Genomic DNA, 62,903 nt, shown 5'->3' with positions numbered 1-62,903 from the left:
CCCAAATGCGTATAAAGGGACCAATACTTCTGAACCTGTAATCTACATACATTATTTTCTCTTCTTGTTTTGTTTGAGCTAATGATAATAATTGTACAACGTTTACAAGCTTAAAAAACAATTTATTTTTTAGTAGGCACTATCGTGAATGGTTCTTCGCAGGAATAATGTAATCATTTATTCATTTTAGATTCTGAACGAAGTGATGAATGTATTGATTTTACAATGATGTGTGTTTTTTTTTTTTGTTTTTTTTTTTCTGTGTCTGTGTACAGCATAACTAGTCGAAATAATGCTTCGATTTCAAACTTTGGGGGTGGTTTCCGATGATGTAAAATTGAAGATTCTTGGTGCATTATAGAGGTCAAAAGTAAACATTTTCCAACAGTTTTTAGCAAAAGTAATTTTGAAGTTGAAAAATCATAAAAATTTTTGCGTTTATAACTAAGGATTAAAAATACAACACTAAGTTTTCCGTAAGTTTTCCTTTAAGTAGCTATAGAGAAAACTCGAAGCATCATTATAGGAAAAGTTTTAAGTGCGTTTGAATTTAAATTTTTACGAAATAGCGTAACGATAACGATTTATCCTGAAACGATTTTAAATATTTGTTATTATTCAAAAAGTGTAAGTCGTAGATACTTGAAAATGTTATCAGTTATTTAGATTGGCATTGTCTTTACATAATTTAATTTTCAAAATATTTTGACTTTTTTTGAGATATTTATAGACGACAGAAATTTTCAATTATTTCAATCCAATTTTTATGGCCCTATCAAAATACTTGAAAATTTAATACAAAGTTCCTCATATGTTATTCTTATAGTGATTAAAAAATTATAAAAATACATAGGCACGATTTTTTTTTATTAGCATTTGAAGTTCAAATATTGACTTAATACGTAAAATTACGGCAATTTTCAAATTATCTTAGATCGAAATTCATAAAAGATTTTCTTTTTAATTCTAATATTTGAGAATTTAATACAAAGCTCATAATATATTTTTACAATAGCAGTTGAAAAATAAAATAAATGTATAGCCACAATTTTTTTTTACATGTATTCAAATTTTAATTTTGACAACATACGTAAAAATCACAAAAATTCGTAAATTATTTTATCCTAGAAATTCATAAAAAATTTTCCTTTTATACCTAAGATTTGAAAATTTAATACAAGGCTCCTAAAATATTTTTACAATAGCATTTGAAAAATAAAAGAAATATATAGTCACAAATTTTTTTTATAAGCATTTACAGTTAAAATTTTGACTAAATACATAAAAATTACGGCAATGTTCAAATTATCTTAGATCGAAATTCATAAAAGTTTTTCTTTTTATACCTAAGATTTGAAAATTTTATACAAGGCTCCTAAAACATTTTTACAATAGCAGTTGAAAAATAAAAGAAATATATAGCCACATTTTTTTTTTACATGCATTCAAATTTTAATTTTGACAACATACGTAAAAATCACGAAAATTCGTAAATTATTTTATTCTAGAAATTCATAAAAAATTTTCCTTTTATACCAAAGATTTGAAAATTTAAAACAAGGATCCTAAAATATTTTTACAATAGTAGTTGAAAAATACAAGAAATGTGTAGTCACATTTTTTTTTTACAAGCATTTAAATTTTAATTTTGACAACATACATAAAAATCACGAAAATTCGCAAATTATTATAAGCTAGAAATTCATAAAAAATTTTCTTTACAAATTCGTCAATCTTTATCACAAAAAAAATGTCCACCGGAAATTCAAATTAAATTTTTATTAGCATTTGAATTTCAAATATTGACAAAAATTCGTCAAAATCATGAATATTTGCAAATTATTTTGCAGTTCAAAATTCATAATATTGTTTGTATTTATATCTAAGGTTATACAATTTAACACCAAGTTTTCCATAAGTTTTGCTTCAAATAGCTATAGAGAAAATTTGAAGCGTCGTTATAGGAAAAATTTTTTGAGCGTTTGACTTTTAAATTTTTATGAAATCGCGTAATGATAACGATTTATCCTCAAACCAGGTATTCGTATATCTATGATAATATAAGGTTTATTTTTCCGTTTTAACCGACGACGCCGTAGGATCTGCTTTCGCATTGCTTCCGCGGCGCCTGATAATATAAGGTATTATGAATTATGATAACTACACTAATTGATTAAACCATGCCTTATGCAAAATGCGTCTTAATTGAAAAATAAAATATTTGTTTCAAAATAGAATATATTATGACAATATTTAAATATAATGTATCCTAGACTGACTAATCATCTCCGTTCAGAATCGTTTTCGTATACAATGATACCTATCATTGCATTCAAATTTAATCCCATCCATTACAGTAACCTACTGTACAGCAGAGCGACATCCACGACTTACCCGCTTTTTTTTTATTTATATAAATAGGCATATGTATATCGTATATATGTAATAGTTTAATTAAAATGGATTTACAAGTATACATCATATTCTGAATTTTAATAGACTACATCCTGTTTAAGTATATGTATAATATATTAATGTATATTTATATTATATGCATAATTTATAAAATTGTGATATTATTAAATTGATGTTTATCTGGGGAACAACTTCTATACGTTTCAATTATATGTATAGGTAAATTAATTACTTTATGCTTACAAACAACAGTACAAGGAAACTACCTATAATGTATAATATGATGCGCAGTAGTTTTTCGGTCACTGAATAGAGTAGACGGCACCTACTCTATTTAACCAGTATAATATAATAGTTACGTTTACATATTATTTATTATTTTAAGTAAAAGATAATAATAAATTAAATTTTTTGTTTCGCGTAATATTTAGGAGAGCTTGTGAAACATCTATATTTTATGTATTAGCACCCGCAGGCCCAAATTTGTTGTTTTTATTTTCATATAAACATGGCGATCACGATGGTCTCTGAAATTTCTTTCAATCGTAATTTATTATTTTATCTATAACCGAACAATTCAATAAAGTATATACTATTTAAGTGCATACAAATAGAATAAAGCTATATATATATACTTATATATGATCACTGGTCAGTGAGCTGCACATTATAATGGCAGATGATCTGGACCAATACATAGACAGTTACTCCAAACAACGATGGAAAGTTTTCGTCTTGTTGTTGATGGTCGGCACACCTGGGATATTTAATGCCATCCAGATATCTTCGTACGTGTTTCTAGTTGACAAACCTTCATACTGGTGTGATATACCGGATCTGAAATCGGCAGGATGGAGCGACCAAATGATCATTAATGTATCCACGCCGTAAGACTAAATGAGAATATTTTGTATAAGTTATATAGGTAGTCGTTATAGATAACCGATAGTGAATATGTACTTAAACGGCTAATAGTAGGTTCAGACAGCACATATACATTATACATACCTACCTTTATTTATAACGTTATAAGTCTATTGTTTATTTGTTTTAAATATTGTTGCTATAATATTATAAAACTAAATACAACGTGAGTACAAACTGTTAAGAATTTGACTGATTTGAGACGAAAAATACAAATTTACAATCATATAAGATAGTAACTACAACTACCTACCTATATTACAACTGTCTGCAATCGTATATCATCGTAAATTTTTTTAAAGAGTTCTACAACTATAATATACATTTAGACATAGTTATTATAGCTTAAATCCCAACACGTGGTGGGTATAGTGGGTACTGGGCAGTGGCTAAAATTAGGCGTATGTGTACAACGTATTACGAGTGTTATACTCACAAAATTTCCATCATATTTTAATCAAATACTATATACATATATATCATACCTCAAATATACTTCCATTAATAATTATAATTATCTTAAAAAATATAAACGTTACAAACGGCTAAAGACCATTAAAAAAAAAAAAATGTTTATCAAAGTAAATGTAATATGTAAAATTATATTATTGATATTTACATTGACGGCAAGTTAACTCTTTCTTTAGTCCAACACCTCACCTCATCTATATGAATGAGAATATATTTTTTATTTCTATTGCTAAACTCTTAGCCAGTTTCTGGATTGACTTTAAGAGCGTTTATCAACACTTGGCACAGATACCGAAACACTTTAGACACCTTTAATTTTTGGGTGTCAAAATTTTTTTATAATTAAATATTTTATGTATGAATAGTTCGTTAATTGTGTTTAAATTTAAACCTTAAATAAAAAGTATTGATGAATATTCATTTTGTTTTTGTAACTGGTATTATCTTTTTTACTATACCTAATTTGTATAAAAAAATTATGCTAAGATATTACAATCTATAAGAGTAAATTATTGAAATAAACCCATTCATATTTCGTTTACATTTTAAATTTTTAAATCACTTCGGTCACTGCAGTTAATAGTTAATAGGTTAGGTTATACCTAGCTAGCTATATAGTATAAAACGTAAATTCAATAAATTTTTCAGAAAAATATGAATTAACATTTAACACTGAAATATTATACGAGTACCATGTACTAAAGAATATACACACACTTTCATAGACTTACAAATAATTTGTTGATATTATTTTTTAGATATAAAAAATATTCATCAAAAAAAATTGAAGAATGTTCCTATTACAATCAAAATTATTCGATATTTGCGAAAAATGGTTACAATTGGTCAATGAATAATTTGCAATCTGCAGATTCAAAACCTTGTCAGTATTATAGTTACAGTACCAGAGAATCTGTTGTTACTGAAGTATGTAGACATTTTTGTTTTCAAAACATTTACTACATTTTGTTTTATTAGAACCAATTTATACAATGTTTTAGTGGAATCTAGTTTGTGATAATGTATCAATGAAGTCCAATGTCCACGCCTCTATGGCTTTTGGAAAGTTTGTTGGTGGACTTATATTTGGTTCAATTTCGGATGTATATGGCAGGAAGTTCGCTTTCAATTTGGCAGCTTTCATTTACATGTTATCTGGACCATCTGCTGCCCTGATTGATTCATATGTATTATTTTTAATTGTGAGATTCTTGATAGGTGTAGCTGGATCTGGAATTTATGAATCATCGTACACAATATGTAATAATAAAAATCTTCATTAAAAATACAAAGATAGTATTTAAAAAGTTATACTTATTTATGTTAATTCTAGTAACTGAGCTAACAAGTGGTGAAACTCGTACTTTACTTTGTCTTTTGATGAATATGTCGTATCCAATTGGCTATGTTTTGTTATCAATTATTGCTTATTATATACGACCGTGGAGAATGTTGCTTCTAGTTTTGTCTTTGCCCATACTTGGATTGTTGATACAATGCTGGTAACAACTTACAGTTAAATTATTTAAGTTTACATGATAATATTTCCATATGTATACGTAAGTTTAAATATTTGAATAGATTGATGTGTAATTAATTGTTTATATAATAAATGATTGGTACCTAATTAAAGTAAATATTTATGCATTGTTTAGGTTTTTACCTGAATCTCCTAAATGGTTAATGTCTCAAGGTAGGAAAAGACAAGCTTGGGTGGAAATGGCTAAACTTGTTCCAAATGCAGTTCATGCTACAATTAATAATGAAGTTGGCCAAGATAAAGTAGAAATTAGTAAGGTTAGTCAATTACTATTTTTTAAAACTCATGATTTATGTAATTAATTCATATTGCTTACTATTAGGTTATTATAGTTATAAGTTAAAAAAAACATTTAATGTTTTGATGAGTGAAGTATAGAGGGACAACGTTTTGCTGTGACAACCCTCCGATCAACTAAGAATTAAAAGAATTAAACGATTTTAAAAGTTATATTCCTGGTTTTAAGAACAATCACTAAACATTTAACGAACCAATAGTGAATAGTATACCAATTTAGTCGATCATGATTGGCATTTTTTAATGAATTAATACATTTTTCATGAAATTTGCCATGTTCATGACTAATTGACTAATCGTTCGAAACTTAATTTTTATATCCTAAAATTCTCTACAACATATTAATTTCTCTATTCTCCACATAAATTTCACTATATGGTACCTATTATTAGTGACAATAATATACAATATGCTCATTGTTTATAATAATTTGTATTATTATATATATAACATATCAATGTATTATCGATATTTTTTAATCTTCCACATTTTGTGTAAGATTTTTAATGGCTACTTTTATAAAAAAATATGTTTTGTTTAAACAAAGTAGACAAAAAATTGTAATGAAAAATATATGGAAATCTTGTCAGCATACACGTCATTGTTTTCTACGCCGGACTTGTCAATAAAAACAGTTATTTCATTATTTTGTGGATTATCTTGTGGATTATCATATTATGTTATTGGTAAGTTATAGACTATTATTATATTTTATGTTCATATAGTGTAAGGATATAACGTATTTTTTCGGGTTAATATAATCTTAAATATTCTAAAATAAATAAATCTTAAAATATTTTAAAATATTTTTAAGAAATCCAATTAATTTTGTTTATGGTATTAATTATACTTCATAGCATTGAACGGGGATAATATAACTGCTAATCGTTACATATATGTTGCGTTGAACGGAGTTGTTGAAGGTGTGTCATACGCGTTAACGGTTCCTTTATTTCTTTATGTTGGACGCAAAAAAGCAGTTTCGTCCTTTTTTTTCGCATCAGGACTACTACAACTGACATTATTGGCAATACCACTTGGTATTAAATATATTTAAAAACATGAATTGCTTGTACCATTATGTTTTTAATATTATGTATTTATTTTTTTTGTTCTCAGAAAAAGCAAACATTTTATTATGCATGACTTTAATTGGAAAATTTTTCGTGAGTGCCTTATTTTCAGCCATTGTACTTTACATATCAGAATTATATCCAACTACAATCAGAAATACTGGTATCGGAATATTATTGACTTTTTCTCAAATAGGATCTATTATCGCACCATATATAGTCGAACTATTGGGTATATAAATAATGACAATTGACAATCGTTCATTATTACGATATTTAGTTATTTAAAATGAACGTTTTCAATTTTTCATCTATATTTTTATATTTTAAGGGAGCTAAGGCATGGTATATTCCAAGTACAGTGTGTGGGGCACTTGGGATTTTTGTTTCAAGCTTGGTTCTGATGTTGCCGGAGACAAAGAAGACAGTTTTACCAAATACCATAGAAGATATGAAAAACTCTAATTCCGCCAAACTTAGCAATTGTTTTAAATTTTAATTTTTAAAAGGCTTTATCCGATTTCTTTTCTTTCTCGTACAGCAATTTTATTTTTATATGCACTTATAAATGTACACACAGTTCATAATTGGCAGTTAAAGTTTGAAGTTGAAAAGGTAAACTTATTACATACAATGTTTAGATAATTAGAATAGATGTATTTTATTTGCTTGAAGAAGGAGGATGGAAAACCATAATTATAAACATTTTAATAATATCTATTATTCACTGAAAAAAAAATTCTACAGTTTTGTTATGAATAAATAGTTAGTTTACTTTTATTACAACATATATAGCTCATTTAAACATTATTGTACCATTGATTATAGATAGGTATCTAATAGCATTTATAATAAATGGTTGTATACAATATACAGTATACAGTATAAATTGTAATACTGAACGTCTATACATATATAAGCAGTAACGCACTGCACTGTACCTATATGTTATTTAAATTATTTTAAAATGTTGTATAAATTAGGTAACATGGATTGGGATATGAAAGTAAGCAATATAAGTACTTGAAAATATATATTATGTGCTATGCGCATTGTTTGTTTGTAGAACATCGTAAATATTAATGTCTCTAGTTAAATTTTAAATCAATATTTTCTATACATTTTTGTAATTTTTCATTATGAAACATGATTATTATCAACGATGCAATTATATATAATATTAATTTTCTTTTTTTATTATATCATTAAAATATTTTGTTATTTTTAAATTTTACTCTAAACACGTTAATATTAAACATTCTTACTGAGGAACACACATTAAAAATAATTATTAAATAAACAGTGTAATTCAAAATATAGGTGACTATGGGGCATGGAGAACATAGCATGAAGATAGTCTATTAAAACTTTAAGGCTTCGGTTACACGAGCGTTGAAAGAACGGACATTAACTGTTAAGTTATAATCGGACGTCGACCGAACGGTAAATCCGACGGACGTCAAGTGTGTGACCGTCGTGCAGTAAATCACATAATTTATTCAACAATAGTCAGTAAAACGCTCGGGTGACCGAGGCCTAAAATGTTTGTTAAATTATTAACGATATTTTTCTTTAAAATGTATAAAATCTTATATATTTCAATATTTGTGCCGAGCTACTTGTAACTTGTCTATTACAGACGGAATTTCCAGTATACCTATCAATAAAGTTATTTTTCTTAATATTATTCTAATATTATATTTTATTAAAACATAATATTTAAATATTTTTAAATTATTTTAAACATACAAAGTAATCCTTTTATCATTTTTATCATTAAACCGCCTATTACTTTTAAAATTTTAACTTTTTTGAAAATATTTCCAACAAAATTTAATTTCATTAAAAACTACATTTTTTTAATGTTTTTAAAATATATTTTCTAAATGTTGTTCTTTTTCCCTTAGTTTTTTTGTTAGTTATTTATTTACTTGTGCAACTTCTAACTATTATTAGTTTCTATCACCTGTACACTTTTTAACTTAAATTCTAATTTAATAATCGTGATTATTATAAAATCCCTAGATATAGATAACGCAAGTTAGGAATATCTTATTGTAATAAAAGAAAAACTTATGTAATATCAACTAACCACAAATATTCTAATTTATCATAGATAATATATAGTCTATATAATATATTATATATTATCTATGTAATTTATAGCTTACGTTTCATAACCTATATTTTATTATGTTTTAATGTTAATCATTTTAAACTTTAGTTATAACATTCATCATACATTTTTTTCATAAACCTCTTATAGGTACCATATACTAAATAAATATTTATAAAAATGTCATTATTTTTGTAGGTGATAAATTGATATATAATATATAAACATTATAAACGTATATCATTGAATTATCGAGTAACTTGTAACTTAAAAGGCAGTTAACAATTTCCAAAATATCTTGGAGCTAAAGATATTTTTACACAATTTTAGTATAACTTGCCCATTATATTTGCCGGATTTTTTTCTCATAATGACTTTTAAATTTGAGCCCGAGGCAGATATTGTATATTATTATAATACATTTACAACATAGACCTTATACTCATAATTCATAAGTATAAGCCATAAGGTCTATGATTTACAATCAAAGTAAGGGAGTGTGTATACGCATCACTATAATCAGTAATCACTGTACGAAACAGTTTTGCTGTTTGACCTTCGTTTATATAACTCTATATATAAGTATATCAGCTATCATCTATTATATATGTCAATTATACAGTTAGTATATAATATATATACACATTGTATTTTAGCATCTATGTGCAGTATATCTTTGTCTGTGTGACTGTATAAACTGTAATAGTAATTAAATCGAATAACGACAAAATATTGTCAGTTGCTAACAGCTTAGCGAGTGTCATAGTCATGCAAGTACTCAATAGCCTTACCATTTGCTAATATTTAACAATATACATGGTCATGGATATGATTAATACGATTTAAAAAATATTATATTGCTTATATTATATACCTACATATATTGGTATAAAAATTTTTTTTTGTAACCTGTACACTATACGTTGAGTGAACGTAATTATTTTTCGGTCTCTATCTATGGTTAAACGTACCTATCTATAATCAGTACTCAGTACAATTTATTAATTAGAAGATATTTTAATTTTTTCGGTAAACAAATAAGAGGTAAGATAGTATAATATATATTATTTTTTTTATTAATTGTTTGTGGCATCAACTGCATGGTTATTAGTCGGCGTTACATAGTATAATATTTTAATTTAATGAGTAATCTTAAATTTAAGAACTTCCCATTATTATTAGCCGTAATTATTATAATAAATAATTGTTATTATATAGATATTATGTCGTATTATTAAAGTTTATGGGTTATCGCAGTATTACAGCATAAGAAATATTTAAAGGTATTCAGGATATTAATATATGAATGTTAAATATACAGGTATTGTTTTAAACTCAAACTATAATCAATTGGGTAATATCTATGGGTATCTTTTATGGTAGGTATAGCAGAGTGACTATATATGGTCCAAAACAGGGCATCGAGGAAAAAAAAGTTTGGAAACCGCTGTTATATATGTATACTAACGATTTTTTAAATTCACCGTGGTAGGTGGTAGGTGGTAGGTATTCAAATTTATGTTTAAAACACATATTATAAGACAGTATTAAAAGTATTATCATATATACTAACACTATTTATATGTATTACAATATTATATAATACAAGTACCTTCCTATAGTATTTTTAATAAATGGTAGGTATAATGAATTTTCAATAGTGGTTAGTCTGTATTGTTTCAATTTACATTAAATTTATTAACAATAGCCACGCATAATATTATTATGCAGATTACCTAAATGCACACGTCTAAATGACTAAATACAAATGAATTGTATTTAAAAATATATACCTAAATAGCGATTGGAATTCTAAATGAATGAATACATAATAAGTAGCAATATATAATTAATATTTAGTAGGTGGGTAGTGGGTACCTAGAACCTTCCTATAAATAGTTATTTACCGAAACGAGGGGGAGATGGTATTTTGCGCCACTTTGATTACTTGTAATTTGCGTCACGAATAGGTACATTTAAGTACGTATGTAATTTGCGCCAAAATATAAAAATATAACATGTATTTTGCGCCACATATACTAATTAATTTTGGTATTTTGCGCCACTAAAGAAAACAAAATGGAATATGTAATTTGCGCCACACTTTCAACTTTAATAGCAGTTGGAATTTACCAGCAGATAAATTTAGCGATATCGCATAGGATATACAATAAGTCAATAATACTACGTTCTGATGCGTCCGACGCGTGTCACATTTCGTCTCAATATCGTAGAATTATTTATAATTATGACTCATTTTTATATGTTTTATTAATTAACGACAATTTAGATGTTTAATATGCATGGAGTTTGATTTTTTATATACATTTATTTATAATCACGAGTTTAATATGACTGATTTTTATAATATGTTTTATTACTTAACGATAATTTACATATTTAATATACATGGAGTTATTTATATTATTATAATATAAGTGGCGCAAATTACTATTTTAATAAGGTGGAAAAAAGCGCAAATTACAATTTTAGTAGGTACTCTAGGGCACAGATTACATAATTCCTTTTTATTTAATTTTATTTGGCGCAAATTACCAAAATACATTTTTAGATGTGGCGCAAATTACATATATATATAAATTTTTTTTTTTTGGGTTGATTTTGACGCAAATTACATACGCCCGAACGAGGATGTTGTATAATATGTAGACGTATAGTTATTTTTATGTAGGATGTTAATTACTTTGTATGTAAAATTTAAAGAAAAATAAAGATTACAATTTAAAACTATTCATACTATTATTATTACCTACAAAACTAATATAAATAAAAAATATAATAAGCTCGTAAACCGTACTTAGTTACAATTAAAACTGTTCATTACAACTGTATAGTCTATAATTTATGGTTTTCTTCATGTTTTAAAAGTAATTTTGGACTATACCCATGGCTAATCCCCCAAACATTTCCTAAATTTTTTTTTAAGATTTATCAGTATTATTATAGTTTATGATGCAATATTCGTGTTCGTATTTTTAAGAATTTGTAATCCACAAATAAACAAATTGTATTTATTGTGATATTATTTTTGTTATTATCTTCTTTTTTGATTGATTATTATAAAGTAGGTTGTAATTTGTATTTTAGCAATATTTATAAATAGTGAATTTTATTTGACAAATACTTTAAAAAAAAAACTATTTCGTGCTTGCTGGTATATTTGTGTGCACGATACTTTTGATATCAATTGTTCAAACTTAAAATATGAAATGATGAATACATATAATGAAAAATATGATAAAAGAACTTAATTTTGAAAGTATAAAAATACATCTAAATGAAGAAGTATTTCCTAATTTATTTAAAACTATGTGAGCGGCAATCACATTACTAGGGACCTCGGCCACTTGTGACAGGTCCTTTTCATCTATGAGAAAGATCAACACACATGTCCAAGCTAACATAACTCAGGGCCGATTTACTAATTAAGTAATATTAAATATCGAAAAAAATATTATAGAAGATAATGGAATAACATTAAACATATTTGCTAAATCCAACCGAAAAATTAAGTTCTAAAAATGTGTTAGGTATACATTTATTAAAAATTGTGTATAAATAAAAAATGTATGATAAATGATAATAATATAGGTATACCTGTCCTAAAATTGTATTTAAGTAGATTTACTCTGGAATTTTGTTGTCAATTTTTTTATTTTTTATTAATATGTTATAAAATAAAATATAAATAGTTTAATAGTCTAATCAATTTAGCTATATTTTATTAGGGTATGAGCAGTTAAAAAAAGGCGGGAAAGTGGGTATCGCTCTGCTGTACATTAGGTGGCGGGGTGGACGGTGGACATCTGACTAGGGTAGGTTAGATTTGAATGCAATGATAGGTATCACTGTACCTATACGAAAAACGATTCTGAACGGAGATGATTTGTCAGTCTAGGATAGGTAGTAGGATATATTATATTTAAATATTGTCATCATATATTCTATTTTGAAACAAATATTTTATTTTTCAATTAAGACGCATTTTGCATAAGGCATGGTTAATCAATTTTTCCAAAAACATTGCCTGTACTTATCATAATTCATAATAACTTATATTATCATAGATATATACATACACCTGGTTTGAGGATAAATCGTTATCATTACGCGATTTCATAAAAATTTAAAACTTAAACGCTCAAAACATTTTTCCTATAATGACGCTTCAAATTTTTTCTAAAGCTATTTGAAGCTAAACTTATGGAAAACATAGTGTTGAATTTTATAACCTTAGTCCTTAGATATAAATACAAACAGTATTATGCATTTTGAACTACAAAATAATTTGCAAATATTCATGGTGTTGACGAATTTTTGTCAATATTTGAACTTCAAATGCTAATAAAAAAAAATTGTGCCTATGTATTCTTATAATTTTTTAATCACTATAAGAATAACTAATGAGAAACTTTGTATTAAATTTTCAAGTATTTTGATTGGGCCAAACAAATTTCATCGACACTTCAAACTTTTTCACTTTTTTGAAGTTGTCTATAAATATCTCGAAAAAGTCAAAATATTTTGAAAATTAAATCATGTAAAGAAAATGCCAATCTAAATAACTGGTAAAATTTTCATGTAACTTGAAGGAATACTTATGGAAAACTTTGTATTTTATTTTTAATCCTGAGTTATAAACACAAAAAATTTTATGATTTTTCAACTTTAAAATAACTTGCAAATTTTCGCGTTTTCGACAGATTTCGTAAAAATTTGAATTATAAACGCATATAAAAAAAAATGTGACTAACGATTTTTAATTTTTTTTTAGCTACAATAGGAACAACTCATAAGGAACCTTGTATTCACTTTTCAAGTTTTTTTGGTCATCTTAAATTTTTTTACCGACACTTCAAAAAAAAATTCTCATAAAAATCGAAAATTTCAGTGGTCTATAAATATCTCAAAAAAAGTCAAAACATTTTGAAAATTAAACTGTATATAGATAACACTAACATAAACATTTGGTGAAAATTTTAAGTATTTACAGTGATTAGTTTTTGAATTCCAACCATATAAAAAAATCGATTTGGTCGAAAACTGGTTTTGCGTAAAAATTTCCGTTTTTCTGTCATTTTTTTGTTGTTTTTCTCGATTTTTTTGAAAACTATTGGAGAATGTTTACTTTTGACCTCTATAATGCACCAAGGATATTCACTTTTACATCGGAAACCATCCCTAAAGTTTGAAATTGAAGCATTATCTCGACTAGTTATGCTGTACACACACAAAAAAAAAACACACACATTGTAAAATCAATACATTCATCACTTCGTTCAGAATCTAAAACATTTTATATTGCAATGTCACCTAATACATGCAGACATAGGTACAGTATTTTATTAAATTATTGTACAGGGCTTTTTAAAATATCTAGACTATTAAAATTCTTGTCTAAAACATTAGGTACTTACTTATTATTTCAATAGCACCTATATCTATCTATTAAAATATTTTTTTTAAATATGTAGAGGGGATTTTTGTATTAAAAAATGTATCATATACTAGGAAAATAAAATCTATTACACTGTAAATATTCGAGGAATATTATCTTATATTCATCATGTTAATGATTCTAGTGATTCTACGCTTATTAATATCATTAATAGCTTCAAAAGTACATTCTTGCATTTAGGTGCATTAAAAAACTAAAAAACTTTTCAATGACCACAAGGCGATTTCGAAATGATTATAAATCGCACGCAGAGGATACTGCCAAATTTAAAGAATGTGTAACACAGTGAACATATTATAATGCTTTATAAGATATTTAAATATTTGTTTGTGTAATAGATTTTACTCCTATAAATTATTGCCCGGATATATTCGATGCATCATCATAGCCTTGGCCGTACAAAAAATCATTGTTATTTCTACTGACATTGAGACCTAAACAAAATTATGTAATAACTATTTAAAATAAGAACATTAATTTTAAATTAACATTAAGAATAATTACGGATGCTATTATGCTAAACTATAAATCTCAAAAAACTTATAAGCTTGATAAAATTTTTAAAATTTTATTTTATTGTATTCATTTCACGTAGGTAATTACGTAAAGTGAACCCCCCCCCCCCCCGTATGAGAACACCACTCATCAAAATTATTTTATTTATATTATTTATATTTGCTTCGTTTTCAAAATTGTGTTATTACTGCGAGGTGTAGGCATCAGCTATATAGGCCACCATTTAAGATATATTATACTGGTTTCACATCGAATTGTGATAAGGAGACCGTCTAACACACGGACTATTTTAAGTCTGTATAAATCTTAAATCGCGATGCAGTCACATAATGACATATAGGTATTCAATTTATCTGAAGAATTACATAATCAGTAATTTTTTTCACCACTGATAATTTGAATTATAATTATTTAAATAAAAATAAAAATTCTATTAAAAATCATTATTAACCATATTTCTATGAAATTGATATTTGAAAATTGATTGTGATGTTATCATTAAGTTCTATATCAGTCAAACATTCTCATTTCTTATCCACTCATTCGAAATTCGTTATTATTTATTACCTTTAATATATTGAGAAACTACTGTAGTATGAGTAGTATGACGGCAAACGCCAATGTCGCCAATAATAATTTCCAAGCGACTACAATTTATGATGTAGATATACCTGTTACGTTATATTATTATCACTTTCAGCTAAAAATGTTGAGGTCTGTATGTAATGATGGAAGGCCAAAATATTGGTGACTACTAACTTGTGATGAGGATTGTTGACTGGTTGTATGTGAGGTAAATCTTAAATTAAATTATTTTATTTTGTAATTCATTAGATTATAATTACACTATTGCAATAACTATTTGGTGTTTGCCATAAGTTTATTGCTCATTCTAATTGTGATCCTTTTGTGCAGCCAATCTACCTTCATACACCACTAACTGCAAAATGGTTGACAAATTGGACAAATATATTGACAGTTACTCTAAAGAATGGTATCAGGTGTTTCTGCTATTGATGATGGCCGGTACCCCAGGAATATTTAACGCTATACAGATTTCGTCGTATGTGTTCTTAGTTGACAAACCTTCTTACTGGTGTGATGTACCAGTTTTGAAAGCAGCAGGATGGAGTGACCAAATGCTCTTAGATGTTTCTACACCGTAAGATAATATATTCAAACCAATAATACATACTAATTATTAATATTAATAAAAAATAATCTTGAACATGCAATAATCTTAATTTACATTTTAAGTGATTGCTCTCAGGTATAAGATAAGGGCCTTTACAATTTTGAAGGTTTTTGTATAAAAGTTAATTATATATATAATAATAGTAATATTAGTAACCATTTATATTACAATTTATTATTGCAGTCACCAGTGGCGCAACCAGGGGTGGGGTTTGGGGGTTGTGACCCCTCCTGAAATGTTTTTAAAAGTCAAATATTTCAAAGTGAAGACTTTTTTTTGCTAATTTATTTTTTTATATGTTTAACCCCTCCCGAAAATAGATCCTAGTTGCGCCACTGGCAGTCACTATAGTAAAGTTAGGGTTAAATTTTATATTTGAATTTTATAACATCTCTAAATAGGAAATTACATTTTTTCAGAAAATTATTAAATTACCTAGTCGATACCAAATAATATGTGAACATTATATTTTTAGGTATCAAAATTATTCATCACAAAAACTTGAAAAATGTTCTTATTACAATCGAAATTATTCAATATTTGCAAAAAACGGTTACAATTGGTCAATGAATAATTTAAAATCTGCAGATTTAAAACCTTGTCAGTATTATAGTTACAGTAACAGAGAATCTGTTGTATCTGAAGTATGTTAACATTTGTTAAAATGAAAAATAATTTCTAAATATACTATATTTTGTTTTATAAAATATTTCAGTGGAATTTAATTTGTGATAATGTAGCAATGAAATCAAATATTCAAGCAGCTATAGCTTTTGGAAAGTTTGTTGGTGGACTTTTATTTGGTTCAATTTCGGATGTATATGGTAGAAAAATTGCTTTCAATTTGGCAGCTTTTATTTACATGTTTTCAGGATCATCTGCTGCCTTAATTGATTCATATGTATTATTTTTAATTGCAAGATTCTTGATAGGTATAGCTGGATCTGGAATTTATGAATCATCGTACACAATATGTAATAATAAAAAAACTTCTTTAAAAATACAAAGATAGTATTTAAAAAGTTAATTCTTTATATTAATTTTAGTGACTGAGCTGACAAGTGGTAAAACTCGTACTTTACTTTGTCTTTTGATGAATATGTCGTATCCAATTGGTTATGTTTTGCTATCAATTATTGCTTATTATGTACGGCCATGGAGAATGTTGCTTTTAGTTCTGTCTTTGCCTATGTTTGGATTGTTAATACAATGCTGGTAAGTTATATTGTTTACATTTTATATAAACTCTGTTCAAAATAATGAGATCCTGGTGGAAAATAATTTTTGTCACTTCTTATTTTGGACAGGGTATACAGGCACTTATATATTTGATTTTATAAAGTGATATTTATTGTTAAGGTTTCTACCAGAATCTCCAAAATGGTTGATGTCTCAAGGTAGAAAAAGCCAAGCTTGGCAAGTAATGACTAAGCTTGTTCCTTCAGCTGTTCATGCTAATATAGATAATGATATCCAGGATACAGTTGAAATTAGAAAGGTTTGTCAATTACAATATTTTGTTATTATTTATTAATGATCAATTACATTCATTGTTACATAATACCTTATATTACATGTTATATTATTATGTAAAATATTTAGTTTATCTTTTAACATATTCAATATATCTTAAATTTAAGTAAGATGTTAAATGATCACTTTTATTATAATAAGTATTTTGTTTTTTAAAGTAGTCAAAAAAAAGTCAAGGAAAATGTAAAGAGTTTTTGTCTACTTTTATTGCATTGTTTTCTACTTGGGATTTATCTGTCAAGACTAGTATTTCTTTTTCTTGTGGATTCGTCTGTGGTCTATCATATTATGTTATTGGTAAGTTTGAAATTTTATTGTATTTAAAAATACTTAAAATTGTTACTATGTACTCAGTCCAGTCGCCCATAATAATATATAATTTTTTTGAGGGGAGGGTTACATTTTAAATTATCCTATTTTCACTCTATAAAATAATATATATAAAATAATTTTTTTTTAAATTCTGATGGGTGTACCTACCTGACAGTCTAACTATAGGCTAATTGTATAATATAAAATTAATAATAAACAATTTGATATTTGATATGTTGGCTAGTGTACTAAAATGTACTTCATAAAAATATATAGAATGATGTTTCATACATTTTCTCATTTGTGTCTAGTCATGATTTAATTTTGTTGGATACCTTGTATTATAGTTATTACATATAAATTAATAATAACATTTCTTTTTGTTTGTTCACTAATCATTAGTTTAGACAGTTTGGGGTATTATAAATTATAATATTTAAATATAGCTAATATTAATTGATACTTGTGTAGTCTTTGTTTTAGGAATGCTGTTTCATTCTTTTGTATTCATGTCGAGTATTTAATAGTTTTGTCTTTAGCATAGTATATTACACATAAATATTAAAATAATTAATAAAAGTATATTATGATACAATTGGTTTTTTAAGTGACATATAACTGTCGAGTATTTAAAGAAAACTTTTTATTTATTTATTTGTATTTCTTTCAGCTGATGAAATGTTATTTACATTCAATACTGCATGTTTTATGAAACCGTTCCAATTTTACATGAAAAGTGTAGGATATGCATGCTCATTATGATTTGAATTTTCTATTAGTTTTGTTTTCATATTATAATTGTAGGTATTACTAAGAATGATCAAGAACAACTAAACTTAAATGGATATTATTTAGATTAACAAATTGAGATTCTAAAATAATAAGTGAGCCAAGATAGAAGTGGGTTCCATATGAATTCTCACAGAATCAAAAGCTTTTGGAAAATCGATAAATAATTATAATAATACTATATACAAACAATTCATGTTATTTAAGTTTAGAAACCTTATTGTGCCATATATGTATAAACTTAATTAACTTAAAAAAATTTCATCTTGAATGTAGTAAAATATATATACTTTTTTTTATTTTAATTTATAAGCATTAAATGGTGATAATATTACTGCTGATCGTTACATATATGTTGCGTTGAATGGAGTTGTTGAAGGCTTAGCATACTTATCAACTATTCCATTATTACTTTACGTTGGACGCAAAATAGCAGTTTCCGGTTTATTTTTTGTATCCGGAATATTGCAACTTGCTTTATTAACAATACCAAAAGGTACATAATATTATAAAGTAAATATTATAACATGAAAAATAAATGTAAATTTTTTTAATACCTAATTTTAATTTGTTTTAGAAAGTCCAAATTTATTATTATTTGTTGCTTTGCTTGGAAAATTTTGTGTGAGTGCTGTATTTTCAGTTAGTTTGCTTTATATATCAGAGTTATATCCAACTACAATAAGAAATACCGGCCTTGGAACATCATTGACTATTTCTCAAATAGGATCTGTTATTGCACCATATGTAGTTGAATTATTGGTAATAACTAATAGCTATAATACATGTTACTGTATCAAAATGTTTAGCTATGAAATAAATTGTTGATTTTTTGAAATTTAGGGAGCTAAAGCTTGGTATTTTCCAAGTACGGTGTGTGGAGTATTAGGCATTTTTGTTTCAAGCTTAGTTCTAATGTTGCCTGAAACAAAGGGAGCAGTATTACCAGATACTTTAGAAGATATGAAAACTACTAGATCTGCTAAAGTTACCAATTGTTGTAAGTTTTAGTACTTTTTACCATTCTGTTACATTCATTATACATTACACTTTTGATAACGTTGACACATTGATTACAATTATTTAGACAATATAATAACTCATACTATTGTTTGTTTTAATGGAGAATCACAGTTAAATGGGATGAATATTGATAAGTCATAAATTATAATTATCAATTAAAATAAAAATGTAATCATTTTTGTGTTAAATATTTCAATAAAATTTTTGAACAAATTTTGTAAATGATCTCCACAGATTATTTTTACCAAATTAAATTAGAGAAGTTTTTCTAATTAAAGCGTAGTTTAATTTTGTTACTCAATTTGAATCTTTTATTTATGTTATTGGTATAGTGAACATTTTTAAATTTCAAATGTGCTATTAAATTCACTTTCAATATTTATTTAGTAAAATTACATTATGGTGATCAATACGTCATGTACATTATAGTAATAAATTCATTGATACTTCTGCACATTTATGTGACTTTACCTAGCTAAATGTCATTATTTTTACTATAAAATAATTATTTCCAACCAATATTTATGTATGTTTAATTTTTTTTTTGTATATGTGTCTTATTCAATTATTGTGTTTTTAATTATTTTTCATGTTATACACTAACTCCAGAATAACTTATGTGAGTTGGTAAATGTTTAAATGTATACTTTAGTCTGTTAATTTATAATGATTGTTTATTTAATTTAATTTTAATTATACATTGTTAATTTAAATTTTAAATTTGGACATTTATTTAACAAATATATCTTATTACATTTTTATTGGTCCTTTTAGTGCTAACTGTAGCAAAGATATTACGTTTAATGATGATAAATCAACCAAAACAGACTAAAAAAAAAAAAGTAACAATTAAATTTATAATATCTATTACAATAAAAGTAATTTCAGTAGAATGTTGATTGTTATACTAAATAGTGTACGAGTATAACTTGAAAATATGAAAAAAAAAATTTATTAATATATTTAATTAAACAATTAAAAATGTTCTATTTAAATAAATGAATTATAATTCAAGAATAAATCTGAATAATACATAATATTCTGAATAATTTACAAAATTAATTTGTACAATTATTATTTTGTAGTTTAAATTAACCAAACACTATATCTAGTCTTTCCCTTTGAATAATCAACAATCTACTGTGGAATTATTTTCATCCGACAATAATGTAACTTACATCTATGTTTTGTAAAGTGTTTACTTGAAGCAAATTGTCTTTTCTGAAACTTAAAATTGCAACTGCCAAAAGTGGTAATACTTCCAGGGAATCGTAAGCTATAACCATATCCCACAGGTTAAGTAACTGTTCTGGAAGTAAATGCCCACTGAATCCCTTCATGAGCCATTTGAATACCACTCTGATGCTGACAAATTATTGAAACACATATTATTGATTGGTTTCTGATGTAGAATCGTAGAATATATATATATATATAGAGTAATAATTGACACTTTAACAGTAGGATAGTGTGGATTGTGTCAATAGGTTAGATACTTACGGGTGAATGTTGTGGCTCATAAAATGCGACCAAATCTTTGTCTCGTGTCTTTGCAAAAGCCGCTGGAACAAAATACATAGTCCAAGTATGCTTTGCGGGTGTGAGCTTATGACATGCAATCTAAACCAGTAACGCAAGTAGAACGCTCTGAACGTATAGTACAATGGTACAGGGTCATTGAACAAATAGCAAACAGGGGCAGCTAAAAATGGACAACAAACCATGTTTCACTTGTTTTAAATATCTATTTAAGGCCGTGTTAATGAGGTGGGGCAAAGGAGACATTTGGGTGTAACAGTTTGGTTAAATCAAGGGACGTCTCGAGCTTAATAAACCACTGTTGGTGACATCTCAACTTTAATTAGTGCCTCTGGGTATTAAAAAGGTTAACACGCCCCTGTACCTATCTATTTAACTGCGTTAAGTTGTAAAATGTTGCATTTTTACTCATACAATGTTATACACTGATAGACAGGAATGGTCTATTAATATTTATGATGCATAAAAAAATCGCAAACCAAAATTTAACATGCACGAGCCCTTACAGACTTACAACTGATCTAAAACATTTTAGCTCTGTCATCGCGCCAGTGGTGCAACTAGAGAGGGTGCTTTGGGTCATTAGCACCCTCTAAGTCAAAAATAGCACTTTACAAAATTGTTAAAAAAGTCAAGTCCCTTTAAGACACAAAAAAACCTGGAGCTTAAGCACCCCCTTGTTCAAATTTTAAATGTCTAGTTGCGCCAATGAATCGCCCACTCGATTTACCGATTTTTACAATAAATAACTGTCATTAATTCATTATAATATAATATTTGTCTAGTAATACATATACTATTTACAGTTTATTTTGTATTAAATAAAAAGTGTAGTAGTGGTAAGTATATTTTAAATTGGGTGTACAAATTAAATTAAAAATTATAACATTTAAAATAATTATACATACCAATAGGTACTAACGAAATACTATTTTTTGCTAGTCCTCTTAAAAATAATACAATTTTAACTGTATCAAAATTAGAGACTAACTTTAGAAGTATATATCGTTATTGTTTTTAATGTTTTTATACCTATATAATAATTAATATTATAAAGTTATATTATAAAGTTTGTCTGCACAAATAGGTAGGTTAGATAATAGTAGAATATAATATATATCGCAGTTTATTTGAAATAAAAATAAAAAATTGTCCTGCATATATTGACTATACCTACATACATTTAGCCATTTATATAGGTGTTCATTGATTCACCTATATGATCTTTTAATTGTTAATGTAAACTCTGTATAGTTTAACTAAAGACAACTAGTTTGTATAAATTGTATAGAATCATGACACTCAACTGAACAGCTTGGTTTGCTTTTATTGTTATTTGTTATGCTTTAACGTCTTGGATTATATGCATACTACAATAATATATTTTTCTCGAGAACAAACCTATCTAAATCTAATAATCACATTATTTTATGTATAATTTGTCTATGCTACTAAAATACTAGATGAATATTATGATGTATAAAAAATTATCGTAAAAATGAGTAAATCAAGGGACTTATTGTAAAAGGTCCAGTAGTTTTTGAGTCTATGGTTAACAAACAGACAGACGAACATATATGTATTCTTTTACGGGCATAACTTTGATGAGCTTTCTTGCACGTTTGCCAAGTTTTGAAGTACCTACCACGATATCCATGAACGTTTTCTACAGCACCGTGTAGCTATTATAGATATTACATATAGCTATTATAGATATTATATATAGCTATTATAGATACCTATTATGTATATCTATTATGTTTCTACACGTTTTTAGTTTCTAAATCTCCCTTAAAATCTGCAGATGATATGATATGTTAAACTTGTTATAGACAATAAACTATGGGATTGGGGGGGGGGGGGGGGTACGAATTGTTAGCCTATGCCACTGTAAAAGATTTTTAAATTTGCGCCTACTACGATGATTGCAGATGATCATTGATTGTTCTTAGATAGTCCTTACCATACATTGTAAAACCATGAAAAGGTATAATGCCGTTGGGAGGATATATTGCCTCCATAGGTGGTTTGCCCTTCAATGACGTGAGTATAGGATGGCTGGTCGAGTTGTTGAACACTGACAACACATCAGTATCGCGAGTAAAACACAACATTATCTAAACACCAAACATAGGTTTAAGAATATTAACTATGTAATTAATAACAAAACGCTAATTATATGTATATACATTCATTCAGTCAGGAGAGAAACCTAACCTATGATAACAATATACATATATATACATTATACAGTGTTATTTTTTAAGCATGTTCACCCCTATTTTTCTTTTTAATAGTACATTTATTCAAATTCTGATATTTTTTGTACTACTTAAATAGTAACCCTGTGGCGATACCAACTTTTATTATTCAAATGAGAACTCCCCCTTTTTACTTAAAATTATTAGCCGATCATTTTTTTGAAAATTTTGATGTATCTGAATCAAAATTCTAAAGAGTAGTTTCTGAGTTAGTAAAATGTTTATATTAAGGATAATAATCTTAAAAATGGTTTTATAAAAATAAATACTACGAGTATATAATATAATGTTAGATAAACTATTTATTACACTTGGATTATTTTTACAAATTATTTATATTGGTAAATAAATAGTAATTACTAATTGCTAACTTTTTCCAATTACCTAAGCATCCTATCTACTTAATCTATTACCATAGACATTTATTCTTAAAACACAAAGTTATATAACCCAAAAACTACTAGCTTGAATTTTGATTTAGACATATCAAAATTCCCAAAAAAAAATCTGCTTATCAATAAAAAATAAAACGAGAGGTTTATATTTGAAAAACTGAAGTTTGTATTATCACAGGATCATCCTTATGTAGCAAAAAAAAAATGTTAATGATTCAAATGGTCTTTAAATGCATTTAAAAATTCCAAAAATCTGAATTTTAATAAATGCATAATTTAACCATAAAAATAGGATGAACATGCTTAAAAAATCATTCTGTATATTAAAAAAATATTTTGAAAATGGGTGCCATACATTTTTTTCCGTAGTGAAAAATTTTTTAATATGGTCCTGTAAATCCAAGGTTATTTCTCAGGATTGACATTAGAAATTTTAGCATACCTACTTACGCAACTTTATTATTATTAGTTTTGAAGGATCGGCAACTATGGCCATAATACATATGTGTGATGGGGTTCTGTTTGTTTATGTGAATGTTACGGTTGGTTTACCTAACTTGTCGATATGTAAATGTATGTACCTAATTAATATATTGTAAATTATTTATGATATAAATGCACCTGATGTAAGACGTCTTCAAACACGAAATATTGGTCATCGTTGCACGCTGTTAGTTGAACGTCTTTCGTGATTAATTTGTCGATCAGCATATCATAGTGCAACACCCGTTGTTTTAATTCCGAGTAATGTTGTTCCTAAAGCAAATGCGTCACGTGGGTGGAAAATATTTGATAACAGTTACTAGACGGGTGTATTAATACCGAAGACTTCACACTGGATCCTAGAATCTGTGCCCAGAGCTTGCCTCGGAGACTTCGCGGTGCGCCTAATTTTAGAAACTCTTGACACACTGGCGCATGCTGATGCTGTAGAACTGTAAATATAAATATTACTCGTTCATTTTTGATTTTTCACAATGGGCACCTACACAGACAAATTTAATCATTTAACCTTTTTCGCCCAAAGTGATTCGTTCTTGCTCTCCTTGTGATGTCGATCCGCTCGACAGCGTCGTCAGACATTGACAACACGTTAAGCCTAACAGCAAATCGGCAGTGGCCAAATCCCTGTAATGATGTTTCTAAAATCGACGTAACATTAATCAACTATTTTACTTTTGACTTTAGCTGCATCGTACATATATATATAGGTACTGTTGTCAGTGGCGTATCCGAGGTGGTACCATTTATCGACCAAAAGTATTAAAAGAATCAAAAGAATATTATCATTATGTGATTATTTTCATATATTGTGTAAAATTACTTCAGTGTCGTACAATGGGGTTTAATTGTTTTTTAATTGGAAAATTTAACAAACACTTATAATTAGTAGGTAAGTAATTTTTTGATGGAAAAAGGTAGATACCTACTTCTAATATTAATTTGGTATTTGAATAACGCACAATACGATGTGCGTGGGTGCATCTTAAAATGTATGAATGCAAGAAAAAAACTTCTTAGATACACCACTAAGTACTTTGTACCTACTGATTGTTGAATATTTAAGTATATAAATTAGTACCTTGATAAGTATCTAATGAATAATATACGTTACTTATCTATTAAATAACTTACAAGTTCTTGTAGTGTCTTAACTTTCAGTGGCAAATACGTAAAATCCCATATCATATCATCACTAAATCAAATTTAAATATTATTTGAACACTTTTTTGTAGTATTTAATATCTAATATTTTATGACAATATTAGAACAATAGGACCACTGGTCATTAGAATTAGGAGTAATTTTTCAATGTTAATTATGTAAGAATTTATGTTAAATTTATCTACATGTAAATACAGATTATAAATATACTTTTTTCCCTTTGTAAAATTATAAATATGCTAAATTAAGATTGGAAGATATTAATATTTCAGTTCGAATTGTACATATTTTATTTTTTATATATTATAGGTAGTTCACTACTTAACCTGATCTATGTTTACCATATAAGAAACTTATAAACTAGAAATTTGTAATTGTTGTCAATCTAAATTTATATTTATTTATTTTAAATAAAATTTGTTTTGCAAACTATATGTTATTAAATCAACTTTTCTAAGATTTAATGATTTAGGTGTATACACGTTATTCATATATAGGTACCTATGTATGATTCTATATTGATATAGGTACTAAGATATTAACATACTCAGAAAAATTTAATTAAAAGAAATAATTTAAATATTCCTAATTTCTAATTTTTATGAGTAGGTATATAATATTAAATATAGTAGTAGGTAGGTACTTACGATATCATTCGGTAATTAGGATTATGTAATGAAAATAACACTTCTAAAAAATCTTTCGGTGCATACACCGGTCTCAGTCTTTCTAAACCTTTAAATAAAATAAAATGTATATATATTTGATGTGAATATTTTCCACACTTTTGAGGAAAAATAAACATAATATTTCAAATTAAAATACATATAGCATTATATACCGTATGTTCCAAAAATACAGGGTACACTCAATCATTCATTATACCCTGTAAATATTTTTCAATTCTGTTTGCGGGACATTACACTATAGACTAATCAATCATAATCCTTATGACTTAAATCTTTTTTAACTCGTGTAATTTATGCATGCGTAATAAAACTTCATTTTGGATTCTGAGCAGAGCTATGATTTTTTTGTGTCTGTCATCACGTTTTGGGGCAGTAAAAGTGCTTCGATTTTTGACTTCAGTACTTCATTCGATCAGAAAGTGAATCTAGTTGGTACTTTGTGGGGTCAAAAGTAAAAAATTCTTAATACTTTTCTAAATAATCAGAATAAACAATATAAAAATTAAGGGGAAAACGGGAAATTTTCCGCACAATCAGTTTTCGACAAAATCGATTTTGGTTTTTGATGAAACTTTAAGACAAATGACCAGATACATAACATTTTCACCGAATGTTTATTTAAGTATATTCTATCCACCATGCAATTTTCAAAAATGTTCGACTTAAGTTGAGCTATTCATAAGTATTTGCAATTTTTCGATCATTATGAATTTTTTTTAAATAAATATCGATAAAAATGTATTTGTTGGGTAGAAAAGCTTGAAAATTTAATACAAGGCTTCTAACACATTGTAAAAATAGCAGTTGAAAAATATAAGAAATGCAAAGTCACAATTTTTTTTTATAAGCATTTAAAGTTCAAATTTTGACTAAATACGTAAAAATTACGGCAATGTTCAAATTATCTTAGATAGAAATTCATAAAAGTTTTTCTTTTTAATTCTAGATTTGAAAATTTAATACAAGACTCATAATATATTTTTACAATAGCAGTTGAAAAATAAAAGAAATATATAGCCACAATTTTTTTTTCAAGCATTTAAATTTAAATTTTGACAACATACGTAAAAATCACGAAAATTTGCAAATTATTTTAAGCTAGAAATTCATAAAAAATTTTCTTTTTAAATCTAAGATTTGAAAATTGTTAATTATCTATAAGGGTATGGTCGAATTGCACTTGGGTTTAAAAAAGGTAATGATCGAACTGCACTCGGGTAAAAAAACAGGTAGTGGTCAAACTGCACTTGGGCTCAAAAGTATTTCAATAAAATTATCATGCATTTGAAGGGGTTAAACATTTAGGTAACACTCATTTTCCTATAATTATTATATTATACTTTGTATTATATTATATTTAAGCTCAAATATGAGGCTTTCCACGCGAAGTTCAATAAATCATTTTTATCACCACATCCAAATATACTTATTTGTTTTCATTGATGTTTTAACACAATTACAAATCGACGCCTACATTTTAATGCAGAATACTGACACAAGACCATCAACAACACGGCACCAAAAATAAATAAATAATATTAAAAAAAGCGAGAACGTGGGTATCGCTCTGCTGTACATTAGGTGGTGGGATGGACCTCTGGCTAGGGTAGGTTAGATTTGAGGGCGAATTTAAGTTCCTACACGAGACCTAGCAGGTAAACAAGATACATATGTTAGTTCCTACACGATAAAAAGCAGGTACATGTGTAAGTTCCTACACTAAGTATATTATAAGTTATCAATATGATATTAGTTATAATGATATATCATATTATAATACTGTCATACATTTTAACCCTTTATTCTATATAATATATAATTCTTTATAATATTTAATAATTTACCTTATAAATATTATCAATTTAATAATTTTAAAAATAATAATTGTAATAATCTAATAATAATTCGTCATTTATTGAAAAAAATAAAAATATAAATTATCCATTCTATATAATATCTAATAATTTTAAAAATAATGATATAACTGTTATTATATTGATATTTGATAACTTATAATATTCCTAGTGTAGGAACTTACACGTGTACCTTTTTTTATTGTGTAGGAACTTATATACATGTACCTGTTTTTCGTCGTGTAGGAACTAACATACGTACCTTTTTTTTCGTGTAGGAACTTACACATCACATATGTAGGAATTAACGTATGTAATTGTCTACCTGTTACTCTCGTGTAGGAACTTACGATTCCCCAGATTTGAATGCAATGATAGGTATCATTGTATACGAAAAACGATTATGAACGGAGATGATTTGTCAATCTAGGATATTATATTATATTTAAATATTGTCATATATTCTATTTTGAAACAAATATTTTATCTTTCAATTAGGACGCATTTTGCATAAGGCATGGTTAATCAATTTTTCCAAAAACATTGCATGTACTTATCATAATTCATAATACCTTATATTATCATATAGATATATGTCATATATACCTGCAGGTTTGAGGATAAATCGTTATCATTACGCGATTTCATAAAAATTTAAAACTAAAATTCTCAAAACATTTTTCTTATAATATGATGCTTCAAAATTTCTTTATAGCTATTTGAAGCAAAACTTATGGAAAACTTAGTGTCGAATTTTATAACCTTAGATATAAATACCAACAATATTATGAATTTTGAACTACAAAATAATTCGCAAATATTCATGGTTTTGACGAATTTTTGTCAATATTTGAAATTCAAATGCTAATAAAAATTTAATTTGAATTTCCGGTGGACATTTTTTTTGTGATAAAGATTGAAAAACTTGTAAGGAATCTTATATTAAATTTTTAAATCTAAGTTTAAAAAAGAAAATTTTTTATGAATTTCTAGCTTAAAATAATTTGTGAATTTTTACGTATTTTGTCAAAATTCAAACTTTGAATGCTTATAAAAAAAAAATTGTAACTATGAATTTATTTTATTTTTCAACTGTTATTGTAATAATATGTTAAGAGCCTTGTATTAAATTTTCTTTTTTTAAAACGACAATCTCTATTTTAAATATAATTTTCGGATTGATCGATTTTTTTCAAGACATTTTGATGAATCTACTTGTGCTATAAACTTAAAATTGGCTAAATTAGAGCTATAAGCAGGTATAATTTAAAAATCTTATTAAATTTGAATATTTTTATTTATTTTTTTGTTGATTGTTCATATAATTTCCTTCTAAAGTTCTAAAGATCGTGATAGAATCAAAAATATTATTATTAAGTAATAAATTATTATTCCATTTTATTTTTACAAATTATAAAATGACATAATTTAAACATGTATTTTCAGTAAAAAAAATTCTAAATTTATTTTATACATATATATATATATTTTAACAATACTATATATTTTCATAATTTAATATTTAATAATAATAATTTTGATTACACTGCGGTGTTTAAAAAAAAAAAAAATACAAACAATAAAAAAAATAATAAAAAATAATTCAAATTTAATAAGATTTTTAAATTATACTATAATTGAGCTAATTTCGAGTTTACAATAATACAATAGTTGATAAATTGAAATTTCCTGAAAAAATCGATCAATCCAAAAATGGTATTTAAAATAGGTGGGCTTGTGATTTTAAAAAATCAAGTTTTGTTGCACATGCGCAAAATACACGAAATAAAAAAATTTTAAGTCTTAGGAATTTATGATCGATTAGTTTAGTTTAATGTCCCGCAAACAAAATTGAAAGAAGTGTACAGGGTAATGAGTGATAAAGTGTACTCTGTTTTTTGGGACACACGACATAAATAGTTGGACACTTGCACGTTAAAACTATAAGTCTATAAAAAAAGAAATGACATACTCGTATTATATGTACTGAGTTCGTTCCATTTTTGTAACATTTCATCTCGATCAGCACTGGACCTAAGACAAGATAGATTTATACCTATTTCCTCGCACATAGATTCTAATGATTTCTGTATTCTTCTTTCCCACGTTATCTATATATTATATATATATAGGTTATGCGTTAGAATTTGTTTTCTATCCACACATGCGTGCGCAGAGTAATAAGACAGTAGTACCGAACATTTATTAACATCGTATAGAAATTCAATTTTATATATTATATGTAGGTATACTCATAGCATATATAGCATATATTATATAGGTACCTACTTTAAAAAATTTTTTACATTTAATTTGTAGATTATGGATTTCTTTTAATTGTAAAATAAAATATTATCATACGTTTATTATTTAATTTTTTACATGTAAAGTAGTTACAAATTTCTTATAAAGTTATAAAAATGTTTAAAAACAAAAGACTTCACAATTTATACCATGTCGGCTCTATATAGTCTGTCTTAACATACAGTGCGCACGCCCAGATATGTTTTTATCACATATATATTTTCTATAATGTTGTATAATATACGTTACTTGAGCTTTTCTCAAATAATCTAATGATTCTCTACTCGTTATTTCGTCTCTAACCACAATTTGTTTATTATTTCCATGACTTCTCAACCAATGGAATACCGCGTTTCTCAGATTAGTTTCCATGCTCCCTAAGTTCACTGCTTGAACTAGGGTCTTTTTAAAGTCGTCTATGGATACGTCTTGAGAAGCAGCTAACATCTAAACCAACATTAGGTGATGTTATAGTTGAAATAAAATATAAGAACAATCCAGCATAATAATTGCACTACGGTGTTATTGGTGTTAATAACTAATAAACGTGATGTCATTGTTTCGTGGGTGTCACAATCGATCACTGTCGAAGTTTCGCGACTCACGATCATGAACCAAGGTCCTTGATAATATTTTAGTTCATGGTGCCATCTTGTCGATATATAAATATATGTTTAAGACGCCGTCGTTCCATTTCATGAACTCAAAGCAACTCTACGACGAATAAGTATGATAAATTAAGTAATAACCGGCGAGGCAACGTTATTGGAATTTTTTTTAAATTTATGCTCTTTAAATGATTGATTATTCAACAAATTTTAATTTATGATTAAGTACGTATACATATATACTAAATATACGTCCATACCTATTATTCTATTAATATCATAATTATTTCAGGCAGTCGAATACCTGTTGGGCTGAGCGTCTTATTAATCATTCATATAATGTTATTAATAACAATTATCAGCCGGCAACTACTGCTGCTACAAGTTATCATAATTTCAAATTTGAGAATCAATCATATTGACTTATTAGTGGTTGATGTATTTAAGTCGGACAGATTCGCCCACAGTGTAATATTTAATTCTGTTTTGTTTACTTTAAGTAACTAGTAACTAATAACCAACTAACCCTGATATTAAGTATAACACGTATACAGTATATATACCTAACTATTTTTTTAAATTAAAATAAGAAAAAAAAATTTATAAAGAATCTTGTATAAAAAAAATTGAATTAATACCTTACCTTTATATGTATTATATATTTGTAGGTATCTATAAATAAATATGCATATAAATACAATACGCGAGACTCCGTGAGTACTTGATTCAGATTAAACAATTTAATATCAAAATACATATTAGAGGTAATAACAACTATAACAGTTGGCTCCTACCTATAGTCGATAACTTACTATAGATATTGCGAACAGTTCCTATTACTTGGTGATGATTTCTTAAAAAAACGGAAATATTTCAAGTCAGAAGAACTTATTATAGGAGATAATTAAACCATTTAAATCATTAAATCTAAATGTATCACTACTACAATAATCACTACTCATTATAATATTGCAAAATAGACGTTTAATATTAGGTATAGTTAAACTTAAAATTTCAAAAGTCTAAGTTATTGTAATATATTATAGATATATCACATACAATACCTGCAAGTCTTCGTAAAATTCATTATATATGTCCATTTTTTGAAGTTCTTCAGCTAGTTTTTCAGCTGTTAAATGTAAACTTTTATCTTTTAGTTCTTCCATATTTAAAATTTTGTTTTATGTTTATAGGTATTAATAGTATCTAGGTCTTAAGTACAATTAACTAATGGAGTATAAACGTTCATTACAGCCACAAGGTTTTAGTTACACATACAGGACTATACTAATGCGCTTTACTCAAAGGCTGCAACTTATAATTGTATTGTAGTTATTGATGCAATAATCAAAAAATGTCACCTTGGCAACCAGAATGAAACATTAACCGTAGGCATTTTATTTCTATATAGACTAGTTTATTTGAGTTATTTGTATCACTAAGGTTATATAAATATGTTTCAAATGTGTTTAATGTATTATGTATAGGTACTGTATATATATCGCGTATATAACTATAATAATATGTACAATTATTAAACTATGAAATCGTTTGAAAATATTATTTAAAATTTAAAATTATTCAGTGTTATATAAATATTATAATATAATATATTCACTTGGAATAAATACAAACCTTATATTTATTTCAATATATTATATCTAATAGTTAGTATATGATCCAGGCCACCGGTGCCACTTCTCTCTGGAGCGAGTGACCGCCATCCACCACCGGGCATGGCAGAAACCAATGCCCAATTCAAAATTCTGCCAAAAACCCTTACCAAACCTACCCAACCTTAAACCTACAGTACCCTTCCCACACCCAATAGCATATATGTGGCCGTAGGTTCATTAATAATAAAAATAATAATTGTCATGAGATATATATCATAACATGAATATATTACATATTATATATTCTATCATAATATAATTGAAGGAAAAACATCAGAAACTTGTTTTTTATTTTGGTGAAACATAGTTTATAATTTATATATAAGGTATATAAATACATAATAGTAGATATTCATTTAGTTTGTTAATACTTCGGAAGATTGTAATGCATTGAATTTAGGCACTGAAAAAAGTATTATTATGTTTATTAATTATTACTTTATTAGTTACATAACTTATTTTATAACGATACAATATAATACATTTATTATTTTTCTGCGATCTATAATTATTGAGGGTTATGTAAACCAATTGGCATCTGGGCATATTTGACCACATAATAATTATATAAGACCACTTTTAAGTACAGTGATTTGTATTAGAGTTACTTCAATATAAATCTTTTGCTCATTAAAAGTTATATGAAAGTTTCATTTCGTTATAATTAACTGAATTGGATTTATCACTTGATATATTTTGTAACATGGTTAAACTCATTACTCTCTAAAATGTCCTGATACCTCTAAGAACAATTTCTACAGAGCTTTTCGTTAAAATCAATCGAGTAGTTTTTAAGGACGATTTGGTGCATTCTTATATACCTGATCTAACCGAATAACTGATGACAATAATTTATATACAAAATAAAAATCCACCGTGAATCTTAAAATATTTATTCAAGGACCTCTTTAAAATTCGAATTTTGGAAAATCTTTTCTTAGCGAGACATACTACCATATAACTAAACTACTGACTAAATTTCATACTGATATAGACTTTGGTCATATCGACTAGGCAATGATAAATCAGTCAATCAACCAGACCAAGTTCTTATATATATATGCATATTGCATATACCTATAGTTTATAGCCAATAATCTATATTTATATGTTAGAACCACAGATATCTATACTATACTAGATATCGACGATATCGTAATAATTACATAAGTCTAAAAATTTATTGCATAGGTAGTAGCATTGATTATAGAATTCTATAATAATTCTATAATCAATGGTAGTAGTGACAGTGAGCCAGTGAAGATTGGCAGCGCTCGTTTATAAGTACTTATCAACTGCAACCCACCTACCTATTTTTAATTACAAATAATCCAAGAGTATTTAAAATATTTATTGGTGTAGTATACAAGTTATACCTACTATTCATATATACCTACTATGTAAATAATAATTTACAAGTATGATACATTTATGAGACGACGAATTTTCATTCATCGTCTCCATGAAAATAATTAGATATTTTATTATTTAAAAAATGTTAATATATAAGTAAAATTAATATTATAATACTGCTATAAATAGCGTGCACGCAACATATCATGTGTTTATGATGTTTTGTATCTACAATTTGTATTCTGGGGGTGTGAGTTTTTCTTATAAGGTGATTTTTTTTATCATGAACCACTCATTATTTCAAAAAGTATCAATGTTTTTGAAAATATTTTTTTACAAAGTTTCATGTTGTTAAAAAAACAACGTTTTTATTAAAAAATTATGTTTTTTATTATTTTTTATCCTTATATTTTTTTTAAGTTTTTTACTTTTTTGAATGACAACCTTGAGTTTTAATTTCATATTCCAAAGCAGAATATTTTTCTAAGTATTTTGATACGTAAAAATCGAATTTTGGACGAGTAGTTTATGAGTTATAAGTATTTAAAGTTTAGATTGGCGAAGTGGAGTGTTACGGGGTTACCCCGCAAAATGTTTGTCCACTACTCCGTTTGTCTAAACTTAAAATACTTATAACTCATAAACTACTCGTCCAAAATTCGATTTTTACGTATAAAAATACTTAGAAAAATATTCTGCTTTGGAATATGAAATTAAAACTCTAGGTTGTCATTCAAAAAAGTAAAAACCGGGAACACGCGGGAATTTATGGGAACCTTAAATAAATTGTAAGAACGAATTATAGTGTACTAATCATATGACTAAATGATAATATTGTATTGCATATTATACATCTCCATCAATAATTTTAAAATGTTTTTTAGATCCACGAACTGATTTTAGACCCTATATTTACAGAGGTAATTAATTTTATTTAAACTATCGCTATAATCAAAATACTTCCTTATAATATTGAACGACATATTATTTATTTTTCTCTATAAAGCCAAGCTATTATTCTTAATTTAAAGAAATGGATTAAATAAAAATGTCACCATGAAGAATGTACTGTTATAGTTACTTTGAAAGTATTATAAGTATATCAGTAACTCACGTCTCACAAGTCACAATTTTGAAATAATTTGTTATCATTATCAGAACTATGTGTTTATGTCCATAGACAGTTTACCATAGAGTATAATTATTTATATTTTAATAATAATATATAAATAGACTGATTGGTTGGTGAGGTGTAGTTGTTGTAATATTAGTGGTGAGTGGTCATAACGTACTAATAATAATAATAATTAATGATGTTATTTTATCATGTTGATAATATTATACAAAATAAATATTATATATTTATTGCTTCGACATTTCGGCAATTTTTTTGATTTCCGGGAATTCCCATTCCTGGCGTTATCAAGAATTCCCGGGAACGGGAATATTTCTTCTCGGGATCGCTCCTGGGAAATCCCGGAAGTGCCATACCTAGTAAAAACAGCGTTTGTTAACTTTTTTATCTTATAATTTAGGGTTGTAGGGTAAGTATATGTAAACGTTGAGATATTGTTTTCAAATTAATGACATCAACAATCATTTAAGCAATTTAAATTCCATAATATAAACATCCTCTTTCCCTCTTTAAAATTTTAATGTGATTTGTGAGATAAATTTAACAAAATTAATAAAATTGAATGTTTAAAAATTCAAAAAGGAAAATGCTAACCGAAAAAATATGTTTATAATGAAGCCTTATTTTGACAACCGTATAAGTTACTTACAAATTTGGCATACATTTTTTGTATAATATAATATGAAACAGAGAAAACAATTTAAAGATAAAGCGTGCACTTTTAACGACACCACAAACTACTAACTTTAAAAAAACTGCAGCATACCTATTGCTTATGATTATGGCCGACAATTTACCGTTATAAAAAATAACACTTTTTGTTCGCTATCTAGTACCTTTTATGTCCTATAGGGTATAGTATAGATATCTGTTGTTTGATATAAACTCATATATGTCACATTTATAGTTGGCTAATTACAACGTTCAAATAAAGAAAAGATCAAAAAATTACTTGGCAAAAATCAAATTGTGGGTTACGCTTATGACAGTTGATAAAATACAAGAAAATTATATAAAATTTAATATTTCGTTTAAACCTCATTTTCGACTAAAGTGATGATGTTTGTGAACTTTGCTTTTAATTACAGATAATATATTATTATTATAATTTTATAAGCTAAACGCTTTATTTTCATAATCCCATATAAACTCATTGATATTAGCATTCTTAATAAAGTTTTACTTAACTGACCGACATTTCCAAGTACAGCAGTATAATACTATATAGCTCATCATATTCAGAAATATTCAGTAAAAAAATAACTAGTTCTTTTGCATCAAATCATCACGTTGGCCGATTATGCAGACGATAAAGTCATTTTGCCGATTTGTAAAAATCCATAAGCCATCTCATATCTAACCTACAGCTTCACGGCTTCACCTTAATATAAATTATAATTTCTAAATGTAACGATTGTAACGATAAATGGCGCATAAAAATAAACCAAAACAATCGATTCACACTATGTTTACTCTTAAAATCTCAAAATAATAATACTAATCTAGAAGACAAAATGCTAATTTACAAACAAAACACTCCTTGAACATAGTTAGTTACCTATGACATAAGCTTATAAGGTCTCTGAAAGAAAATCCAACACAAACAAAATTCAAGTGTTCTAAAACTTAAATCTTTGATATCCGATGCACCCACCGTAAGTATCAAAACTAAGCTTACACAACGATTTTTTAGGATAATTACCATGTAGTTATATTATATATATTTTTTTAATACTAAAAATAAAAATTTGAACTTTTAAGTTTTTTTTTATTGTTGTAAAAAAATTCGAAATAGCCAATTCGTAAATCTAATCTAAACAAATTGTTGATGGTAAGACTTTATTCAAGTCCAGAAGTTGATTTTTAATTTTTTTTTTAAATACGAATACCTATCAAAACTTTTTCGAAGTAAATAAATTTGAAACGCAATAACTTTTTTTTTAAATATTTTTATTTTTTAACATAAGTAAATCTTAAAGTTATTTATCATCTTCATCCATATAATTTTCATAATATTTATTATACTTACGTTTAACTAGGATCAATATTTTATTTTATTCGTATAATACCCACATAAATATTATTTTAATTCTTAATTGGAGGAAAACAATTTCGGCCAATGGTGATTACCAGGGTTGGGATTTTATAGCATTTGCATATTTCTTATGAGATGCTTTACTATCATTATTATTACTATAATTAGCAGGGCCAGGATTTATATGCAATAAAAAATTGTAAAATATGCATTTTATTTACCAAAATATGAAAAAATATGCATTTTAATATTTCTATCTTAGATTTTATATTGACCGACATACTTTTATTTATCGTGTTTATCTTTCTCCGCCAAACTATTCAGTCTTTAATCGCATACCTATTGTAGCATAGGATAAGGATTGTATTTATAAAATTAAAATTTGTGTTTGACAAAAAAACCAAGTTTTATACTTTAATCAGCAGAGCTAGAATTAAATACGAAATATTAATATTAAATTATAAATATTAATTACGAAGTATACTATAAAACATTCATTTTTCGAAATAATCGAAATATGCAATAATATTCATTTTATTCAATATATTATGCATTAATATGCATTTTATCTAAAATATACAAAATAAAAATACTACCATTTATCTCACCATGAGGTGATTCATGGACATTACTGACAAAATCAATAATCAGAAGTCGCAAAAAAACATGCTGTTTCATACAAATTCTAGTCCTGCTAATTAGTAATTATACCTATAGTTAAGTTAGGTATAAGTAGAGTATATAACTTGTTTGAATATATTATACTATAAAATTATTACTAAATAATAGGTATAGTGGTTTATCTTATAAATTTTTGAACCCTAGCTAATAAATAAAATGTTTAGAAAAATGTATAACTAAATATCTATATATTATTATAAAATATTTACTTTGTTGTGGTTTCAAAAATTTCGTTATTGCCCTGTAACCACGTTTTCCATCGACTTCATAGTTCACATTTCTAATCATACCATTAGACTCTAGAAAACTATACGATCCTCTTACGTAATCACCGTACTTTGATTCCCAACGATGTGTTATAACTCCTGATAGCAAGTCATTGATATTGTAATGAAATTCGTAAGCCACCTATCAAACAGATCATATTATGGTGAATAAATACAACCATTGTATTTATTTTATTGTAATTTATTTATTGTTTAGAATATGATTTATGAACTAATGTGTAAGAAATAAATGCAAATACCTCATTTTCTTGAATTGGAACGTAGTAATTTTGAGAAAGCGTTGTTGGCCATAAAATGACAAATGAAAAAATGAGCTAAAAAAACATTTAAAATAATTAATTTAATGTAAATGCGTCAAGTATTTCACGGGTGTGATCTATAAACCAGGTGAATCATCATCTAACTAGCTATTATTATTTTTCGTTAGAACATGTAATTTAATTTGAATAGTTAATTTGAAGGTATGTTCAAATTAATTTAGGTGTTGTACGGGTACGATAACCGATAATGATTTATAGTCTATATAAATTATTCATTGATTATTGTATCATTGAAATTTTTAAATTTAAATTTAAATTGATTTTATTACCTACTGCTACTCTATTTTTAATAGCTATATCGTACATATAGGCTTTTAAGCCTCGAGCGTATAGTTTTGAATATTAACTTATAATATAATATAAATATTACGTCATATTGATATGGTACGTTACCTGCAGAACGATCTTCATCTTCTCGTGAAAATTAATTTAGGTCTTCATTGATTGTCAGCTGCCAAATCAAAACTATATCGAAGCGGTCTCGATCCAAATGGTTTTGTTTTAATGTATCATTGAATCCATGCCTAGGCGTCAGGCTCATGCGCACTAAATTATATGTTTGGTATAATTTAAGTATACCTATCTACAGGGGAAATGAAAAAAACAAGAAGTGCACTTGATGCCAAATGTCAAGGTGATTATTAGATCATCTTGAACTCGCGTGTAGAAAGAGAATGGACCGAGTAAGTGCTGGAGTATACCGCTATATAGCAGTAACATTGACGTGGTCTGCGGATAACGCCCCCGCGTTTTATTCACAGAGTACTACCTATATATTATTTTATTTTTTATTCGATGACCAATTATATTGTGACTGCAGTTTATAGCTACCAAGGTACGTAGACTGCATGTGTATATTACTTATCTATATTTATAATAGTCGGTGAAAATATAATTATTAAATGGCATATTAGCGTGCATTCATACATAAAAATAGTATAATATTATACTATTCACAGATATTAAATATATTGTATAACACAAAAATGCAATATAGGTAATTATATTTTATATTTGCATATAAAATATGCTATTTTTAAGATATGTATGTGTCATGTGTGTGTGTGTATCAGTGTATGGCTCTGTCGCTCTGACACAACACAAAACCAGTAACTTATGGTAAGTAGGTACCTATAAAAACTGAATAATATACTGTATCTACTTATCTATAATAGTTATGGAGTTGTAGTAGGTACTCGTACTTATATAAAATGTAATAATGTACGTAGTATATAGTATATATTTTAATATGTTTATACATAAATACTAATTGTGGTATTGTGGATTCACATTTTTTATAGCTTATAGGGCTGTAGATAATTTCTTGCAAGGTGGAATATTTTTTCAATTCTAAAACGCAAAATTAAAGTTTTATTTAACCTGGTAATATTATATAAAACATGAATAATTTTTATATAAATATTTAATTTGTTATCTTTCTTTTTATTACATTTTGACCATTCCTTTTAGGCTAACTTAACTTATTGTATCATTATAAATATTGTAACTGTTGAGCCATAATAGTCGTTGACTGAAGGCTAATAAAAATAAAAAAATAAAAAAAAAAAATTTTTTTTGTGTAGATAATTGTCTATATCCTGTAATACAATATATTACTTACATTTTAAATCATTTAATCCATTATTAAGTAGGTAATAGGTATAACGTATATATTATACATACAGCTTTATTCTACAATTATTTTAACTATATAGTGTAAATATGTAACAGTAGGTACTTTTATTTCGAAATGTTTGATTTTTTTTTATAATTTTATTGTCTAACACGTTATTATTTTAATATAAAAATGCCATTTTTGGTATGGATAGGAATTTAAAATTAATAATTTACCTTAAACTAAGTAGGTAAAATTTTAAAATGATAGCGTCAAAACATCATAGGTTCTGTTATTAAAAACTTAAAAATTAAATAGTTCATGGCCAATCGTGTTCACTATTCGTATAAATTTCGTGATGTATATCCAAGGAATATAAGTAGGTACATCACATAACCGATCGACATTATATTAAATGTTGTATGGTACTATATTTAGTGATTTAGTCACTTGTATAAAATGTATATATATTTCAATATTTGTAAATATAGAGAATTAACTTAGACGATTGCTTACAACATTTAATCCTTGATAATATAATTTATAAATAATATATTATTTAGATAATTAAATGTAATTCTTAGTTACACAAAAGTCAAGTTAATATCTGTCTTTCAAAATTAACTCATTTCAAGGCTTCTATATATAATACATCATGTTAGCACGCTTCTTACATAATATATGAATGATATTTATAAAAATCTGTTTTGTTTTAAAAGTAACTTAGGAATAAAAAACAATTTTTTTTTATAGTATTAATTTTTATAGTGCCTTATTTGAAGCCAATTCAGGGGCGTCATGGGGACTGGGGGTGGTTGAAGTTGAGTGGAAGGTGTAAATTTGCACCAACTTTTTTTTTAAAACGCCTTCTCTAGCCTACCAACAATAAATACATGCACTAGCTGATACATATCTAATTGTTTTAAACTATAAAAATATTTTATATTTTTTCAGTATTAATAAAAAAATATTATGCTTATGTGTTTTATTTTATTAATTACATAACTGTTTATTGTGCCATTGTGAGCAAGAGTATCTATACAATAAATTACAAGCTTAATTAACCAGCTTATATATTTTGAATGCAGTGAAAAATATGTAATATGTATTGATTAGGTTGGGTTAGGTATTTTATTACTAAGGTACCATTTATTGACCAAGAATAAATACCACTGGTAACCACAAAATAAGTTTAATATAAAATATAAATACATTCAAAATACAAATGGTTAGACTGAAATAGTAATAATTATAGTGATATTTTCAACATAATATATAAGTGACATTATATTAAATAAACTCCCAATTTATCCAAAAAAATTATCCCCACTTGCCCCCCCCCCCACCATAAAAAAAGTTTTGTGGTCTGAAATGAATTGAAATGGGCAAATGGCCTGCAAAATTTTTTGTACCAACAATAATATAGTTGAAATGACGCCCTTGATCCAATTTTACCAAAATTAAAAGTTAATTTTACTGTTAATTATCAGTTTTGGTTAATTTTTTCTGAGTACTTTAAATAATATTAGGTACTAGCATTATAGTTGGCAAAGAATAAGGTGAATATGTAATTGAAACTTTTTGTTATTACGTTTGTTATTATTTTCTATATGTTCATAGGCGGAAATCCATAATAGAAATTTCTGGGTGGGCTAAATTAATTTAAAAAAAACTATATTAAAATAAAATAAAATTTCACATAAAACCTGAAAATAATGTTGGGAGGGGGGCTAAGCTCTAAGTCCTATTGGCTGTTGCGCAATGACATTTTCAATTTTTTTTTACAAATTTTCAACTTAATCAATATAACTTTAAGTTCTTTGTGACTTGAACCTATTCGCTTAAATCTGTACAGCATATTAAAGTGATTATGTTTATAAAAATTAACAGATGTGTTAAATTTAAATTTAATGATATAATGTCATTGTATATGAAAAACGATTTAGTGCGAAAACAGTCTGTCAGTCTATGGTATTATTAAGTAGGTATACTGTGTGTTCAATTTTAAAGGTAACAGGAAATATTTCAAATACATGACCTTGAATTTGATTTGGGGTTTTTTTTACAGGATACAGGACATATAAATACATATTTTTTTTGATAAATTTAAATTTTTAACTTTTTTTACAGATTATTAAAAATCTAACATTCAACTATGATACAATCAAAAAACGATTCAGATAATTATTTCAATAATAGTTTATTGATTTGATTAAAAATATGATTTAATAATAATTCCAATAATAATTTAGTAGTTTTAACAAATAAATAGTTATAATAATATCTGAAAATGTTTGATTAAGATACGTAGAGTGTTAAAATATGCGATAAATACGAATTACCTAATTTAAAACTTTTGACTGTCTTAAAAATGTAAATTTTTAAGTTATCAAAAAAACTGTAAAGATCAAAGTTGCTCAAAAAAATAGAACAATCCAAATCCAGTGTCAAAAATAATGATTCCTATTTAAGAAATTTTTATTTTACTGCGCATGCGCAGATAAAAAGTTAAAAATTTAAATTTATCAAATTCAAGGTCATGCGTTCGAAATATTTCCTGTTACCTTTAAAATTGGACACACAGTATTTTATAATATTATTGCGATTTAAGTGATTTATTTAACTTTTAGGTGTTAGGATAGTTGCAGGTATAGCATACACTCACTAGTTCACTATAGTATAGTATATAATAATGTGCCTATTTATTTTATTTGGTTCAAATTCCCGAGAGTAATATTTTCAAATTAAAAAAACAACTAAAAAGTTATTTTTCGTTTAAATTTGGACTGAAGATGTCTATATTTTAGATTTTTCGTTTAGCACATGTTTGTAATCAACTTTACGTGTGTCCTGTATGATGGTAGAAATAAACAAAAAATTTCAAATATTCAATTGTTATTGAAAAGCCTAAGTATATGTTAATTTTAAAAATTTGTTTATTTGGTGGATTGCAAGATGAAACTATTTTTATTTCATGTTTGTACGTAGGAACCAGAGTACCAGAGTGGTTTAAATGTATTATACTTAGTGGTGCAAGACAATATATAGACATCCCCCTTCATCATAGAAATTACAAATAAATATTTTTTTTTAAGTTTTTTCATATATCTAATTTTCTTCAGTTAAGTTGTTTACATTTTTTATAATAACAATGATTGTGTAATGATTTTTAACTTACTTTTTTGTTAATAAAACAATGAAACATTTTTACATTGTATTAAAAAAATTAATCAAATAAAAATAAAAAGTAGGCACCTACTTACTCTTTTATAGTTTTATTCATATTGAAGATTAGATAACATTATTTTTCAAATATTTATAATTATTGTAGACTTTTATTTTTAAGTTTGATGAATTGGTGGTGCAGTGCACCAAAAACAATATACCTACTCAAACCGCCTCTGGTAGGAACTGTTATAGTATTGGCATTTGGCTTCAATATTTGTCAATTCTAGTTTCTGGTATGTTAAATTGATGAATAATGATACTTAACAGATTTTTTATTAGCATAGCAACTCTTTCTGAAAGTGATTTGCTTTTTTTGTATTTTCTATAGGTATTAAAACTGGTGATATTGAAAAACACGTTACTTATATAAGATGCGTTTCAATAATGCAGACAACAGTAGCGTATTAATTAGGATTTTGTCAATGAGGAATACACGTAGGTATTAGGTTACAAGTGAAATTTTGTGTTTACCCGTACTTTGGGACTTGGGCGCAGTTTACAATCACCGCTGTATTTATTACAAGTGCGTTTTCGGTTGGAGGGGCCAGGGGGAGCTGGTTTTGAGTATTGATTGGTTTTTATTTTAGAGTTTTTTTTATGTGTACCATTTTGTCATTAATATTTAGTAGGGTGTGAACTGTTGCAGTTTACCGAATTTGGTGGCATTTTCCAACTTTTATCGTATTTTGAATACCGATGTAATCTGTTACATTTAACGTAGTGAGAATTTAGTTTGCAGTTAGGGTTTATGAATACCTTTAGCAATGCATGATTTTTAGGATTTTTTAAGGTATAGTTTTAGTCCTAGTCATTAGATTTTCGAAAAGGCTCATCTAGCTATGATTGAATAAAGCAGTTTAGTAGGTAAGTTAAAAGATATCGTAGGTTTTGGGATTATTTAACAATTGTAGAAACAGTATCGGGTAGGTAAGTCATCTTTATTGGTAACATCATCTTTATTTGTTAGTCTTGTAAATGATATAGAATAGGGAAATTCAAATGGTTTAGTTCTTCTGCGGCCTCTGATTCAGTGATTGGTATAGATCAATTTCTTATAATAGCTGAAATAGAACTGACTCAATTAATAAATCAATTAAATTATAAGAGTATGGACATTTTTTGGTGTGTCTACTCTTTATTTAAATATTTCTAATACGTAATTTATTATAATCATACTATATGTTAGGAATAAATAAGAACTTACAAACAAAATTACAGTACAATAATAGACACAAAAAATCAAATTAATATTTTAACACGGAACATATGGCACTTAAAACAAAACATAAATTCTTGGCCACAACCTGAAACGACCAGAAAAACAGAAATACTAATAACCCGACTAAGAATAGGTCACAACCTTATGAATAACCAAACACCAACGGAATGCACCTTTATGCGGAACGACCCTCACTATAAAACATTTGCTGACCGAGCGCAGATTCAAGGAGAAAGAAAGAAAAAATCATAATATATCATCATTGAACCTGTACGAGATTATCAGTCCTGACTGCAAACCAGAAAACATCATTGCATATTCCTCAAGGCATTAAAATTAGAAAAAAAACATATGATAATTAAATAGAATTAAGCTACTAATATTGTAAAAAAAATTGTTTATATATATATAATTGTATAAACCTCAAAAGTTAATGGCCTATATGTTGCCGAAGCTATAATGTTCAATGAAAAAATAAATAAATAAGAAATGATAAATTGATTGGAATATAAAATATGTAAGCTAAATTAATTTGTGGTACCAATCCTTATAATGTTTTGGATCTGTATGGTGCGCAGTCTTAGAACGTTTAAGGGAGTTCACCCGCACGTGCTTTCACGAGTACCTACGCCTCGCACGCTTATATAGTGGCGGCACTCCGCCCTCTAGAATGTTCCGGTGTGTTCGTTCATGCGAATGTTCCGTAATGCACACTTATATCAGACAACGCCATGCCGTTCTAGCCAGCTGCGTCTGCTTACTGAGTTCCAGAACTGCAAACACGCCATTTTAGTCCGTCAATTCGCGTAGGTACCTATATTGTTTGATCGCGTGTAAATTAACTATCTCGTCTTTGTATATAATTAATCAATGCGGTTGTGTATATTAATAAAGTGCTTAAGTAGTGGCCAGTGGGCATGTTATAATGATATAACTATCTATCGTTCAGTTAGGACTTAGGAAGTTTACAAATCTTCGAAATATTTACAAAAAACATTTGTTTGAAAAGAGCCAAAGAGATGTAATGAAACCCTTTTCACTGAATGTAAATATTATGCATAAAAAACATTGATTATAACCTATAGGTACAATTATAATTAAAATCAATGGTACCTACAGGTATGTAATAATACGGGCTCGGGGCTGCGGCATTGACGTATTATAATTCCATTAAATTTCAGTAGGTCCAATAATTGTAATTACAAATTAAGCCATATGCAAAGTTAATCATATTGCTCGCGAATACTTTTTGAATATTTTTATATTTGATGACAATATAACATAAACAAATATCGAAATATCAATATTTTAAACACTGCATGAATGTGGTCGTGGGAGTACCTATCTGTACTATAATACATTGTACATATAGAAATATAATATCTACCTAGGTATATATTAAATGAATTATAGTGATAATTAAATATTTAAATAAGTTTGTAAAAGATTCGACAAATCATGCAAAAACACAGCCGTTCATCACCCCTTGAATTACTCAACCGTCCGGTGGTGTGGGTTGAATTGAATGAATTAAGGGGTGTCCGGGATATGGGCCACAATAATTCACCTCTTTTTTAAAAGGTATACTGTAATTGGGCCACTAAAATGTTATATTTATAATAGGTAGACCAGAAGGTTAGGCCACTATTGAATTTAACATTTTATAGTAATGATTTAATACAATTTAATTTAAGGCAATACGTCATAATATTATATAAATTGCCACAATATCTAACACTGCAGCACACATGAAACATTGATATCTTATGATAGGTATGTACTATAAAAAATGTATTTTATAATATATATTATTGACTAACTTTATATTATATTTTGTTTGATTAACATTAAATACCTTGTTTTATATTAAATTTGATAAATCTGCATGGAAGTATTTGAAAAAAAAAATTTTTTTATTTAACAAATTGTATTTGTTAAGATATAAAATAATAATTGTTATATTATGTTCATATAAATAGTATATTAGTATGCTATACTTTTATGGCCCAATCTCTGGGTACGCTTTAAAAATACAGATCTAATTTGTGGCCCAATCTTCTGGTAATTAAATGTAAACAAATATCTTATACGTAGCAGGTAGTTAAAATGTGGTCCAATTCCAGGGCGCAGGAATTAAGTTGTTATTTCGGAATGATGACAAAAAATATTAATGAACTATATATATAAATTATTTAAGATTTTAGCTATTTTGTGGCAATTTTAAAATATTAGTCATGAGTATTTGAAACTTTAAAAGTACACTAGGAATTGAATTTTAAAGGTAGGTATACACAACAACAATTAAATTCTTATCTTTTATAAATAGTAAATAATAAGATTTAGGTAGGCAGAATAGGCAAATTAGATACTGTCAATTATAGTTCATTATACAAAACAGAATAATTAAATAATTATAAAATGTTTATTTGTATATAAAAATATAGACAATTTAAAACAAAGCTAGTTTTTTTTAATGCATATATAGATTCGAAAATGGAATAAGATTCCCAGATGTATTCCTCATCTAATATACTTTGTTATTTGAAGTCTGCAGCAACACTCTTAGAAACAATTCAAATTTTCTAAGGTAAAATATTAAGAATAATAACAAGCTCGCCATGTTAGGTTATCACAGTGCACTGAATCTTAGAAATTCAAGACTATATACATGCCCAGGCAACCAATTGGCAATTTGCCGAGTTGCCAATACGTCTAACCACCTTTCAGTATATTATTATTGTTATAATCATGTTGAAATAGATAGCCTATAAAGGCTGGGAATGTATGTTACCGTCAATCTGGGCAAATTGAAAGATATTGACATACTTTTTGGTATTCTGAGCATAAAAAAAAACATAAATGTGTATATATGTCTTATGAATAGGATAAGACCTTTCATTTAGTTTTTGGCCTAAATTGGACTTAAAGTACATGTTACAAGTCACAAAAAATTGAGGTGACTTGTAACAAAATATTTATTTTAAAATTTAACACAAATACATATTAAATATAAAAAAGAAATAGATTGAATTACTTTTTTTTTAATGTATGTTTCTACTTACTAATGGATAAATCATATTTATTAGATGCTTATTTTTATGTGAAAGGTTTTTTATTGCTACCTCATCCTATTGAAGTTTTTCATCTCTATAGTTTTTTATATATCTGCTAGTATATCCATCTGTCCGGTATAAGCCTGTATTTGTTTGGCTTTTGTTACAAGCCACCCTCAATTTTTTTAAATAAATAAGACTTAAGTTAAAATTGGATAAATGTTTTTATCTACAAAATGTAGCTTTTGAAGTATCCCTTAACGTAAGAAAAATACATAAATCTTTAAACTTACTTCAATCATCGAGATCTGAAGTACTTTTAAAAACAATGATGAAATCACTGTAATTATGAGAAATGTTTGATTACTTTTTTGGAGGTAATGATGAAACCAATCACATGGTTGCTTATAGCATTTACTATCACAAATATTGTAAATTAAGTTATAAAATTTACTCTCGAAGATACTCAGCTTTGATTAAAGAAAAACACAACTGTTACATTTCACCTCACTGTTCCAAGTCACCCTGATTAACGGTTTATGTAAAAAAAAATGATGTCCAATGACAACAATAAAAAAAAAAAAAATAAATTCTATTATCATTTAAATTTGAATTTGACATATATATTGTAGTGACCACTTGTCTACCTTCTTAAACATAGTTGTCAGTTATAAAACAAAAGAAAATCATAAAAATATGTATACATTTACTGTATATAATATTGATAACAAAAGTAATTTAAAATTAAAATGATATAAATACCACTTAATATTCTTAATTTTAAGTTGCACAAAAATAAATTTTAAATAATATTAAAGTGGATGACAGCCAGTGGCGCAACTAGCGCTTAAATGTTGAGGCGAGTGGGCTTCAGCCCCTCTGATTTTACGTGAAAAGTAATCTGTAGGGGCATTGCCGCCGCACCATTGTATTAACCATTTGAAAATTTAACTTTTAAGCATTTCCAAATTAAAAAAAAAAAAATGTATATTATAACACTAAATTTTAATTAATAATGTAATATATTTTAATTAATTGTCATGTATAGCTAATAAAAGTTTTTAAATAACAACACAAATAGTAGATACAATTGTTATCATTAATTTTTGATTTTAAATCTATTTAATTTATCTTATTGGTATGTACATAATAATTTAAAATAAATCAGTCAGAAATTAAATTCAACAAGATAAAAATCATTAAAAAAACCTAGTGGAATTACCTACAACAATAAGCATTTTTTACTAAATGGTTAGGTTTCAAAAGCAACCAGGTTTGTTTAATTTATGGCATTTTTTGCAGTTGGCTGTTCTTAAGTTTATTTTTATTGACTGTTTTTTTTTTTATTGCAACTGGGAATCGAATATTTGGATTTGAGTATGTTAAAAATTGGGTTTGATTTTTTGAAGCAATTGAATTATTCTGGACCGGTGAACTAGATGTAATCGTTGTGTTTTTGATTATAAGTGGTCCAACATCGGCCGATAATCGTTTGCTGTACTTATGTAGATGCGATGATGGATGTATAAATGGCTTTGAGGCATTAATATTGTGATTGGGATCACCAAAATAATTGTATAATATTTCTTTTTGTTCTGTTAAATATTTTTTAGAAAATTCATCGGCTGAATCAGCAATAGACAGATCTCCTAAGTATAACATTCGCAAGTTTTCCATCAGATACAGAAGCATGTTTATTGCACTATTGCCTAACGAGATATATAATTCTTTGAATAATGGGTTGTCAGAATTTTCAAAATAACATTCTATTGCTGATAAATATGGTTTAAAATAATCAATTAATTGATCATAATTTTCATCATCATGATTGCTATTTTCATTAGCAGTCTGTTCTAGATAAGGAAATGGATGTCCCGATTTGATTTGTAACTGTGAAGACCTATTATCGCTATTAATTTTAGAGTTATTAATAGAATTATTATCATCTGACGTTTTTAAACCCTGTGAATCATTAACTTGAATTGTACTATTTGACGGAATTATAATATCAGATATTTTTTTAACATTGAACTCCTCTTCGTTATCAGATTGCTCACCCTGTGAATCATCCACTTCAATTGTACCATTTGAAGTAATTATAATATCTGATACTTTTTTATAACTGAATATTTCTTCGTTATCAGATTGCTCATCACTATCAGTTTCGATTTCCCCATCAGGCGCAATCATATATTTTATTCTTCCATTCTTACTATTGGGTAATATTTCATGGGATTCTTCACCATCCAATAATACAGAACCTGATCCTTTTAGAATATTTTTTTTCACCATTTTCGAGTTGGATAAATTTTTATTATTGAATTTCTGTGTATTACCTGATATCATATATTTGGATTGGTCATCGCTATGTGATTCAATTTCATTAACTGACATAATTATGTATTTTGTTTTTCTATACCCACTTTCAATGCCAAAGATAGCGTTACCATACGACATTTCAAAAGCTAGACTGTCTTGAACATCGGATACAATTTTGAATGTACATATATTCTTATTAGTGTATTCTTTCTCATTATCTGATATAATTATACATTTGAATTTCTTATTATCAGAATGTTCAATTTCATCATTAAATACTATCACATTTTTATTCTCTTTCTCAGACGTAATTTTGACCTTTTCACTATCCAAAAATATTTTACAATCCGATCCTTTTTCAACATGAATCTTATAGGTAGATAATTTTTTATTATCGAATCCCATAGTATTATCAGATATAACTATGCATGTGGATACCTTATCACCTGAAGGTTTAATTTCATTTTCAAATGCAACTATATAATTTACCTTTTCATTCTCATTTTTAATATAAGTTTCAATGATTTTAGCATGATTCATTAATATTTCACTATCTGATCCTGTTTTAATAACTTTGAAAGTAGATAATTTTTTATTTTTGAATTTCTCTCCAGGATCAGATACAATTATACATTCAGACTCTTTACATTCGAGTTTATTATTATCAATCGATATAATTTCAACATCTAGTGAATTTTCATTATTTGATATAATTTCACAGTCAGAATCTGAATCCAAATCTCCTTCTGAGACTACAACCATATAATCTGTTTCTTCTATATCGACGATAGATAATATTTCTTCATTGTCACTCTCAGAAAATATTTCAGTATCCAATAAAACATCAGTATCAGATACTCTAATTTCAGAATCTAATAAATATTCAGAATCTGATAGAATTATAGAATCTGGACTACTTTCAGTATCAGATATATTTGACGGAACATTTTCAATTCTTTCTATAGAAGAATTTTTCGTTTTCCAAAATGGTGAAATTTTTTTTAATACACGTTTAAACTGCAGTGGACTACTGCAACTTGGGTTTGAACCGTAAGAATTTTTTATTTCAATTGATGGCACATTTGTTTTCAATTTAATGTCTTTCATTGAATTGCTACGCAGTTTTAACGATTCTTCATTGTTTGACCGATCTTGAACAGCAATTAATTCAGAATTCATGACATTTTCATTTTTGGAGATCATATTTAAAATACTTGGACGAGGAATATATTTAACTGGGTAGGATTTGGTAGTATGATCATTTGTAGAATTATTATCACAGGAACTATATTTTTCATTTAGTCTTTGTTTCTTCACATCATTATTTGAAATTGAATGGCATATAACATTGTTTTGTTTTCTCTTCATTGAAACAGGATTAATTATCACATTACATGGTTCTACTGCTGCAATAAATGAATACATTTTATTGTCAGTCTCTGTTAAATTAACAGTTCTAAAATTTGTATTTTTTTTGTTCATATATTCACTATCTTCTTTTAGTTTATCTTGGGCACCAGTACTTATAATATGAGAATTTAGCCTGCTTTGATTATTATCTATTTTATTGTGCACTCTAACAATTTGACGAGAATCAATAATCTTTGATTCATTTTTAACAATTTCTAAATCAACTTGATATTGATTTTTAGGTAAATTATGATGGACAATGTTTTGATATTGATTAATCTCTTTATTTTTAGTTATATTGGTATTGTAATTTTTCAATTGATGATCACCATTCAAATTTTTATTGTTGTCATGTCCTAGAACATGATTTGATGGAGTCAATGTTCTGGAGTTTTCTTCATGTTGTTCAACATTATGTCCTTCATCTATTGGTTCTAATTTAGGTGTACGCAGATTGTTGTCATGTCCTAGAACATGATTTGATGGAGTCAATGTTCTGGAGTTTTCTTCATGCTGTTCAACATCATGTCCTTCATCTATTGGTTCTAATTTAGGTGTACACAGATTTTGTTCACTTACATTTAATAATGCAGTGCTTGTTATTAATTCTGTATTATTTTTATAATAGCCATATTCATAGTGATAAGTTGTAGTAATCAAAGGATCAGAAAACTTAACTTTTGTTGAACGAACATAATCATTTTCATCTTTAATCTTAGCAACAACAAAGGGAGATGCCACATTTATTGATCTTTGACGTATATTGAAATTATACTGTGATTTTCCATATAATTCTAAACGAGCTGCATTGCTGAAATTTAAATAAGGTTAAAATAATAATAATAAAAGCAGTTACATTTCTATAAAATAAGTCTTACGTTATAAATATATTTCTCCGTAAAAATTCCAAGTCATCAATTGGGAAACCAGGATTTATTTTGGAAATGTATCCTTTACAAGTCATACATATGAACATACCGGATTGTAGCATTAAAGGAAGACCATTTTGAACCAATACCAAATTCCACTTTTCGTACATTAACCAGTCATCAGTGTTAAGTGGTTCATTCAGTTTGCTACAGCAGATTTGACATGATGACATTGCAAAAATCTAAAGAAAAAATAATAATATTTAACTATGTTTAAGAACAATATTTGTATGTTAATAAAGTATATTTACCAAGGTTGTATGAACTTCACAAAGACAAAAGGGAAATGTCAAGAAATCTGAAGATTTGTTTTTAGATTGAACTAGAGCTAACTAAAATAAAAACAATTAGTTATTATAGTCTTTTTAATTTATTGTACAAAATTAAATTATTAATAGTATTTACTTACACCACAATATTCAAATGTTGATATTATTTTTTTAATAAATTCACACTGATCTACAGACATTTTATAAAAGGAAGGCAGAGAGCAGAAATGTATTGAACATTTTCTAGCCTCGGTTTTATTACTTGATATAACAATATGTCCTGACAATTCTCCTTGTTCTACAGCTTTTTGTAGGAATTCCCAACAAAAAGCACAAAAGCATGAATTAACGGACAATGAGGACTCAACTAAAATCATTCAATTATCAAATATTTAAAATTATAAATGTAAAAACGTAATGTTTTCCACAAATTTATGTACCCATATTATTTTAGGGGAAGAGTCAGAGTCATTAGCTTGATCAGGCACAGTTTAAAATTGGCAATCAAAATATTATACTTAACATATAAAATTAATATTGAAAATGTATTCATTAAACAAATAATTTTTTGATTTATTTAAACTATAAATTATACTTGAAAGCATAACTCAACAATATGTGATATATACAAACATTTAACTACTAGACAAAAACTGTTTGGCAATGGCATTATGAATAATGTAGAAATGCATCACAGTAACGCTTGTACATATTTATAATGATAGTTTATGTTTAGGCTGAATACATATTGTATGTGCTTTATGTTGTTATGCTTTATATATGTTACGAGTAATGTTAACATTTGGATAAAGTCGACATTAGTCATTTGTTTTGGCTAATGAGTATTTTTTTGTTTATAAACATGAAATATCAACATTACCCGGATAATGTTGACTTTAACCAGTCAATATTGGATAATGTTAAAAGTTATAAATTAAATAGTTTTTAGAATTTTATATAATAATAAAGCGTTGGACTGCCAGAGAATAATATCTTAATTAACCTATAACCGAGTTAGTCAGTTATCTTACCGATAAAGTGAACAATATAATATAATATAATATATGGGCCTAATATTTAATTTAATTGCACCACATTTTCGTTATAATTCTACATGCTATACAAAACGCTATATAAAATGAAAAATAAACTCATATTAATAATTTATGCATTTTAAGGAAATAACTAATTGTGTTTTAAATATATTCAATATTGTTAATAGTTTAAAATGATTCTATATATTTGTATGGTTGTTAAGACATTATCCAAAAGTTTTTGGATGATATCACATTATTCAGTTAATGTTAACTTTAACCAACATTTAATAATATCCATGGTGGGCAATGTTAACAGTTGGCTATTGTTGTATTATCCGGCTATTGAGAACTTTATCCAAATTTTAACATTACCCGAAACATATACACTCATTACTTGTCTAATAGTATCATGTCTATAGATTTATGGTGATAAATGATAATACTATTGTGAACAGTTGTAGGCTTGTAGCCAGATAATTTGAGATGGCAGTGGAGCTTTTCAGTAGGAGTAGCCTGAAATAGTCACTGTGTTTTGAAAGCGCGCGCCTCACCCATTTGTTTAAAATAAATGACTCAGCTGATAATCAAGTACGAAAACCACTGGTTTTTCGTTATCGCGCCGCCACCGCCTCTCAATTTATCGTTGCCAGATCTTTCCTCATTTAAAATTTAAATGTTCAAAAAACTAAAAAATACTTAAATATGCATGAACTAATAAATATAAAATATATATCAAATTATGTATTTAAAAAGTGATTGAATATTAGTAATATGAAACACTAAGTTAAATATTGAGAGATAAGGAAATCCATCGGTCTATTTGTCAAAAAACATTTCTACTATTAAACATAAATAATGATTCATATTATAAAAATCAACAATAGCATTTTGCCCCCAAATTGCATATATGAGCAAAACAGCTTTTGTCTGTAATTGAGATAAATAAATATAATTGTATAATAACTAATGAGAACAACATAGTACAAAATGAAATGAACACGTATGTTGGGAAAAACTGTAAAATAAAATGGTACACATAATAATATATATATTTAATTTAAAAGATCCAAAATGCTTACTTTTTAAACATTCATTTTGCTTGTCAATACTATGTATTTCACCAATATGTGAAGGAATGTCAATAAAACGAAAAACTTTTTTACACCAAAAACATTGACGGCAAGTATGTTGTATAAGTGTTGACGTTAATTCCCTGAAAATATTAAAACAATATATTATTTTAGTAATTTACCAATTATCACAAATTCAAAACTATTATTATTTTGCCAATATTGAAATGTTAAAAATATGAAAATTTCAATAATTAAAGTCAACAATTAATTAATTTAAATGAACTCACATTGTTTGTAATGCAGTTGTCGGATAAATTGCATGGATACTTATAATTTCACCTAGATAAAAATATAAACACTCATGTATAAACTGTCATAACAAATAATGTGTCTAAATCACGGTTATCTACTCAGATTGTGAAACTGCCTATCTATCTCCACTGTAATATCCGGCCATGCGGCGTGATTGTGAACTACAAGCGCTAGTATCTCTTGGCCCTCTAGTATCATAGTTTTCTAATAAAACATACAATCTGGCAATGAGAACAATAATATACATCAGCGCGCATCAGCCGAGTGATTGTTATGTCTTAACTCTTTTATTTAAATTTTAAACTGTTAAACTGTTAAACTGTGTTAATTAATATGGTGAAGTGTTGTGTTGTCTTTTATACATTGGGGTATAAAAGCAACAAAGAAAAAATATCAAAATTTGCAGCTCCTCGTGATCCAGAACTACGTAAAAAATGGGCCAAAGCAATTCCCAGACAAAATTTTGTTTTAACTGATTCTACATAATATGTATGTGAAAAACATTTTAACGAATCAGATATAATTCGATATTGGCAGTCTGGTAGTGATGCTACAAAGGTTGTTAAGGTAAATAAATATATATATATATATATTATATAAATAATAATAATAATAGGTAAATTTATATTAAGCTATAGGTTCACCTACTAGAGCAATCTTAAGACTTATACAACTACATAATTACATAAACATTAAATGATTAGTAAAACTTAGGTATTATTTACTTTTATAATAATCTACAAGATATATTGCAATACAATTAATTTTATTTTTTATTTAATGGCAACATAATATACCTAGTACCTTAACTACCATGTCTAAATGTGAAAACTATATTGTTTCGTTGAGTATATTATTTCCTTGAAGAAGTAAATAAATACCTATAGATACAATATCTATAAATATCTAATAGATATAACCAACTTCTATTGTATAAAATATATAAATAATAAATGTAATAATCATTTTAAATTTAGATTCCATATAAAATACCTAAGTTAGTAGAAAATGCAGTTCCTTCAATATTTCCTTTACCAAAATATCTGTCAAAAGAAATAATAAAAAAAGAAAACCTCCCATGTTATGACAGAATGTTACTAATAGCCAGAAAATAATAAAAACTCAAAATGATACTGAAGACTTTCAACAGCTGAATTGTGATTTAAATCAAAGTACAACATCACATATCACAACTAATAATTTATATGATCAAATCCATTCTTTAGCTATAAGTGGTACTCTAACATCTCATAATCCATGGCCTGAGACTTCAAGTATTTGCAAAGGATTTAATGCAACAACAAGTCATAATTTTTCTGAATCTAGTGTACATGATTGCATCATTTATTATGTTTGTGGGTATGTAACCAAGAAAATACTCAAACACAAAAAATGTAGCAAATGCATTGCTTTTTTAAAAAATTGCTTTATTATACACTCTGCTGGAGAACTCGTTGTTGCTAAATCTAGAGGTTTATTAGTTCATCCTAATGAATATTTGTTTGATTTTTTGAGATCTGTTGAACATTCTTTTGCCAAATATTGTTCTGAATTAGATGTATTTGAAAAAGTTATAAGTGACATAACACAGAATATTACTTTCAAATTTTCATGTAGCTTACAGTTGGTAGAAGTTACTACAGAACTCATAGTTTATTATATTCAAAAGAGAATGAGACAATATAGGTATCAATAAAATCTCAAATGCAAAAAATTATCCAGAGAAAATAAAAAACAATCAAAATTATGTAATACATAATATTTTACTTTAAATTATTTTAAATTTAATTTAATGTTTCTCAATATAATTATCAAAAGTAAAATTTATCAAAATATGTGTAATATGTTGTCAAAACTAATATTTATACAATTAAACAGGGTTCTTATTGCTTTTGCTGTTTGCTTGATGCTTTTATAGCTATAATATATTATTCATTTTAATAAAATATTGATATAATATTGTTACAGGTTAAAGGAATTCCTGTTAGATACCCAAAGAATCTAACACTTATTTTATAGTTGTTGTTATATCTCAATAAGCTTTTAGCACCTACTTCCTAGTTCCTACATACTAGAGTATAACAGGAAAACTTTTGTTATACTCAATATTTTTATTTTGTTTTTTTTTTATGTATAATTGATTGACTATTTTGTTTATATTACATAATATAGCAATTTTTATTTTTATTTTTAACACTGATAATTTTTTGTTTTTTGAAAAATTCAAAATAACCAATTTGTAAATAAAGTTTAGTATAAACCTTTTAAAAAATTTTTTATGAGAATTTTGAGTAAGTACTTGTTAAAATCTAATTTAATTTTAAAAATGTATTTACTTTTCATATTAATGAGTTACTTATTAATTAAAAGTATTGATTAGAACAAAAATTATTTCATTTCTCAGGGTTTTCTGTTACACTTTGTATATTATACAAGATTTTAATATTTTTAAGATGATTTTATTCATTTATTGTTCTAAATTAGTTTTATATAAAGGCAACTGATTCAAGTCTGGGTTGATCAATAAAACTGTCACAAAAAAAAAAAAATCATTTTTGAATTAAAAAAAATTTCAATTGTATTAGTTTTTATTCAAAATAATTTTAGATTCCTACCTAATACCTTAAATACTTATATAATTAATAATATTTCTGAAAACAACTCTACTTAAAAGTAAGTTTAAGTTCAATAGAAACTAAAATAAATTAATGGAAATTTACTTACAATTTACAAGTTACAGTAAGTAATAAAATTGTAATGACGTTAATCAATATAATATATACGTTTATTATAGTATTATATGGTATTATTCGTGATTGGCGGTCAGTAAACGGGCCAAATACTACTAACGCTATAGTTTACAAATACACCGCTTTGGGACGCGTTATCACGCCTCGTTTCGCAACCTAAGTAGATAACCGTGGAAATTAGAACAACTAATGGACATTTTAAACATAGATTAATACAGTATTTATTGTCTTTTTAGATTCTAAGCAGAGCAAGGAATGCATATGTTAATATTGTACAAAAATGCAAGCCTGGGCAAGTTAATGATAATTTTTAACTGAGTTAAGTTAATGGAAAACATTTTAAAAAGTTTAAAGTTAATAGTTAACCTAATTCTTTTTTTAACTCAGTTAAGTTAAAAGTTTTATGAACATTTTTAATTAACTTATTAACTTAAGTTATTTTTTTTTTTTGTGTAATATCCATATAAATAAAAAAAATCATAAATATTATTGACCACAGGAAATAGCCAATAGCTTTTCTATACATAGGTATTGAATTAATAAAATTATGTAGTAGGTATGAAAAAAATACAAAATTGAAAATGCCGAAACAAATACAATCCTTTGATTTATTAATACACTAATACAGACAAGTATTATACATCTTTTTAAATTATTAAATAAAAATAACATGGTATTTAAGAATGTACTCTGAATACTTTTTCAGGAAACTAAAAGTCTAAAACTGTTAGAGAATATAGCCAAGTTTATACTTCATTATATTTATTATTTAATTATTTATAAATTAACTTAACTTGAATTTGATTAAAAGTAACTCGTTATTTAATAAGTTTATATCAATTCAAATAAGTTAAGTTAAAAATTAAGTTTATGAAAATTAAATTTTAAAAAGTTAAGTTAAAAGTTAAAATTAACTTAACTTTTAACTTTTTAACGCGTTTATGCCCAGGCTTGCAAAAATGAATATATATTGTTTTGTCAATATTATATTTTATAGGCAAACAATTTATTTAATTTTATATATTTTGTACTTAAGTTAATTCATAAAATTTAATACATTGAACACTTCATGAATTTAATAAAATGTCTCTCAAAACTCTTAAAATACTGCCCTGAGCAATTAAATAAATATTTAAAATTCAAAAGCTTAATTTCTCACTCAAAACCTCGTCTAATATATCAATGTGTATAAATTGTAATAAAGAACATATTTTGCTAAACTGTAGTGAAGCGCACATCACAAATTGGAAAAGATAATCCATTTCCTGCATCTAATCGTTAATAATGAATGCTTGTTCTAACCATGTTTGTACATAACGAGCAATCAGTTACAATGAGAAAAACTAGCTGGCCCTTGAAACTCGTCATAACTGATTTTTACTGTAATTATATATTGGGATTGAAATTTGGAATATTATTTTTTTTACTAAATAAAATATGAAATCTTTAATAGTATAAATTAATTTTGTTTTCTTTGAGAGTAATATAAAATTACTGAAATGACATTAGTCTCACTTGATGCTCTTCTAATATCTATATTTGATTGGGTATATTTCTCTGAATGCTTTAAAGTTTTGTCAAAAAATAATTATGCAATAGGTCAGGCTTCGGCAACCCGCAGCCCTCGGAACTTTTTGCTGCGGCCCTCCAAATATATTTCATGGTGTTTAAAATTTCAATTTTATAGCTTAAATTGTTATAAATAATATTTAATCATGACTATTATATAACAATGCGAGAACAAAGCTATGAGCAATATTGTAATCTAATTGTATATATTGTCGATTACAACAAATTGAAACTGGTTATGGTGTTAGTGCAAGTTCATTTCGAAACATTCCAACATGAAGTTTAAATTTCAAATGTTTTATAGTAACCTAATAAACTTTCAATTTAATGTCAAACAAAACGTAAAATTAGTGATAAAAATCATATATTCAACATATCATGGACAGATTTGTATTTTTATTTATTGAAAATAAAGATAAATTGTTATGTTTCATTTGCCAAAAAACCATTTTATCTGTAAAAAAGTCTAATGCTAAACATCACTATGAAACAGACTATAAATTAAAATTTGAATATCTTACTAGTGATCTTAGACAGATTAAAATAAATAATTTTAAAAGTTCACACTAGTAACTTAATATTTATATATTAAAATTCACTCAAGAATTAATTAATAATTATTTTTAAACTATTAGATTTTCTCTACTAAAGTTTTTAACTAAAAATTAGTTAATAAGGACAACCGCAGTGTTAAACACATAATATGATTTTTGCTATCTGTAAATATATTAGTATTATATGTTAAAATTATATTTTTTAATATTTTAATTTTGTATGACCCATCATAAAAAACTGAAACAAATGATGGCCCGTGTTGGTGAAAAGGTTGCCTACCCCTGCAATAGGTAATCATCCTTTTTTCAACATTATTGTCAAATAATAAAAATTGGTAATTGTAAGCAAATTATGAAATGTCATCCAGGTGAAATTATTTTTCTTTCAAATTATTAACTACCTATAGGCTATAATGTATTAATAAGTATTCCTTTATAAATTCAATTTTAAGTTGTCTTGGCATAAAATATAGGAATTTTAGTAACGTGGTCACACACTGAAGCATGCAACTAAAGCCATTCCACACCACAATTTATTTCAAACCAAAACACAAACAATAGTTTTGGAAAAAAAATGACATTCTGGAGCAGCATTTTTAAATATTAATAAAGCATTTGTTCATGTATGATATAATTGTCTATACTCTATAGTATAAATTAAAAACATTAAATACTCCTGAATTATACAATCTAAGTAATTATTTTTTTTTTTTTTTGATTGTTGTTTTCCAGTCTGTATAAACAAACTATACTAATTGATTGGCCATCTAATTATCATAACATTAGATATCTTAAGCGTATGAAGGGTTACGGGGAAAAACGATAATAGTTAATGTTCCTAAAATGTTCAGCATTGCAGTTTTAAAGTTAGGTTCTCTGATTTTTTTTCCATAATTCGATTCACATGTCGATTTGTTATGAAACTAACCAAAAGTTACTATAATTATTTTAATTTTTTCTTTCTTTTGACTATGATCGTTTTTTCCCCGCAACCCTTCATATGAAACCATGACTTTATCAACAGGAAAATTAAAATGATTGTAAAAGAAAAAATAATGTTATTAACCATAAATAACACTTACCATCAACTAATTCTGTATCTGTATGTTCCTATGGGGGAAAAAAAAAACAATTATTCGGTATATAGTGTTCAAAACTAAAAATTATATGATATAGGTACACAGGAAGTCCCGCGAGGATTTACCCATTGCGATATCTCCCACAATTATGGTGATATCAAGATTCTGGTTTTGTAATAAGACTCACAGGGATAAGAACTACATGGGACACCCTGTATATCAAATATTTAAAGCCAATGAAATAGATTAAGGTAGTTACCTGCATATTTGATTCATCATTAGCATTCTTTTCAAAAGATGTAGATGCTGATTCATACATTTCATCTTGTTGTTTTGTACCGTTGTTATCAATAGACTTATAAGGTACATAAACAGAATCTTCTGTATCACTTGACTCGTCATTAAAAAGTGAATCATTTTCTAATTTGATATTATTTAAAATAGCATCAAAAGCTTTTTCACTAAAATTAGTGTTCATTGTTGCATGCTGATTAATATGGTCCATTTTTTATTATTGTTCCTTTTTGTTTTTAAAAAATGTTTGAATTACTTGATAAAGGTAACTAATCTGAAAGCCAAAATACTCATTAAAACTGTGTTTAAAGATTAATTGGTAAAATATAAAGTTCTAATTATACAGCACATATTTGAATTTGTATATGACAGGTACTATGCATAACATGAATAGGTATATTAAAAAGTATCTTATCTAGTGTAAGTACAGGATGTTCAATATTTTAGGCCAAATAACAATAATATTTAGGGTAATTAATTTTATAATTTAATATAAGAGCTTTTTTTTTATATTTCGTGATATTATTGCAACAAACGTAATTTATATAATTATTTTATAATTATAGCATAGGTACCTACACTTTTATAATTAAATAATGTATGTTAATTGTGTTAAAAAATAAAGAGTTATCTACTAATTTTCGTAAAGACGATTTAATTTGGATATTTTAACCTAAATGTATTAAAATATATTTAATACATTTACCAATAACAATTAAAACATTTTTTTTTTTTTTAATGGAAAAATTGTTTTTCAAACTTTAGATAGTATAGGATGGATACATAGATATTTAATATTATAGTACTATTACTATAGTATTTATAAATTAAGGTACCTGGACGATTCCCTCTCGACTCTATATTTTTTTTTACACATAATAATAGGTTTGAAAATAAGTTCTTTGGTTTTACCCAAAATGTACAATCATCATAATATAATATAATATGATATATCATATTGGCATCTATCGATTATCATCATTCACATTATTTAATTCTTACCAAATTTAATGGGTAATGATTGATAAACCTACCTCAAATTATCTCAACTATTAACAACATTTTTTGCTTTTATGCCTCTTAGTAGTTAGTATAGTTTGTAACATTGTGTGTAAACAGTTTGTTCTAGTGCATTTTGTAATGGATATAAGATATAATAGAAATAATTGTTTCAAAAAGGGGTTGGTAAAAAAATTATATTTCAAAATTTTTTATATGTTAAACAAAAACGTGTTAAAGTGGGGATACGTTGGAATTGTATAAAAAAAAATCTAAAAATAATGAAAATAGTTGTCAAGGAAGTATTAACTTAACCGATGACAATATTAAAGTTATTGTTTCTACAACTGACTATAATAACCATAGAGCCTGTCTAGTTGAAGTTGAGGTAATAAAAACATCAACATTAATGAAAAATAATGCAAAAAATCATTCTGAGCAGCCTATATTTTCCAAAGCTGCAATACATTTATCTAACAAAGCAAAGTTGTTAATGCCAGCAAAAACAGGGTAAAAAGAAGTTTAAGAAGAGTTTAAAATGCATCTTATCCACCCTTAATACCAGTAAATGAGTTGAAAGTTACTAGTATATGGGCAACAACATGAGATGATAATCTTCAGCCATTTTTATTATATGGCAATGAAAATAGAATTAAAATTTTTTCATCTCCTGAAAGTTTGTAAGTATTAAAAATGTCAAGATATTGATG

General features: G+C 26.5%; 5 protein-coding genes and 1 long non-coding RNA gene across 10 annotated transcripts in view; 3 read left to right on the top strand and 3 right to left on the bottom strand.

Annotated features, from left to right (window-relative positions):
* Positions 1-2,706: 2,706 nt before the first annotated feature.
* Positions 2,707-7,506, top strand: LOC107168814 (organic cation transporter protein-like). Its single transcript, XM_089225057.1, has 9 exons — positions 2,707-3,302; positions 4,569-4,737; positions 4,812-5,070; positions 5,144-5,312; positions 5,466-5,607; positions 6,198-6,333; positions 6,505-6,687; positions 6,767-6,953; positions 7,054-7,506. Exons 1-9 carry the CDS (start codon positions 3,088-3,090, stop codon positions 7,217-7,219), a joined length of 1,626 nt encoding a protein of 541 aa, XP_089081183.1. The 5' UTR covers positions 2,707-3,087; the 3' UTR covers positions 7,220-7,506.
* A 1,961-nt stretch (positions 7,507-9,467) lies between these two features.
* On the top strand, positions 9,468-19,851 carry LOC107168815 (solute carrier family 22 member 12-like). 3 transcript variants are annotated; one of them, XM_089225059.1, is made up of 11 exons: positions 9,473-9,880; positions 15,532-15,624; positions 15,747-15,993; positions 16,502-16,670; positions 16,742-17,000; positions 17,073-17,241; positions 17,386-17,524; positions 17,721-17,856; positions 18,974-19,156; positions 19,238-19,422; positions 19,504-19,851. In XM_089225059.1, exons 3-11 carry the CDS (start codon positions 15,779-15,781, stop codon positions 19,669-19,671), a joined length of 1,623 nt encoding a protein of 540 aa, XP_089081185.1. In that variant the 5' UTR covers positions 9,473-9,880; positions 15,532-15,624; positions 15,747-15,778; the 3' UTR covers positions 19,672-19,851. The 3 variants fall into 3 exon arrangements, with proteins under 3 accessions (XP_089081186.1, XP_089081185.1, XP_089081184.1); XM_089225060.1 differs by lacking the exon at positions 15,532-15,624 and having other exon boundaries at positions 9,468-9,880; XM_089225058.1 differs by lacking the exon at positions 9,473-9,880 and having other exon boundaries at positions 15,342-15,624.
* A 488-nt stretch (positions 19,852-20,339) lies between these two features.
* Positions 20,340-35,193, bottom strand: LOC107170835 (TBC1 domain family member 19). 2 transcript variants are annotated; one of them, XM_089225062.1, is made up of 12 exons: positions 35,141-35,193; positions 30,639-30,836; positions 30,058-30,196; positions 26,191-26,278; positions 25,514-25,574; positions 24,891-25,020; positions 24,701-24,813; positions 24,500-24,634; positions 23,186-23,339; positions 21,184-21,385; positions 20,862-21,048; positions 20,340-20,511 (listed from the first exon to the last, which is right to left on the bottom strand). In XM_089225062.1, the coding sequence occupies exons 2-12, from the start codon at positions 30,834-30,836 to the stop codon at positions 20,434-20,436; spliced, it is 1,485 nt and encodes a 494-aa protein (XP_089081188.1). In that variant the 5' UTR covers positions 35,141-35,193; the 3' UTR covers positions 20,340-20,433. The 2 variants fall into 2 exon arrangements, with proteins under 2 accessions (XP_089081188.1, XP_089081187.1); XM_089225061.1 differs by lacking the exon at positions 35,141-35,193 and adding an exon at positions 32,062-32,414.
* On the bottom strand, positions 32,881-40,630 carry LOC107170838 (cuticle protein 19-like). 2 transcript variants are annotated; one of them, XM_015521041.2, is made up of 4 exons: positions 38,878-40,584; positions 38,404-38,478; positions 38,087-38,285; positions 32,881-33,076 (listed from the first exon to the last, which is right to left on the bottom strand). In XM_015521041.2, the coding sequence occupies exons 1-4, from the start codon at positions 38,893-38,895 to the stop codon at positions 33,030-33,032; spliced, it is 339 nt and encodes a 112-aa protein (XP_015376527.2). In that variant the 5' UTR covers positions 38,896-40,584; the 3' UTR covers positions 32,881-33,029. The 2 variants fall into 2 exon arrangements, with proteins under 2 accessions (XP_015376527.2, XP_015376526.2); XM_015521040.2 differs by lacking the exon at positions 32,881-33,076 and adding an exon at positions 35,325-35,517 and having other exon boundaries at positions 38,878-40,630.
* Positions 40,631-46,949: 6,319 nt separating this feature from the next.
* LOC107170840 (uncharacterized) overlaps positions 46,950-62,903 on the bottom strand; it is a 17,685-nt gene continuing 1,731 nt past the window's right edge. Inside the window, exons 2-9 of the mRNA XM_015521042.2 lie at positions 61,160-61,468; positions 60,904-60,931; positions 54,924-54,975; positions 54,643-54,776; positions 52,667-52,893; positions 52,509-52,589; positions 52,207-52,439; positions 46,950-52,139 (exon numbers count right to left, since the gene is read on the bottom strand). Coding sequence (XP_015376528.2) covers positions 48,884-52,139; positions 52,207-52,439; positions 52,509-52,589; positions 52,667-52,893; positions 54,643-54,776; positions 54,924-54,975; positions 60,904-60,931; positions 61,160-61,405 — 4,257 coding nt within the window. The 5' untranslated portion in view covers positions 61,406-61,468 and the 3' untranslated portion in view covers positions 46,950-48,883. The remainder of the gene's footprint in view (positions 52,140-52,206; positions 52,440-52,508; positions 52,590-52,666; positions 52,894-54,642; positions 54,777-54,923; positions 54,976-60,903; positions 60,932-61,159; positions 61,469-62,903) is intronic.
* LOC149057325 (uncharacterized) lies at positions 54,945-57,143 on the top strand. Its single transcript, XR_016191271.1, has 3 exons — positions 54,945-55,515; positions 56,175-56,307; positions 56,917-57,143. It is a non-coding gene; the product is annotated as an uncharacterized LOC149057325 (long non-coding RNA).

Source organism: Diuraphis noxia, unplaced genomic scaffold, assembly GCF_037042655.1.
Source record: "Diuraphis noxia isolate RWA-SAM2 unplaced genomic scaffold, SU_Dnox_SAM2 contig0003, whole genome shotgun sequence".
In the NCBI taxonomy this organism is placed as follows: domain Eukaryota; kingdom Metazoa; phylum Arthropoda; class Insecta; order Hemiptera; family Aphididae; genus Diuraphis; species Diuraphis noxia.
The sequence above is the reverse complement of the archived record's forward strand: the minus strand, read 5'-3'. Positions and strand labels throughout refer to the sequence as shown.

What these genes read in the sequence shown, in the direction of transcription:
- LOC107170835 (XM_089225061.1), bottom strand. Translation starts at nt 32,163, where the DNA reads ATGGAAGAACTAAAAGATAAAAGTTTACATTTAACAGCTGAAAAACTA. An exon ending in ATTATTTGAGAAAAGCTCAA is followed by an intron (nt 30,197 to 30,638) that starts GTAACGTATATT and finishes TATAATATATAG; the next exon opens with ATAACGTGGGAAAGAAGAAT. An exon ending in ACTCAGTACATATAATACGA is followed by an intron (nt 26,279 to 30,057) that starts GTATGTCATTTC and finishes TTTTATTTAAAG; the next exon opens with GTTTAGAAAGACTGAGACCG.
- LOC107168814 (XM_089225057.1), top strand. Translation starts at nt 3,088, where the DNA reads ATGGCAGATGATCTGGACCAATACATAGACAGTTACTCCAAACAACGA. An exon ending in TGAATCATCGTACACAATAT is followed by an intron (nt 5,071 to 5,143) that starts GTAATAATAAAA and finishes TGTTAATTCTAG; the next exon opens with TAACTGAGCTAACAAGTGGT. An exon ending in GGATTGTTGATACAATGCTG is followed by an intron (nt 5,313 to 5,465) that starts GTAACAACTTAC and finishes TGCATTGTTTAG; the next exon opens with GTTTTTACCTGAATCTCCTA.
- LOC107168815 (XM_089225060.1), top strand. Translation starts at nt 15,779, where the DNA reads ATGGTTGACAAATTGGACAAATATATTGACAGTTACTCTAAAGAATGG. An exon ending in GGATTGTTAATACAATGCTG is followed by an intron (nt 17,242 to 17,385) that starts GTAAGTTATATT and finishes TTTATTGTTAAG; the next exon opens with GTTTCTACCAGAATCTCCAA. An exon ending in ATACAGTTGAAATTAGAAAG is followed by an intron (nt 17,525 to 17,720) that starts GTTTGTCAATTA and finishes TTTTTAAAGTAG; the next exon opens with TCAAAAAAAAGTCAAGGAAA.
- LOC107170838 (XM_015521040.2), bottom strand. An exon ending in TTCCAATTCAAGAAAATGAG is followed by an intron (nt 38,286 to 38,403) that starts GTATTTGCATTT and finishes TCTGTTTGATAG; the next exon opens with GTGGCTTACGAATTTCATTA. An exon ending in ATTTTTGAAACCACAACAAA is followed by an intron (nt 35,518 to 38,086) that starts GTAAATATTTTA and finishes TGTTTTTACTAG; the next exon opens with GTATGGCACTTCCGGGATTT.